The sequence below is a fragment of the Lolium perenne genome, chromosome 4, assembly GCF_019359855.2.
Source record: "Lolium perenne isolate Kyuss_39 chromosome 4, Kyuss_2.0, whole genome shotgun sequence".
NCBI lineage: Eukaryota > Viridiplantae > Streptophyta > Magnoliopsida > Poales > Poaceae > Lolium > Lolium perenne.
The window spans coordinates 388,855,198-388,916,388 of NC_067247.2; the positions used below are offsets into that span (position 1 = coordinate 388,855,198).

Here is a 61,191-nt window from a genome sequence, read left to right on the forward strand (position 1 = left end):
TAAAAATCAACTTCCCGATAAATAAACATACATCTGGAGTAACATAGAATTATATCAAAAAATGTGCTACTTCTAGCTCAAAATATAAAGTTATTTCGATACATGTAAACTACTTTTGTCTTAGTTATAGTTATTTTTGGCTCAAAATATAAAGTTACTTTTATGCAAATATAAGATACTGTATGTCTAAAAATGTAGAGTTACTTCTGGCTCAAATTTAAAGTTACTTTGGGAGAAGTATAAGCTACTATAGGTCTCAAAATAAAGAGTTACTTCTCGCTCAGATATAAAGATACTTCGGTACCAGTAAAAGTATATGACCAGAGTTACTTCGCTATAAACATAGTTATTTCGGTACAAGTAAAAGCTACTATATGACTCAAAATATAAAGTTACATCACTATAAAACATAGAGTTACTTCGGTACAAGTAAAAGCAACTATATAGCTCAAAATATAAAATTACTTCGCAATAAAATTAAAAGCTACAATATGACTGGAAATATAGTGTTACTATTTCGATATAAAACATAGAGTTACTTCGGTACAAGTAAAAGCTACTTAATTATGGTTGAGAGCACGTCTCAAGTCTAGGTGAAACACCAACTTGTAAGTGCACACACGGCTAGGAACAAGAACCAGCAGCGACACGGGCACTCAGGCAGCATCGACAGTCTTTGCTACCAGTTAGCAACGCGCTTGGTTAAACACGACGGGTTACTTAAGTACCGAGAGACCAAAAAAGATCTACGCTGTGGGTGGAGCAGCCTGGCAGGTAGCAGCTGGATGAAGGAAAGCTCGTACCCAGATGATTCATGGCTAAGTGATGCACGCCCTGCTGGCGAGGAGCCATGTTGGTTGTGCCTATACTACTCCACTACTGCTAATTCAGGAGAAACTCAGTTTACTCTTGCTTCAATCTAGAAAAGATCAACAATGAGTTTGACAGAGAACAATATGTAGACTATTCTTAAAAGATCAAATAGGGCTGGCCCGTATATACTTTTATATGGCATCATTATCAAACAAGATATACTAAAAAGGTTATGCAAATAATCAGCAATATCATATAGAACTTACAATAGGTAAATGATGTGAAGACACCAGAAGCAGAATAACTTGTTTTTTGACTGATGACAGGCTTAATCCAGTTGCAAACAAGGGTATTCGGTCCGATAGCAGACTCAAGTTCATCATATTTGTGTTTCTATTCATGAGGTAAAGAACAACTTTGCAGCAGTAAGTACAAATAAAGTTTATGGCAACGCCGTGTGTAGCAGCAGGTACTGTGGGCAATGCAGACTAACATCCAGACCAAACTACACTTACTCTTAATGAGTAGCCTAGTTCAGAGACAACAAAATCAAAAAAAGTTGCAGCAGGTTTGGGGCAAAAAGTTTGACAGTGCAAGAAGTAACATCCAACCAACATGTAATTACTTTTACTCTGACATATGGATGTTAAACCAAGAACACAAAAGAAAATACTTCTAACTTGACAAAGAGTAACATCCCAAGAACACATAATTACGTCTAGTCTAATATATGGATTTACATCAAACTACACAAAAAATTACTACTAGCTTAACAAGGAGTATCATCCCATCAAACATAATAGCTGCTAGCTTGGCAAAGAGTAACATCCCATGAACATACAATTATTTCTAGCTTGGCAAAGACTAACTTCCCATTTACAGACAGTTACTTCTAGCTCAGTACATACACAAATGAACCACAATCCAGATTGTTCACAATGTTGAAACTAAAAATACTATAGCACTAATCCTCCTTATACCAATCTCTGATACAGATACACAAAAGAAACTGAAGTGAACAAGAAATCATACACTGAAATTCAGAACGAAAAAGTGACCATGAACTCGTCAAGTAGAAGAAAAACAACCTCTCATATGCACTGGAAAACCTTAGATAATCCTGCCACACAAAAGAATTGTTGGTGGGTGAGATAAATTAGAACAACACGACGGGGAAAACTAACCTAAATCGCAATTTATAGATCTGCAGTTGATAAGTGCTACGAAACAAGCAACAATTTTTGTATGAATCAGGCAACAAATTCTCTACGGACGAACCATAATTGGTTGGAAAATAAACTTGACATGCAGAGTTGATAGTTATATAGCTACAACGTTTGTGAGTCCGCGAGGAAGGATCTATGGCGGGGCCAGAGCACCTCAGCCTCACCTATATATCTCCGGCGAGTCCACGAGCAAGAATCTATGACGGGTCGACGGCAAATCGAGGACAAGCGACCACCAGCGGAACCCCTTCCGCGCCCACCAGCAGCAAAGACCCTCCATTCGCCTCCCGCGCGCGCGGACAGCAGCAGCCATGCCCTCCCATGAACCACGCCAGGCTGGTGGAGCCATACCCTCTTCTTGCCCGCGCCCGGCCGCCTGGGCCCTCCACCGCGCGCGGCAACCAGGACCCTCCACCCGATCTTGGCCCATACACCATCGGCCGCCGCCTTGGACCAGGCACGCACCGAACCCAGTTGCTCGGACGCGACGGATTCCAGTTTTAGGAGGCGACCGGAGATTGGGTGCGGAAAAGGGCGCTGTCGGCCGGAGTGGAGGCTAGCAGAGCTCGCCGGAGGCCGGTGATGGATTCAGGGCGGGGCGCGTCGACGACGGTGTATGGGTGCGGGGCAGGGCTCGCCGGCGGCTAGAGAATGGAGATGGATGTTGGACGGGTGCGGCGCTGGCCGGAAATGGATGCGAGGTGCGCCGCGGGTTGGTACTGGCCACTGGGTGGAGATTTCGATCGTGGCCGGATAAGTACCGGGGGAGTGCAGTCCGCCCGATCACCATCGCGTGGACGCGGAGGGTGAGCACGCCGTAGGCCAGATAGTGGTCAGCCAGTTAATAGATATTGGGTTGAGGCAATCCCTTTGAGAGTATTATGCTATCATTAAATAGGAATTAAAAAAGAGTTGACTATATACAACTTTTGGGTGCATCAGAAAATCATTGAAAGAATAATACGTGGTCGATCTTATACTAAATTTACAATTATAGTAGTAAACTATAAGCATTCATGCAACTAAATAGGTGTTTGGCTGAGAAATAAGAATGTATGGTAAGTGGTAAGTAGCTATATTTCTTGATTATAGAAGTGCTCTGTTACCACTAACTTGAGGAACTGAATATAAGTTAAACTACCCAGTAGGATCATAGAGGTCATTTTTCTTCTTATAAACACATCATAAACTCAATGCTTCTTTTCCCTTAGCATTGAGGCTCGGAGCTTTAGTTGGGTCATTGTATTGTTAGTCCAAGGTTCCATCGTGTTCTTTCTAGCGCGATCATTATTCATACTACCATGTTCTTTGTGTGACCAACAATTTCATGTTATCTCTTTCACGTGCAAGGCACATGAATCTCTAAGTTGGTGCCAATATAATGCTAGGTTCCAGCAAACCGTCGGTCGCTCCCCTCATTTCTCTACTCATCTAACAGTATCAGAAAGAAGTAAGCGCCAAATAGTTAAAGTTTTTTTGCTGCTTTGTTTGACATTATTCACGGGTTTTGACAACTGTTACGTAAATTTATTTGCAAGGAGTTTTCTGTCAGCTAGGTTTCGTCAATCAGAATATTGTGCTTTTCTGCTTTGCTCCTTACCACAAGAAATTAAGATTTTTTTCATGCCATGTAAATCCCCTTTTAAGATTGTGCATTGGGTCAAAATTCATCAGCGTTTTTGGATTGCTCTCATGTTGAAGAGCCCACTGCAGGTAAATTAATCGCATGTACTTTGTAGTTAATTAGCTCACAATTAGCAGTTCCGTACGGCTTCTAATTCAAATTTTTTATTTATGTGTCACTGCAGCTTAGATCTGAAAAATTCATGTGTGGCTATGCTCTACATACCTCCTGCACATGACCATCTCCTGCGCCTTAGGAAGTTTCTTGAAAAATAACCATATGGCTCTAATTGGCGTGTAACTATGGCTCGAAATTTGGGATGCATTCCCATATTTTATTTACTCCTGGATTGCATCCACTAATGATGCGACCAGTCAGTTTGGGTGATCATCCATGTATCTTTCTATTACTATTTTTTCCGAAATTCTTGCCTTTGCTCTGCACAAAAATATGTTGCTTATGTATAAGGGTGACAAAACTTATACCGAAAGGTCTGATTGCAATACATAGGTGGCCATACTTTACTATGTATTACATTTGTATGGTTAATAAAAATATTGATTGTCTATCCATGGATACAAATCTGGCCCAGACTACAAGTTCTTACCATTCTTTGTTTCTTGTGATATCCCACAAATAGATAAACTCAATTGAGAGCACATTATTCTCATATTTTCATATCGATTTTTTGATCGAAATTACCATTGAAATTAGGATATGCACATGGTTATTTTATTGCCATGTTTCCTGATGGTCTGATCCCTGCAACACCAGTAAGTGTCGGTAAACTGCCATTACTTGGCTCTATTTGCTTCAAGTAGAGAAGGCCTCTTATTTTAGCTAATTCCAGGTATATCACAAAATTATGCTATGGATAATTAAATCGTCTTAAGCTGTTAGGTAGGCCTTGAGAAGTATATATGTGTGAGTTTGACCATGATAGATAGTTTTTTTATGTTTTCGATTGAAAATACCAGAAGCTGAAGTGCTTCCAAAGGAGTAGTTTGTGCCTTCGTGGTATAGGTGTCAGATCATTCATTTTTGTAGATGGTTGTCCTGCAAAGATGTTCGATTATCTAGCCATGGATACAAATATTGCCCAAACTACATGTTGTTACCATTCTTTGTTTATTGTGATATTCCACAATCGATTAGCTCCATTGGCAACACAATATTCTCATATTTTGTATATTAATATTTGGACCGAACTTACCCTTCAAGTTAGTCTATGCACATAATTATTTTATTTCCATGTTTCCTAATGGTCTGATCCCTGTACCACCGGTTAGTGTTGGTAAACTGCCATTACTTGGCTCTATTTTGGTTCAAGCATACAAGGTCTTAAAGCTTATTTCAGCTAATTTCAGGCATGCCACAGAATTATGCTACAGATAATTAAATCGTCCTATGTTGTTAGGTAGGCCTTGAGAGAGTATATCTGTGTGAGTTTGACCAAGTTAGATAGTTTTTTATGTTTTCGATTGACAATACCAGAAGCCAAAGTGCTTTCAGAGTAGTAGTTTGTGCTTTCGTGGTTTAGGTGTTAGATCATTTGTTTTTGTAGATGGTTGTCCTGCAAAGATGTTTAGATATTACATGGCCTACTTTACGGTTCGCGTTTAGATTTTATTTTTCTCATTGTCATTCATTTTTGGTACTTCATTCTTTGCGGTTGGTTCACTTTTTTATTGGCTTTGTTTTTTGGTGCAACTTATTTTTGTGGGAGAATGCATCTTGGTGGTTCGGAGTATACATGTTCTTATTGTAAAGCGGTTCTTTGCTATAGTGAGCAGGCTAGTAATTTGAGATGTTTATAATCATTGTTGCAAGGGTGAAAAAATACACGGGCTTAAGTATAATCAGTGGCTCACTCCTGTTGATCGGTTGATTAGGTTTGTTGGGGGAGTGAGTCAAGGGAGTTTATGTGGTTGATCAGGTCTTAAAACATGAGGTTTGCCTTTTCATGTCATGGGGTGAGGTTTTTTCTTGCTTCCTTAATAACATCACGACATAATCTCATAATAGCATGTCTGAGGCGACGCCAGAGGCGACGCCTGAGGCGCCTCGAGCGCTCGATCGATCCATGGCTGTTGCCGGGCCGTTCTTCCCGCCGGCGGTTCCGCCTGCCGCCAATCACCTCTCAGTCCGATTCATCCTCGTGCTCAGGGAGCCGTTTTGATGCCTTAGTGGATTCGGCGGCGGACGAGGAGATGACGGTGGCGGAGGAAGTGGCGTGGGAAGGGCTAGGCGACGAGTCGAGGGTTTTGCCGATCGCCATGGTTGGTTCGCAAGATCAGGCAGCGGTGTTGGAAGATTTTTGGGGGAAGATTGGATACCCAGGAGCAGAAGCCAGGACGTGGGAGCGGAGGGCGCCGGTGGCGTCGGTCGGGACGAGAGCTCGCTCGGCGTCTCCTTCGCGGCCTCGAGTGGAGGCGATTGCCAGAGCTAGCTCTAGCTCGCCGCCGGGGCTCAGGCTACCTCGCCAGCCCGTGAGGATCAAAGGGTGGAAGGGTCCTCTTCCTCCAAAGAGGTTCACGCCGCCGGCGGTGTTCGACGATTTCATCGGCATCGCGAAGATGGCGTCGGATCGGGCAGGCGGCAGATCCTCCTCGCCGGCGAAGGAGGCGCAGGAGGCGGATCCTCCCCGATTCGAACCTGCGGAGGCGGGATCGGCGGCGTCGGGCGTTGGTGGGCCGCGGAAGTGCTGGGCCGGCCTGTGTAGGGCTTTGGTGGGCTTGCAGATGGACGATCGGCGGAGGAGATATGCTGCCTCGTTTGATCGACATACGATCATACGATCGTTTCCACCGCAGAACCACGCCGTCGCCGCCTCGCACCCATCCGCGCCGCTGCGACCTCTCCGCCTTTTGATCTCGTCACCTTCCTCCAGCGCCTCTCTCAGTCGATCCTTCGTCGACGTGGTTGCTAGGGGAGCCGCGGCTGGAGGCATGGCCGGGCCGCCTCGTGCCGTGCCGCCAGGGGCGCAGCAGGCCCCGGCAGAACCGCCACGTTCCGCGCCGCCAGGGGCACCGCAAGGCCCGGCAGTGCCGCCTCCCGTGCAGCCAGTTGGTGTGGCGGGCAATGCCTCGTACCAAGGTCCGCCGGGATTCCAGGGGTGGCCGGCAGGGGCCCTCATGCCGCCCGCTCCTTCGGCTCCGCCTCGGCCTCTGGTGGGGTTCCGCCCGCCTCCACCGCGGATCCCGGCTGCGCAATTCATGCCGCAGCAGCAGCAGCCTTTTCCGCCGCCACAGCAGTACCAGCCTTACCCGGGGCAATATCTTCACTATCCTCCTATGCAGCAACCGATCGCACCTCAGCAGCCGGTTACTCAGCAGCAGCCGGCACAACCGGGCAGGCGAAGAAGAGAAGAAAGAAGAAGCCCGTGGGCATAGCTGCAGCGGCGGGAGTGGTAGCTGCCGTGCCGCCGCCCGCAGTTCAGAGTATGGTGCAGCAGCCACCACCTCCAGGGGGTATGCCGGCTGCTATACCATTGGTGGAGGCACCTCCTGTACCGCAGCAGATGCCTATGGCTGCTCCTGCGTCGCCGCAGCCCCGCCTGTGAAGCCGAAGAAAGTGGGTCGCTGCTGGAAATGCGCGGACAATTCTCATGCGCCTAAGAACTGCAAGGTGCTTCACTATTGTTTGGTCTGTGACTCCGGGGCACACCCGACCATTCGGTGCCCTGTTTTGAAGACTCCGAGGCCCATGAGTTCTTTTGTTGGATGTGGTAATGATGCTACGCTTGACCTTCAGATCCCTGATTCGCTGTATAAGCCGCAGTTGTCTTACTCTGGTGCACCTACAGCCTTGGTACAAGTGTCTGGGGAGGGGACTGTCGCTGCGGTAGATGTCCAGAACCTCATGGCTCGCATGTGTCCGGGTAATCCTACTTGGAAGTGGGAGGCGGTGCCTCATGATAACAACGCTTTCTTGATTGCGATCCCTACAGCTGAGGACTTGTTGAGGATAGACGGTATGCAGATGAGTGTACCTAAGATTAATGCACAGGTTGTTGTATCTTCTTGGGTTCATCAGGATGTTACTCCCGAGTTTGTCATGGAGCCTGTGTGGGTGCATGTCGAAGGTGTACCAGATTCGCTCCGTCATTTCCTGGGTCTATGGGCTATTGGGACTTTTATTGGTTCTACTCTTGATGTGGATTTGCATACACTTCGGAGTCAGGGGATAGTTCGGATTCAGGTGGCCATGAGGAATGTTTCTGTTTTGGAGAAGGTTAAGTCTCGCGACAGACCTCCATGCTTAGAGGTCTTGGCTCGGCTTCAGCTTAATGGTTATAAATTTCGTTTTCGTCGTGAGGCCACGGGGTATAAGCCAGATCCTCGGTTTAGACCTTTCTTCTGGAAGGGTGAAGATGATGATGATGCGTCTCATGGTTTTGAGGATGAGGGGCTTGATGATCCCGCGGATGATTTGGCACCAGGGTCATCACATATGGAGGTCGATGGTCACGCGCCTGGGCACTCATCTGGCACAGCTTCGGTACCGGTTACTCAGGTGGCTTTGACCCCGTTTAACCACTCGCCGAGGACGGACAGGGGCCGGGAGATTGTGGCCCGAGCTTTGACGGTGTCTCCACATTTGGTGGCCACTCCGCCACCTACGATCAGGGCGTCTTCTCCGTCTCGCATTCGGTCTTTTATGCAGGGGAGGACTCGTCCCGTTTCGTCGTCTTCACCGATGGTTGCTTCCTCGTTAGTGCCCGCTCCGTCTTCTACATCACCTCAGACGGAGAGGGTACAGACGAGGCCTCCTCTTGCGCCGGCGGAGCACACGGCGACCCCGGGGCAGCAGCCGACCGAGGCTGTGTCGGCAAGGTTGCAGTTGCGTGACGCCGCGGAGGAGCAGCGGCAGCCGGCCGGAGGCTCCGAGACATCGGAGGAGCTGGCCTCCAGGCCGGCGACACAGCTGCAGCCGGCGCCCATCGGCGGGGCGCAGCAGGGACCGGCACAGGGCCGGGTCTTGCAGTAGCCGCCCCCTGGTCGTATCGATGAGAGGAAGGGGGCAGAGCCGCCCCAAACTCTCTCTCCGGCGGCGGTGCAGGTCGGGTTGGGGAGGAGCCCCAGCCCATCTTTCGCGCCTCCTTCGCCTGGAGGGGCGGTGGCGTCGCGACTCTCTCCGACGGGAGTGCAGGTCGGGCTGGGGAGGAGCCCCAGCCCACCCTTCGCGCCTCCTTCGCCTGGAGGGGCAGCGGCGTCGCGTCCGGGCTCGGTGCAGGGGGCTTCCTCGCCATCCACCCCTGTACTGCCTGTTTCTCCTTCGACGTCGGCACCGGTACCTGCTTCACCTCGTTCGAGTCCGTCCCCCCCCACCAGCCACACCGCAGCCTCAGCCCACGGGTCCTCCACCGGCTATGCAGCCGACGGTGAGGAGGAGTGGGAGGTACGCGGTGGCGGAGGATGGAGCGGGTGTCACGGATGAAGATGTGATGCAGAGAGCTATGCGGCGCAAGGCGGAGCTGAACCTCGACACGGCAGGTACTAAACATACAGCCAAGTCATTTACTTCTTTTTCGGATACTCGGATTTCATCTAATTTATGTAGAGTAGGGGTCTCGGTGGGTAGTCGGTCTGATGAGATTGTAGCTTCGGCTAATGTGTTGAGACAAATGGAGCTTGACCGTTTAACGGTTGCTTCAAATGGATCCACTGAGCCTGCCACCTCAATCATAGACGATGATGAAGATGATGACATCCTAGATGGTCATCTTCTCTCGGCTATAGTTGGGAGTGTTACGGAGGTCGATTTAGAACACTCAGAGCTCAGTTCAGTTTATGATCTAGATGCTTCTGCTCGTGGTTCTCGATCGTCCGCTGGTAAGAAGTCTCGTAGATATGGCAAAAATACTAAATCTAAAATAGTCTCTCGATGAATGGCATGTTTCGGAATAGCAGAGGTCTTGGAGACTTGGCTAAACATTCTCACATTGCTGATGGTTGTAGAGATTATGATTTAGATTTTATTGCTATATCTGAGACGGGTAGGCGAAAATTCTCACAGAGTTTCCTCGACCGGTTATCAGGCGGGATTAACTTTCAGTGGTATTCTCGCCCGCCTCGTGGTAGATCTGGGGGTATTTTACTGGGCGTCCGTATAGACACCATGACAGTCTTAGCTAGTTCTGATGGCGAGTATCATATTAAACTCGATATTCAGAACAAAGCAGATGGTTTCATTTGGAGTCTGGTCGCTGTGTATGGTGCTGCCCAAGATGCCTTTAAGGCCGACTTTTTACGTGAGTTGGTAAATCTTGCAAAAGATAATCCGCACCCGATTTTAATCGGAGGGGATTTTAATTTGCTGAGATTCCCTCATGAGAAAAGCAAAGGCTTTTTTGATGGATATTGGCCTTTCTTGTTTAATGCTGTCATTGATAGCTTAGACTTAAGAGAGGTTTTCATGTCCGGTCGACAGTTTACTTGGGCCAACAGTTTACCTGAACCCACATACGAGAAACTAGATCGCGTGTTGATGGATACCGAATGGGAACACAAATATCCTATGGTGTCCGTCCGTGCACTAGAACGTATTGAAAAACTGTCCGACCATGCTCCTATCCTGTTAACCACTGGGAATCCTCGACCTGTTTGTAAGCGACCGTTCAAATTTGAACTTGGCTGGTTACATCGTGAGGGTTTTCATGAGATGGTTAAGACGGTTTGGGAAAGACCAGTTCGGGGTGGCTCGCCAATATTGAGATGGAATAATAAGATGCGCGCTATGCGCAAGCATCTCTCTGGTTGGGCTGCTCATATGGCTGGTATTTTGAAAAAAGAGAAGGCTCGCTTGTCTAAAGAGATTGATGATCTTGAGGCCATCGCGGAAGTGAGACCGTTGTCCACGCAAGAGATTGATCTTAAGAATCAATCCAATGCACAAATGGTGAGTCTTCTTCGTGAAGAGGAACTCAAATGGTATCAAAGATCCAAAGCCCAATTCATTTTGGAAGGTGATTCGAATACGCGATATTTTCATGGATTAGCCAATGGCAGACATCGGAAAAAGCGTATTCACTCTCTTATCCAAGATGAAGGGGTGATTGAAGGCCACGAGCAACTCAAATCTTACATTACTAATTATTATAAAGACCTGTTCGGTCCTCCGGAGGAAAGCTCTTTCTCTCTTAACGAGGACTTAACGGAAGACATACCCCAAGTTTCTATGGAAGAAAATGGCCTACTAACCGCACCTTATTCTGAGGATGAGGTTAAGAAGGCGATTTTCCAAATGGAATGTAACAAAGCACCGGGTCCAGATGGTTTTCCAGCGGAGTTTTATCAAACCTTTTGGGATACTATTAAATCGGACCTTCTAGATTTGTTCGGTGATCTCCACACAGGACAACTAGAATTATTTCGTCTAAATTTTGGTGAAGTAATTTTGTTACCGAAGGTTAATGAGGCAGAAAGGATTCAACAATATAGACCTATCTGCCTATTAAACGTAAGTTTCAAGATTTTCACGAAAGTGGCCACCATTAGACTTAATACGGTTGCGGATCATGTCGTTCAACCTTCACAGACCGCTTTTATGCAAGGAAGGAATATCCTTGATGGAGTGGCAGTGTTGCACGAGGCGGTACATGAGATGCATTCTAAGAAATTAAACGGGGTAATTTTAAAATTAGATTTCGAAAAGGCGTATGACAAGGTCAAGTGGTCTTTTCTGCAGCAGACACTTAGGATGAAAGGTTTTTCTCCTGAGTGGCGCACTCTAATTTACGATTTTGTGTATGGAGGTAGTGTGTCTATCCGGGTTAATGATGACACCGGCCACTATTTTCAAACACGAAAGGGGTTACGCCAAGGGGATCCGTTATCACCGATGTTGTTTAACATCGTAGCGGATATGTTGGCAATACTCATAGAGCGAGCTAAGTCTGATGGCCAGATTGAAGGTGTGATCCCACATTTGGTTGATGGGGGTTTATCTATCCTTCAATATGCCGACGATACAATTCTTTTTATGGATCATGATCTCGAAAAAGCTCGCAATCTCAAATTAATTTTGGCGGCGTTTGAGCAATTGTCGGGATTAAAAATCAATTTCCATAAAAGTGAATTGTTCTGTTTCGGTGATGCCCAAAACGATATGACTCTATATACAGAGTTGTTTGGTTGTGGGCAAGGCCAATTTCCTATTCACTATTTGGGTATTCTGATTCATTATCGGAGACTAACAATTGCTGAATGGAAAATTGTGGAAGAAAGATTACAAAAACGCCTTAGTAGTTGGAAGGGTAAATTGCTGTCCCTCGGAGGGAGATTGGTTCTCATTAATTCAGTACTGACAAATATGGTACTGTATATGTTATCATTCTTCCTGCTGCCAAAAGGAATTCTGCATAAACTCGATTATTATCCATCCAGATTCTTTTGGCAAGGGGACAGCGAGAAAAAGAAATATCGACTGGTTAAATGGAGTGTAGTCTGTAGTCCCAAAGATCAAGGTGGACTTGGAGTTCATGACCTAGAGGTCAAGAACTCAGCTCTGCTAGGTAAATGGCTTTTTAAGCTTCTTACTGAGGATGGGATTTGGCAAACTATTCTTCGTAGAAAGTATATTGGCTCGAAGGCGTTATCCCAAGTGGTTTGGAAACCCGGGGATTCCCACTTCTGGGCTGGTCTCATGGCGTCTAAGAATGTTTTCTTTCGTCATGGTACTTTCTCTATCAAGAATGGAGAACAGATACGCTTCTGGGAAGATGTTTGGTTAGACAATGCTTCCTTAAGTGAGCAGTATCCTGCCTTGTATAGTATTGTTCGTCGCAAAGGTGATACCATTGCCACAGTAATGGCTACCTCACCTCCAAATGTGACGTTTAGACGGGTTTTACTTGGACAAAGGCTTGTTGCATGGAATGATTTAATTCAACGGTTGGGAGATATTCAATTATCAACTGAACCGGATGAATTTAGATGGAATCTTCATGTAGATGGCAATTTCTCAGTCAAATCCTTATACAATGCGATTCTTCATTCTGATATACCGGTTGATAATAATAAGAAAATCTGGAAGATGAAAATACCGCTAAAAATAAAAAAATTCGGATGGTATCTTCGTCGCGGAGTTATTCTTACCAAAGATAATCTTGTCAAGCGGAATTGGCATGGAAGTACTAGGTGTGTTTTTTGTCAACAAGATGAAACTATTAAACACCTTTTTTTCCAATGCCATTTTGCGAGATCTATTTGGTCAGTCATCCAAGTTGCATCTACCCTGTATCCCCCGACTAGTGTAGCCAATGTCTTTGGCAATTGGCTCCACGGTATCGATTCAAGGTTTAAGTTGCTTCTTCGGGTGGGGGCGCTAGCAGTTATCTGGGCACTCTGGCTAAGTAGAAATGACAAGATTTTTAACGATAAAAATTGTTCTTTGTTGCAGGTCATCTACAGATGTACAGGTATTCTCCGTTTGTGGTTACCTCTTCAGCGGATGGAGAACCGATACCTATTTACGGAGGTCTGTACACGGTTGGAGGCTACGGCGAGGGATACTTTTTCCCTATATGGGTGGCAGCATAGTCTACGGATTGCAGCACCACCCACACCATAGGCGATTTATGATTCATCGTTCCGATATGTATTTCGCCTAGTTTCCTTTTTTTATATATTTTTGGTTACAGACTCTTCAAACAGCTGTGTGCATCCTGATTATGCAGAGGCTGGATGTAATTGCTTTCTCAAAAGTAATAAAACATCCTTTATCAAAAAAAAAAATGTCATGGGGTGAAAGTTGATGATGGTACAAACATGGGTGAAGATTCTTCCTTGCCATCGCATTGATTTGTTGGTTGCCTGCACGGGATAAGTCTCCAAAGTTTGATGAACTTTTACAATATGTTAATGGTGTTGATAATTGGATGGTTGTATTCGATGGTGTAGGTGTGGTGGTGTAGCTGTGCTGATCGGAAAATGTAGCTTATCTTAGGGCGATAGTGAACAAAAGGAGGCCAAGCTACATGTATCCTTTATGTTTAAAAATTCGGATATCATATTTTAAGTTTTCAAAAAAATTGGAAAAAAATTCTTGATGTACCCAATAATGAAATCTATAAACGTATAAATTCTCAATGTGAAATTCTTTGCATTATAGGCTACACAAATATGAAAAAACGTGTGAATCTGAACATAGTGAATAGTGCGCACTTCAAAACTCTAAAACTTGTCAGATTTTATGATTTTTGTGTAGCCTAGAATACAGAGAATTTCACATTAAAAATTTGCACGTTTGTTGATTTCATCATTGGCTACATCTAAGATTTTATTTCAGATTTTTTTGAAACTTCAAAATATGATTTGTAAATATAAAGAGCTACATGTAGCTCGGCCTCCATTTGCCGTTTCCCCTCTCACGGCCATGCTTAATAGTTGTACTGATTTGCTAAAATATTTATCACTACCAAATGCATCACACCAGACACCCTATGTGGCAACGCCATGCAGGCAGCAGAGCAAAGCTCACATGTCCGTCCTAGACGCGTTTGGTAGCCTAGGCCCGAATCGTGGCTCATTGGCGTAGTGGTGTGAGCGCACCTGTGCGTCTGGAACGAGCCAAGGGTCGGAATTGGCCTGTTATTTGGTATGTCGGGCTGCATCGTTTGGGCCAAAATGGGCTTTTTGTTTGTTTGCCTGCATTCAAACCCAAATCTCGATGGAGATGAGATTACGGCTGTTTGGTACCATCTAGGCATGCCTAAGGTCACCTCTTATCTACAACTGGTAGCCTTACCATGCTATCACCTCCCATCACACAGAAATCAGTTCACGACAGTTGCAGACTAACGAAACTAGCAGTTCACGAAATCAGCCCTAGCTAGTACGAATGGGAGTTCATAATGATGCTCCCTGGCTACTACGAATGACAGTTTATCATTATTGGGTAGTTTAACATACAGGGATCAAATTAGGGTTCGAGAAACAGGGGATCGTAGGGGGTTCTTCTTCTCAGATGGTGGTGTTGCCTCTGGCTTACCACATTGCGTCTGCCCACTCTTGCCTCTTCTCCTTCCAGGCATCATTGTCGCATGCGTCCATGCCATGGCCGGTCTCTACTTCATCAAAAGTGACAACCTCATCGAAGAACTCATCCTCGTCCCAACCTAGGATCCAGTTGTGAATAATGCAACAAGCAAGGACCAGCTTTATTTGAGTGTCAAAATGTGGAACGGTTTCTAGTCAAGGACCTTGAACCTGTTCTTCAATGCAGCAAAGGCCCTCTCAATGCTGACTCTAAGGCTTGAGTGTCTCAGATTGAACAACTCTTTCGCATTCTGAGGTCGGTGGTTGGGAGAGAACTAGTTGAGGTGGTACCTTGTTTTCCTGAAGTGAAGTAGAATACCAGGTCGGCATGCATATCCAGCATCTCCAAGGTAGAACTTACCCTCGGGGATTTGCAACCCATCAGGCCTTGACAAGCACGCTGTCGGCTAGGATGCTCGCATCATGAGCTGAACCCCTCTCACACAGCAAGCACGTAGGTGAACCTCATATCAATATCCACATCTTCTAGCATGTTCTGGCTGGTGTAGTGCTTCCTCCCGCGGAATAGTGCAGACATTGATCTCGGTACCTTTGCAGTCAGATGAGTACCATCAATAGCCCCAATGCAATCCTGCCAAAAAATTAGCACACAATCATGTTTGTAGCAGTAGCACACATCTGATAGGTAGAACGAACATGCTTTTATACTCATCCTGAAATACGGGAACCACCTGCAGCTGTTCTTGATCTTGGGTGGCATGTTCGTTGATGCTGGCATGATCATTTCACCTCTGAGCTCCCCAATTGCGTACAATACCTGTTGGAAATACCGAGAGATAGTCTCCGTGGATCGCCTGAATATGCTACGGATGACTCTGAACCTCTGGTTATGACCCACGACATGAAGAAACATTGCAACTTGTTCTTCGACAGATGTGTGGATGCTTTCAACCAGAAGTCCTCTCTCATTGAACGTTTTCACAAGTGCAAAGAAAGGGGCTCTTCTCATCCGAAGCATCTGGATAGCCTCTACATCGTTGGGTTGTAGATGTAGTTTAGGTTCGCAATCCTCTTCTGATCTCGTTGTAACATAGGATCGTAACTGACATGAGGAAAAAGAGCATGCCTAACTGCTCTCTTGTGCACCATCAGGATCCAGACTTGTATCCAAACGATGAGTGCTGCGGCGTGATGCACAAGCTAGAGCTGGTCGGTCTACTCAAACAAGATGTATGCATTACGAATGGTTTTATAGAACCCAACTAGTTCTACCAACATGAATCTGACACTACAGTAGAGCAGAGGAGTTTCCTCTTATCTTCGTCATGGCGGACGATGGACATGGCCGAAAGCCGCCGTAGATGTGCACATGAGGCGCGGCTGGAAACGATGGCCCTGGTTCGGTGTCGGAGACCGAAGGAAGATACGCGCTGCCAGATCTTGATCGCCGCAGCCGCCGTCGATGCGAAAATTGGGGCAAGGGAAAATTTGGGAGAGGACTAATGGAGAGGGTAACGAAGAGGGAGGTTACGCCTACCTTTGCCGCGCAATACCGCTGGGATTTCGGCTTCTCCCGCCATGCCGAGGCGGAGCGCCCGCGCGAACAGCGTTGTCGATTTTCGTCTCGCCGGGGCCGTTCCTGGAGAAACTGTCAAACTGAGCGTTCTTCCCGGGCCTGTTCCAGAGGTGCTTTAAGACCCGTGCGGTGCGACGACACGGAGAAACACAAGAAACCAAACGACCCAAAAACTACGGGGCACATGCGAGTCACAGGCACCCAAGCTACCAAACGAGTCCCTAGTATCAATGTGTCCGCCCGCTCAATTTGGCAGTTGCGCGTACCGACCATCTTAAGCATCACATAGAGTATTTGAATTGCACGTGAACCGAGGCATAGCCCGGATGGTTGCCGGGTGCTGATACCTGTGCTACCCGTGAGATCTTGAGTTCGAGTGATAGCGCCCGCTCTCTCATTGTACACACCAATATATCATCTATTGAATTGTTTGGAGGGCTTCTTACCCCCAAATCGCATTTTTTTTATTTGTGGTGATCGATGGGCCGCACAACACTCACGACGCCTCCGTCATGCATCGCGAGCATCACTTTTTTTTTTTGAAACTCAACTTTTCTTTTTATCTCATTTTGGCTTGCTAAAAATCACCATAATTCTCAATAGCAGTAAGTAATTTTAAAAATTACAAATATATCTTTTGACTACCTGTCGATGGCTACAAGCACTCAAGGGAGCTACTCCTCCGTCGCTCAAGCCGGACAACCTTTGTCATAGTAGAGCTTAACAGTTTTAACACGGCTGTTTCTATTCTCGTGTCAAAGTGTCAACCCAGCTACGCATGAATAAGCCAGCTGGCACATGGCGCTCCAAGTTTGGGACTAAAAATTTGAACACGCTCTCATATGTTCAAGTTTTGTTAGTTTGTAGTTTTGTAAACTACACTGATGATACTCAGTCGCTCACCAGCACCTACACATTTTACGAAAGAAGGACAATAATCCACATTTGAGAGCTCAGCAGTGTTCCCACAAGCTCATGCCGCGCTCGTCTTCCGCCTCCACCGGCGCCGCGCCCAGCCTCGGCGGGCTCATCATCAGCCCCTCCGCCATGCTCGCCAGCAGCCGCGGCATCTCGAGCACGTCGTCCACGTCCACCACTCGCCGCTGATCACCCGCCACAGGACAGCAGCTACCAGCCACCTGCAAATTCCCGGCACCGTTCACCATGGCCGCCGCAGCGGCCGTGGCGGCCGCTCTGATGTCGTCCGGCGCGCGCGAGACCGGCGCTGGGCGCGACAGTGCCTCGTAGGGGAAGTTGAGCGCGGGGCCGGCGGCCTCGGCGCCCCGCAGCGCCAATGCGGCAACGTCGTACGCGGCGGCGGCCATCTCCGGCGTCCGGTACGTTCCCAGCCAGATCCTGCTGGCCTTGCCCGGCTCTCTGATCTCCGACACTCACTTGCCGCCGGCGGAACCGGATGCCGCGGTACACCGGGTGTCGCGTGTCCGCGCGTGCGCGCCTCCCCGGCAGCAACGCCACGTTCGCGTCCTGGCCGTCTCGCTCCATCCGCACACAAACGAATACACCAAACCAATGCACAGCACAAGGGCGTTCAAAACAAGCTAAAACTTCCAGGGAAGTGCAGGAGAACGATGATGCCAGGAACGTGCTGTAATTCCGAGGATCACGCCGAGGGTTTAAAAACAGGGGGTTTGGGGCCATTGGCGGTGAAGAATCGGAAAGAATTCTCAAACGCGTCTAGGTTGCTTGCTTTCCGAGGGATTAGCTGGGGAGCACACAGGATGAGACAAAGCCTAAAGTTCTCATCATCTTTTCATGGGGTGGTCGAATGGCGAGCCGCCACGTCGGGCCGTCCTAGGTTGTTAAAAATGTCCTCAGTGCGCAGCCAAGGATGCTGCCTTTACAGGGCTGTTAAGAACGCCCAGGCAGCAGACATGTATCATATTAGTGTCAATCCAATTGACTAGGGATAGTTTAGTTGGTCAGAGGGTCACTATCAGGTTGACCCGTTCTCGCGGATCCCCGACGACAGTATCCTGATAACAGTCCACCATACTACAGATGACAGTGAAAGCATACACTTTCTTTTTTGGGTCATACGCAAAGTTATCAGGAAACAAGATCACATGGATTAACACCGTCACATTTACATATATATATGTGAAGATCTTTCAGTTGTACAGTGCTGTAAGAAAAGGGTAAAAGGAATGTACAGCGAAGTGTGAAGATGTTGCACTAAGTTCGCAACATCTACAGAATTATACATAAAACATGTCATCTATACCTGCATCGCTTACTTCTTTTTCTGTTGCACTAAGTGGGGCTATGCCTTCAGCATCCGCAAGTAGTCGTCGATGATAGACATAGCTGATGAGCGGTACCCAGAGCCGAAAAGGTTGTAGTGATTCAGGTAGTGGTAGAGGAGATACAGGTCCCTCCTCTTCTCAAAGCCTGGCTGTTTTGGCATCACCTGAATTGAAGTTCAGTATGTTACATTCAAACTTTCTATCATAACAGTAAATTCAGTAGCCACCCGGTACAAGAGGTGATAGTTATATAGGAAGAGAGAGAGAGACAAATTGAGTAGCCCACTTAGGGGAATGAACTCAATGAGTACAACTCAAGGTGAGGGACTTTATTTTATCGGAGTGATACAGAAATTGTATCCCAATTTATTGCAAAATATCAATCAGTTTTGAAGTAGCAACCAGTTAGTTGATCCTTTCAGCATTTCGGATAATGATAAGTGAATTCTTTATCTGCATATGCTAGTGGTGCCAGATACAGGTGTGGAGCAAAATGAAAAAGTGGATACCTCAAAATAAGAGTTATAGAATTCCCCTCCAAATCCAGCACACCACGACATCCCAAACTCTGCTTCATTGTGTCCATCTGCAGATAAATAAAAAATGATGAGGTACTGCCTGTGGGGTCTAATAAGTGTGTGCAAGAAATTCAGGAAAGCAATAGACTGCATAAAACAATTGTGATTCTGGAAATGGAGGAAATAAATAATGAATTTTGCATACAGTAGCATGCTGGATCCAATATCACAGGATCTCCATCAGTATCAGAGCTTATGTTTCCACTCCATAAATCTCCGTGAAGAAGGCATGGCTCAATAACAGCACCATCAAAAAGTGGATGCATATTCTTGATCAATCGCTGACCTGCTCAAGAGGAACATACATCATATGAATTGTTGCAAACTTGCCAAATGTTAGCTAAGATGAATGATCACAAATCGAAAGAGAAATGATGAGCACCCAGTTATTGATGGAGCATGACACGAAATAGGAACACATAAGTCAACTTCACATTTATTGCTCTTTTCTCCTATGTACCTTTTTCATATATGGCTGAATCTCCAAACCTCTGTGATATCAACTCTAATTGGTATCCCAGCCTATGCTTCGAGTAAAACTCAATCCAGTCAGCAGTCCAAGTGTTAATTTGGGGAGTGCTACATTGCGAAAATTGGTGGGTTAAAAAGACCAATGTAGTAGGATTTCAAGCAAACTTGAGTTTTGCATGTCACACAGCCAGAGACAGAACAAGAGGTAGAATGGAGCAGATGCATGTCACTGTGAAACTACCTCTTCTGGTTATAAAAGGGATAAATCGTCTAATTTTAGAATACCAAACACTTAACTGTACCTTCCAATTGTATTTTCAACATGGAAACCATAGCCCTTATCAGATTTTGCAGCTTTATGCATTTCAGCGAGCTTCCTTCCCAGAGCTGACTGGCAATAACCGATTTGTTCAAAATAAAGGATTCAAACGAAAGATTGGAATATAAGGTGCAAAGTTACCTTTTTCTTTGTATGAAAGGGGTTTCTGGACAAGGTTACCTGGTCTCCCCTAGAACGACCAAATTGAATAAACTCCATGATGATAAAAGATCCGCCAGTTGGTAACGACCCAACCTGTATTAGGGTACATAGAGTAAGTATGCTAAAGTTGCACAACAGTTGCATATTAGTTCTCGTCCAATCAGTAGGCACTAGGTTCCTTAGACAACGTGACAACCTTGATATGAGTAGAACTGAAGCAGTTTGAGTGCTATAATGTACACCATATTTCAAACTTGTAAAACAAAATTGCATGGTGCACACACATCAATGCAGTTTCAGTCGTGTACTGTGTGTTGCAACATATTTTACTGTTTTATGCATCAACAACTCGTACATGTTCTTGCATCCGAGTCTTCACTCACCTTGTATGGCAAAGGAACACGGATTGACTTGGTGTCATACATTGCCTTCAGGCCTAGAGCCTCCCCCTCAAACATAGCAGGACCGATGCGCCTGGCATACAACAAGATGATTCCAGTCCACCGTGTAGTATTGCGAATTGGACACGACGACATGATGAGTTGCCACTAGCATCGTGCACCACTACACAACATGACGAGTTTCAGACATAAGTTTGCTTTAGCACACCTGTTGGTCTTCACGAAAAAGGAGCCAGCATCGGTCTCGTAGCGTTGGGCAGCGTTAATGCAGCCACCCCCGATGGATCTTGTCCCTGTAATCTTCGTGGCCTTCCCCTCGGTGAGGATCCATTCCTTGATCGGGTCGTCGCCCATTGCGGCCACTGCATTATGAGTTGCAGAATCGCACAAAGCAGGTCAGACAGACCGTCAGAGTGACACATAAAAACACACAGCACAGTACATCACATAACCAGAGCCGCTGCTCACTGCAATGCTGCGAAACATTTTACAGCTACAGCAAGCCATGACTGCAACCGAACTCCAAATCCTATCCAAATTTCGGCGGCCCACATTTCATCTCAGGTTGGGTGGTTCTCGCAAAAGTCGGCAGAAACTGAGAAGCATGGACACAGCTCAGATTACAGTGAAGAGTTCATCGGGGCTACAGCGGCTAGGTAACCGCGGGGAGAGGCCTAAATTTTGGGGATGGAGAGCAGGCATCGAGTGTCGAGGCGGACTTACCGACGGACAGCTTGGAGGCTGCTCTTGGGAAGCAGGCGGAGCGGCGAGATGGATGGCGGCGAGGGAGGAGCGAGGCGGCGGATGAGGTGGAGGGCGAGGCGGCGGAGAGGAGCGCCACGTTTGCCATCTCCGGCGCGCTTCGATTGGCTGCCGGCTGCCGTGGCCGGGAGTGACAGCTGACAGGTTCCAGTCGAAACCTTGATGGGCCGGGTGTGGACATGAATGAACCTCGGAGGCCCAATCAGTGGGTGTAACCGGAAACGCCACATTCTGAAGCTGTTGTACTTTGTCTGAACTCGGCATGAATCGCTGAAGAAACAATGATGGCCTCATTCTACACCCACATCTAATCTTCACATCTAGCTGAATATTCATATTTTATCAGGGTATTTGTGTTTAACAGGGAATATTGCCATTTTCTGCATGTTTACAACTCGATGAGGAAAAAAGAACATATACTGATCTACATGACATGTGTCCAACAGACACCTTTCCGTAAATAATTTATTTTTCAATGATTCATGCACTGCAAACACACATGCCAATGATATTCTTATAGTACTTATGTTTTTTATTTTATTATTCAATTTGGAGTCACTTTATTCGTAGAAGCACCATTTAAAAAACAAAAATCCCTCTGCATCGAGCAGGGTCTCATCTAGTATAAATTTCTTGTGCTTCCATGAAAACATTCAGTTACACATGAGAGCTGCAGGTTACATAATACAGTACACCTACATTACTTGTTGCCATAAAGAAGAAATGGTTCAAATTTCATCAATTGTGGAAAGCAGCAGCCATACGTGACAAAGTAGCTAATTACTTGATCATGCCTTGGTGAGCGATACAGATAGCCATACTAGCCTATCAAGTTGATCTCTCAAGATTCCATCGAGGCTCCATCGCCTCTCTGCGGTCCTCATGAATTCTTCCATCACTTCTCCAAAATGTTTCACAATCACTGGCTCAAACACCGCTCGCATCTGGGACATGTACCTATATGGAGTGAAGAGCGCAAAATCCGCATCACTTGTTAAGTCGCGCACTACCATCTCCTTGATCGAAAAGGAGCCCTCTTCTTGGATGATCCCCCTAAGCTCTTCATTAGAAGGTCCATACATCGGAATGTAGAAGGAATCATACTTAGCTTTGTTGATCACACCCTGTTAATAAGACCCAAAAGATCAATTACTTGCGCGTTCATTAACAAATGATCAAATCATATGCATGATATCAAATAAATATACCTCTAGGGCCATAACACTTAGAATATGACCTATGGGTTCCCATATGTGAAATAGTTTGGAGTCAATTCCATCAGAATGCCTTCCAGTAATAGAAATAACCATCCGGCCTCCTGGGAGGAATTCTTTTGCTCTTAGCTTTAGGAAATGTGTGAAATCATTCTTAAATTGTTGTGCATAAGCCTCATGGATCATAGGAAGCATTTCACGCCTGGCATGCTCGTCAATGTTGTACGCTGGGATATGGTTCCTCGTTAGTACTTCTGGAGCCTGTAAAGATAAGGGTTTTGGTTATATGATCTAAATAGTGCTGTAACAGGTCGAATCATCTAGTTGTGAAAATGTCACACCTTTGAGAGCCAATGCAGGCTGCTGGACGAGCAAACAAGATGCAATGAGCCAGTAGAGAAGAGTCTCTCGTAAAATGACCCTGGCGTGACACTAGCCACCACAATAGGCTCATTACTTTTCCGGAGCATGGCCAAACTCTTTACCACCATGTTGAAGTCGTTGTTAGGAAGGTCATTGAGGAAAATACACACTTCAGGTTGTTGCCTTTGGAATTGAACGCAATAACTTTGGATGGCCTCGATGGCAGTCGATACCAACACTAGCGCGTTTGGGCCAGAGGAGCAACCCAAGTCTGCGATTACCATATTTCTGGGAAACGAGGTGCTGGTACTGCTGCATAAGTCAATAATGGCCGCTTCTATCATGGGTTTCATCCTGTTCTGCTCAGCATTCTGCATTGGAGTTTTAGCTTTTGAGAAAATATATTTAGTGCTTCCCGGTTAATGTTCTTCTTTATAAATGATGTAATTTACTAGGTGCAAATAGGATGGATAAGTTCTCGAGTGAAAAATGTTTAGCCAAGTATTGAAGAATATCCCGTTCAAACAACACTATAGTAAACTGTGAATCACTAGAAAAAATCATCCTTTTTTATAGGTAACCATTAACCAAAGGCTATGAGCTTAAGGTGCACCCTGTTTTTCCGTGAGTGACGTATTTTGAAATTGAAATCACCTCGCAACCGATCATCCAAATCCTGAATCCTTTCCACCAGTGCAGTTATGACGAGGGTAGATAACATTGTGGTATGATTCATGATATTTAGAAAATATTTTGGAAAACTGCTTGGGGATTAGATAAAACAGGAAAAAAAAAGGAAGCACGAAGTGCAACCTTTGTCCAGATGCTAGCCACGGTGGTGGTACACTAACGTAGAGAAGAAAGTACCTGAATACTAGAGTTGCGGGCATAGCTCGTGTCCCCTTCTCCTTGGTTCATGGGCTCCATCTGTCTTGGCTTACAGCAGGGCGAACCTCCACAAGACCTTCAACCAGTGAGAGACAGATCAGGAAGGCAAATGCTAATGGCGTAGTGGAAGATGGACGATTCTCCTCCTTCTTATGGTAACTGCAGATGGCTGCTTATTGGGCCCAACAATAGCTTGTCAAGAACATAACTATTGGTAGCACGGCCTTTAAATTGCATCAAAGCGAAAAGGAAATGTACTCGGAAATTATGCGGATGGGTACTTGTGGATGAACCAATCACCACATGGTTTAAGCAACATGGAGACGGTGTGGTTAATGACCAAAACGTCATGAATCAATCAGGACAAATTCGTGGAGGGGTGGCATAATAGCCCGACAGACCCAATGCAACAAACCAGGGACGTTTGGTGATGGTGATCCCCTTGTATGTATGCTAAATTTCTGGAGCTGTTCTTTCTCTGTCTGAACTCTCTGCGTGAAATGAATCGTTGTGTTCGTCTGTTGGTTGGTTGGTTCATCTGCGATCTTATGCGGAAATCATCTGCGTAAAAGGCAATCTTGCGGAGAAATGGTAGTAGTTCAGTGAAGCCAACGTATCCTAGTTTTTCATCTTTGGAGAAGCAGAACAAACCAGGGACGTTGGTGATGCTGATCCCCTTGTATGTTTGGTAAATTCTGAAGCTGTTTTTTTTTCTTTCTCTGAACTCTCTGCGTGAAATGAATCGCCGGTGTTCGTCTGCTGGAAGGTTGGATCATCCGCGATGTTTAGATTTTTTATTATATTTTCTAAATACCAGGAAAACTAGGAAGCTAGAAAAAAGGAAACACGAAACGCAGCCTTTGTCTAGTTGCTAGCCACAGTAGTAAACTAAGAGCAGGTCCCGTATTTTTTCTCCCCTTAAAACACGAGTAGAGGGCCCTGTATTCGTTTTTCACCGACCAAAAACGCGTCCAATCTAGCAGAACCTGTAAACTCACCCTGTAAAATGGAATATTCCCAAAATATGCCAAATCGAAAAAAAACTCCTTCCATCTTCTTCCTCTAGCCAACTATTGGCCTGGCCACCGTGCTCCCCCGTCCCGGCCATGGCCGCGCCGCCCCCGGCCGCCCTCGCCTCGCCCCGCTCCGGCCCCCGCCGCCTCGCCCCGCCCCGCTCCCGACCACGCCGCCCTCGCCCCGCCCCGGCCATGGCCGCGCCGCCTTCGGCCGCCCTCGCCTCGCCCGCCCGCTCTCGACCGCGCCGCCCTCGCCCGGCCCGGCCATGGCTGCGCCGCCCCGGCCGCCCTCGCCCCACCTCGCTCCGGCCAGCCCGCCCCGCTCCGGCCGTGCTCGCGCCGCCTCCGGCGGCGCTCGCCCAGCCCCGCCCCGGCTGTAGTTCGCCGGAATTTAGCCGGATTCCGGTGAGGCGAATCGCGAAAATAGTTAGATTTTCTGAAATTTCAGCCTGCCACAAGTGGGGGGTTGGCCCTGTATTTGGCCTCCCACCCCGCACAAGTAAGGGGCGAAGGCCCGCCCCGTAATCGAAACCAGCAAAAATCGAAGCGGAGGGCGATTTTACCTGGTAGAGCTCAAATCCGTATTCTGGCAGTTATTATACGAGTTTGGGTGTTTCAGAGTTGTGGGCATAGCTCGTGTCCCCTTCTCCCCGGTTCATGGGCTCCATCTGTCTTCGTTTACAGCAGGTCAAACCTCCACAAGATAGAGCAGGAAGGCAAATGCTAATGGTGTACTGGAAGCTGGACGATTTGTGCTCCTTTTTATGGTCACTGAGGATGGTTGCTTATTGGGCCCAACAGTACGGCATTTAAATTGCATTGCAGTTGGCCAAGCGAAAATGAAATCTGCTCGGAAATTGTGTGGATGGGTATTTGCAGATGAATCAAGCACCACATAGCTTAAAGAAACGTGAAAACTATGTGTGGTACGTCTTGAAGCTATCAATCAAGCAGCACCAAGCCTTGGAGGTGGCATAAAAGCCAGAAACGTGAAAACTATGTGTGGTACGTCTTGAAGCTATCAATCAAGCAGCACCAAGCTACCAATCTTTAGCTCTATCTTTCAAAGAAAAAGGAAACAATTTCAGTTTGGTTGCTATTTTTGCCTAGAAATAGTATTAATTCTTGGATTAAATGCAAATATGGTTTTATTGGAAAATATTATCATCCTGCTAAGATTATATCTTTGAGAAGCGACATAATGAAACTTAGATAATTTGATAATGAACATGTTGCTCAAGCTTGGGAAATATGAAATCTTTGATAAAGAATTGTCCCACAAGGTAAGAAGGTAAATTCTGTCAAAAAATCCTCCTCCTTGAATGATAAGATTGATACTATTATGTGCTTGTTAATGGTAAAGCACATGTTGATACAAATAATATCCCGTAGCTTCTTTGGTTGCTCAAGAAGAGCATGTTGATGTGAATTTCATTAAAAAAAATAATTTCAACAACAATGCTTATAGGAATAATTTTGGTAGCAACAATTATAGGTCATATCCTTCTAATAATGGTAATGCTTATGGAAATTCTTATGATAATTCCTACATCAATAATAAAAGTGCACCCTCTGATCTTGAAGTCATTCTTAAGTATTTTATTAGTAAACAAACTGTTTTTAATAAAACTGTTGAGGAAAAGCTTGGCAAAATTATTGTTCTTGCTTCTCAAGTTGATAGCCTTGCTCATGATGTTGAATTTCTTAAATTAAAGGCTATGCCTCATGATGTTAAAGAAAGAAAAACTTTGAATGTCATTCAAGTTAGAATTGATGAAAATGTTAGGATGTTGGCGGAATTGCATGTTAGATGGAAAAAAGAAGATGAAATTGCTAGAAATAATAATTTGACTAAAATTTGTACCATCACCACCGCCAGTAGTAATGAAGTCTCAAATGCTAGCCACTCTCCTACTATTAATGGTAAAATAATTGGTGTAGGAAAAGTCCCCGCTCCCTCTACAAAATTGCCTAGAACTACTGAAACTATTCGTGATAAGTGTGCTGAAATTTTTCGGAGTATGGGAGACAATAGGCCTCTTATCTTTGATAAAAATGACTTTGATTTTGATGATTACAATATCTATGAAGTAATTAAGTTTTTACAAAAGCTTGCTAGAAGTTATAATACTAGTGCTATAAATATGGCTTTTACAATGCACATTACAAATACTCTTATGCAAATTAGAGAAGAGAAATTAAAGCGTGAAGCTTCTATTGCTAAAAAGTTAGAAGATGGCTGGGAGCCCATCATTAAGATGAAAGTAGATGGCTTTGATTGCAATTCTTTATGTGATCTTGGTGCAAGTATTTCTGTTATGTCTAGAAAAATCTATGATATGCTTGATTTGACACCGTTGGAACAATGTTATTTGGATGTTCATCTTGTTGATATTGCTGCAAAGAAATCTTTGGCCCGTTGATTTTGTTGTTTTGGATATTGAATGCAATGCTTCCTGTCCAATTATATTGGGAAGACCGTTTCTTAGTACTGTTGGTGCTGCTATTGATACGAGAGATGGGATTATTAAATATTGATTCCCACTCAAGAAAGGTATGAAACACTTCTCTCGGTAAATAAAGAAGTCACCTTATGACTATTATTAGAACAAATTATGATGTTGATGCTTCTTCACTTGATAATACTTGATGCTAGCTCTTTTTCTGCGCCTAGCTGAAAGGCGTTAAAGAAAAGCACTCTTGAAAGATAACCCATGTTTTATTACTGTAATTTTTCTTTTGTTAAGTCTTGGAAGTTATTACCTCTATAATAACCTCTCCTTATCATTTTTTCCCATATGTTTTTTCGATAAAGGGAATATATTAATATCAAGAGATACAAATTACACCCAGCCTCTGCAACAACGCACCACCCTAATGGCACTACGGATGCACACAACCAAAAAAAGGAAAAGAAAACTAAGAAACAAAAGTCCCGCTACAGTATCTCGCGCCTAACAACAACAATACATCCACCGCCATGACAACACCTGAATTACAGACTCTCCAAAAAACGACGCCTCCAAGAAGAGAACAGTGCTCAAACACCATCGTCGCCCGATCAAAGATCTTAGGTTTTCACCCTGAAGATAGTCCCCACTCTCAAAACAATGCCTCCACAAAGGTCACTGCCAGGCACAACCAGTTGAGGCCAGACCTTGGGTTTTCACCCTGAAAGGTAGGACTATGCGCTTCACATGTGTTGTCGCACCCACTTTCATACCGCTGCTGTGAACCCCAGACACCAAGCAAGCCCCTCAACAACGCGGAGACTTGAACCTCCCTTAGCTAGTCCTCCCCTCCGGCCTTCATGAAATTCTCTTCTTCCGACTTTCATCATGGATCCATAGTCACTTGATGTCAACACAGAAAAAGAGCTTCGCGCCGCTCCCTCCAGAACCAAACGGTCGAAATAAAACGCATGGGTGCGCACGACCGAATACCTCCGATCCAGCAAACTCCAGGCAAAGCACTATTACATTCGCCGGCGGAGCCTTCCGGAACTCAACCCTCCGGCTAGATCACGAGTCCAGGCCTCCGGTAGGTCTTCCTCTTCATGCAAGAGAGGCCCTAGGACCGCCGCCTTTATTCAGGTCGGACCCCCACGTCGGCGACCATCCCGGGCTGGCCAACCCAACCCTCCACCGGCGACACAATCGCCGGCTTCCATGCACCTCCATCTCACCGCCGGATGGCGGTGATAGATCAAAAATCACCACCACCAACCGCAGGCCGACCCTCTCCAGCGAAGAAGAGGCCACCTCCTCCGTCGAACCCAAGGCTACTGCCCCGGGCGCCCTCGTGTCGCGGAAGATGCCCGAGATCGCCTCCACGCACCGACGAGAGGCGGGGGTGGATGCCATGGCGCAGACCGAGGGCCTGGCCGCCGCCCACCACCAGCCCCTGCCGGAGTGCTGCGGGAAGCCGACGAGAGGAGGGAGACCCCGCCCATCCCAACCGCACCGGCCAGTCCGCCAGGGGATAGCCGACGGGAGGAGGGCCGCCACCGTCGTCGCCCATCCCACGCGCGTCTGCTCCGCCATGCATCGAGGAGGTGGGATCCGGCCTCCGTTCTCCACGCTGCGACGAGGAAGGGCCCCCGCCGCCGCCATGCCCCTAGGGACTTTGCCCCGGCGGCGCTACCGGCGGCGGCGGCGGCGGAGGGTGGGGTGTGGGAGAGGTTGGGGTTAGGGGTGCGGGAGAGGTTAGGGCAATTCGAAGATTGTTTCCCACATGTGAAATATAGGTTAGAGTCAATTCCATTACAATGCCTTCCTGTAATAGAAATAACCATCCGGCCTCCTGAGAGGAATTCTTTGGCTCTTAGCTTTAGGAAATGTGTGAAATCATTCTTAAGCTGTTGTGCATAAGCCTCATGGATCATAGGAAGCATTTCACGCCTACCATGCTCGTCAATGTTGTATGTCCTTGTTAGTACTTCTGGAGCCCGTAAAGATAAGGGTTTTGGTTATATGATTTAAAAAGTGATGTAACCGGTCGATGCATCGAGTTGTGAAACCGTCACGCCTTTGAGAGCCAATGCAGGCTGCTGGACGAGCAAACAAGATGTAATGAGCCACTAGTGAAGAGCCTCTCGTAAAATGATCCTGGCGTGACACTGGCCACCACAATAGGCTCATTAATTTTCCTGAGTGTGGCCAAGCTCTTTATCACCATGTTGAAGTCGTTGTTAGGAAGGTCATTGAGGAATATACACAGTTCAGGTGGTTACCTTTGTAACTGAATGTGTAAGTTTGTATTATGTCTCACAAATTGATACAAAACTGTTTGGGGTACAAGGGATATAAATAGTAGAGCCAACCGACTAAGCCTAAAACCCTAGCTTGCGTTACAAGTCTAGCTTAACTGAAACATATAATCTAACATCCCCCCGCAGTGTCAACGTGGGGTTCAATCACGTTGAGACTGAAACGAATGTCATGAAACGGCTGTGTCGGCAGTCCCTTGGTAAAGATGTCGGCGAACTGCGCTGTAGTGGGAACATGAAGAACTCGAACTTGGCCCAAAGCAACTTTCTCCCTGACGAAGTGAATATCTATCTCAATATGCTTTGTCCTCCGATGCTGAACTGGATTGCTGGACATGTAAACCGCTGAAATATTATCACAATAAACAATAGTGGCCTGCTGGATGGGACGATGAAGTTCAGCCAACAACTGCCGTAGCCAAACTGTCTCAGCAACTGCATGTGCAACAACTCGATACTCAGCTTCTGCAGACGAGCGTGAAACCGTAACCTGTCGCTTAGAAGACCATGAAAGCAAATTGTTACCCATAAAAACACAGTATCCGGACGTGGACCGACGAGTGTCGGGGCATCCAGCCCAGTCCGCATCAGAGTATGCTGTCAAACTGGTAGGTGAAGTGGTGTTTATGTGAAGGCCATAATCTAATGTTCCTTTTAGATATCTAAGAGTGTGTTTCATGTGATTGTAGTGAGGAACTCGTGGATCATGCATATATAGGCAGGCTTGTTGGACAGAATAAGATATTTCTGGGCGTGTTAGAGTAAGGTATTGTAGTGCACCCGCAATGCTACGGTAGAGAGTTGGGTCTGAGAATGGTTCGCCATCAGCAGAGAGTTTGGCGCTAGTGTCAACAGGTGTACGAGCAGGCTGACAGTCAATCATGCCTGCGCGGTTGAGAAGATCTAGAATGTACTGACGTTGGGAAAGAAAAAGACCATTAGAGTCACGTGTAACAGTGATGCCAAGAAAATGATGAAGCACACCAAGATCAGTCATAGAGAATTCAGAGTTAAGCAGTGTAATAATATGATCAAGAAAAGTCTTAGTGGAAGCAGTGAGAATGATATCATCAACATAAAGAAGAAGATAAGCTGTGTGTGTGGAAGTGTGATAGACAAAAAGAGAGGTGTCGGTGAGAGAGGGAGTGAAACCGATTGTTTGAATGTAAGTTGAAAAACGTTGGAACCAAGCCCTAGGGGCTTGTTTGAGACCATAAAGAGATTTTTGAAGGAGACAAACATGATCGGGAGCAGAGGAGTCTTCGAAGCCTAAAGGTTGTTGACAATAAACAGTTTCTTGGAGAGCACCATGAAGAAAGGCATTTTTGACATCGAGTTGGTGAATGGGCCAAGAAGAGGAAGTGGCGATGCTAAGAACAGTGCGAATAGTGCTAGGCTTGACAACAGGAGAGAAGGTCTCGTCGTAGTCGATGCCGTGCTGCTGAGAGAAACCACGACAAACCCAGCGAGCCTTGTAGCGAGAGAGAGTTCCGTCGGAGAGAAATTTTTGGCGGAAAACCCATTTGCCGGAAACAATATTTGCACCGACAGGGCGAGGAACAAGGCGCCATGTATCATTGTGAATGAGAGCAGAAAACTCATCACGCATAGCGGCAGCCCAGTTAGGATCGAGAAGAGCACTTTTGTAGGTTTTAGGGATGGGGGAGAACGGAGAAGTGGTGGCATGAAGATTGAGACGCGGCCCTTTTGGAACGTGAAATCCCGTTTTGGCCCGAGTGCGCATTGTGTGATCATTTGTGGGAGCTTGGGTAGGAACAGCATGGGGTGGTAGAGGTGGAGTGGGATGAACAACGACGTCAGGCGCAGCGGATGAGTCAGATGTCGAAGATGGTGGAATAAGTGGAGAAGGAGCGGCGGGGGAGATGGGTGTATCGGGTGGAGCTGCGGACGCGGCAGAGGAAGCAGCCGACCCCGCTGTCACGGCAGTGGAGTCGGCTGAAGGGTCTGCCGCGGCAGGCGAGGAGGGCACTGGGGTGGCGGTAGGAGCGGTGTAGTGGTGAGGAAACCTAGCGGGGTGAGCTATGGGATGATGTAGGGTAGGCGATGGGTCAATGGGAGTTTGGGAGGGTGTCCGTGTGGAGAAAGGGAAGATATGCTCGGAAAAAGTAACGTGCCGAGAGATGTGGACGCGGCCGGAGACGAGATCCAGGCAGCGATAACCCTTGTGTTCATCAGAGTATCCTAGAAAGACACAGGGAATGGAGCGAGGTGATAGTTTGTTGGTGGAGATGGCGGCAGTGTTTGGAAAACAAAGAAAGCCAAAGACGCGAAGTTCAGAGTAGTTGGGATGACTAAGGTAAAGAGAGTAGAATGGTGTAGAGTTTGGGTTGGACTTGTGAGGCCGGATGTTAAGTAAGTAGGTGGCTGTGCGTAAGGCTTCGGCCCAGAATTTTGGTGGCATTGAGGAGTGGATTAAAAGGGTGCGAATGATGTCGTTTATTGTGCGAAGCGAGCGTTCTGCCTTGCCGTTTTGAGGGGAAGTGTATGGGCATGAAAATCGGAGAAGAATGCCATGTTGAAGAAAGAAGTTTCGGTTTTGAAAGTTATCAAATTCTTTGCCGTTGTCACATTGGATAAATTTAATGGGAAGAAAGAAGTGTGTGGCGACATATTTGTGAAAGTTTAGGAAAATGGTGTGTACGTCTGATTTGTTGCGTAAAGGAAAAGTCCAGACAAAGTGTGTGAAATCGTCTAGAACGACTAGATAATATTTAAAGCCAGAGACACTAGTATGGGGAGATGTCCATAAATCGCAGTGCAAAAGTTCAAAAGGAAAGGTACTAACAGTAGTAGAGGAACTAAAGGGCAAGCGAACATATTTTCCTTGCTGACAAGAGGGACACATGGAGGTATTATGACTATCCTTATTACAATTTATTGAAAATTCGCTAAGTATAGAAGACAAGGTAGCGTTGTGGGGGTGGCCGAGACGGTGATGCCAGAGGTCGACGGACGCCGCCATGGAGGTGGGTGGGTGGTGGGTGGCGGCGCCATGGAGAGTGTAGAGGTCGCCGGAGCTATTGAACCGAGCGATCTCCGCTTTGGTCTGGTAGTCCTTCACAGATAAACCAAACGGATCAAATTCCATAGAAACAAGATTGTCACGGGTGAACTGACGAACAGAAATTAAGTTTTTGATTAGCGCGGGTGCAATAAGGACATCACGTAGGAGGAGTTGTTTGGTGGGTGTAGGTATGGTGGTTTGGCCGGTGCAATATATAGGTATAGTAGTGCCGTTTCCTAGGACTATGGATGAAAGTGGTGTGGTGGAAAAATTTGACAGCATATTACTAGAAGCAGACATGTGACTAGAAGCACCGGAATCAAAAATCCAGTCCATACCTGAGTTTCCCTGGGCAGCGAAGTTGTTCATGGCCTGCAAGAACGCAGATTGGTCCCAGCTCGGTGAAGGAGCGGAGGTCGGTTGATGCAGCAGTGCAGTTGGAGCAGGCGGCATGAGGACAGGCGAAGGCTGAAACAACTGGGGGTGCTGATATGGCATGTATGGCATCCCCCCGTCGTAGTAGGCCGGGGCGGCGTGGTAGGCGTTCGGCGGGGCGCGCTGGCCGAGGAGTCCAGGGGAACCAGTGTGGGGGCGAAGACCCGGCGCCCAGGCACCCGTGTAAGCTGGAGGAGCGCCGATCGGAGAGGGGGCCGCCCAGGGCATGAACCAAGCCTGAACCATGCCGGTCCAGGGATCATGAGGAGGGCGCCAGGTAGGCGGTGCGGGAGGTGCTGGCGCAGGCGTCGGTACCGCCGGTGGCGGGCGCCAAGCGGGAGGAGCGGCAGGCGCTGGCGCGGGCGTCAAGGCGGCTGGTGGAGTGGCAGATCGCGGCGGCCAGTACATCGGATTCTTGCCCTTGTAGTTGGGGCTGGGACGCCAGCCAGGAGGAGGCTGCCCGGCCGAGGCTGGAAACGGTACCGGGGGTCCTGCCGCGGCAGTGGGCTGGCTCGTCGGGCCTGCCGGTGCAGGAGTAGGCAGCAGGGGCGGCCGGGTGGAGGCGGCGAAGACGTGAGGCCGCGCCTCCCGCCGTGTGAGGCCATCATCGGCGTTCTGCAGCAGGGACCGGATCTCCGCGAAGGAAGGGCGAGGCCGCATGAAGGGAATCATGGCCGCTTGAGTCTTGAACCGGTCGCTGAGCCCTTGGAGAAGGATGTTGATAAGCTGGCGATCAGGCATAGGATCGCCTAGTTCGCGGAGCTCATCCGCCATCGTCTGGATGCGCTGACAGTAGACGCTGAGCGAGGAGTCTGAAAGGATCGTATGCCGCACCTAGAGGGGGGGTGAATAGGTGCTAACCAATTTAAAGTTCTTTTTCAATTTAGGCTTGACACAAAAGGTAAATTCTCTAGATATGCAACTAAGTGAATTTACCTATATGACAAGGTTATCAACTAGGCAAGATATAGCTACGCAATATATAAGAGATAGAGTGGGATAGAGGTAACCGAGAGTGGAGCACGCGATGACACGGAGATGATTCCCGTAGTTCCCTTCCTTTGCAAGAAGGTACATCTACGTTTGGAGGAGTGTGGTTGCTACGCAAGCCAAACCAACAGCCACGAAGGCTTCACTCAGATCTCCTGTGAGCAACGCCACGAAGGCCTAGCCCACTTCCACTAAGGGATTTCCTCGAGGCGGAAACCGGGCCTTTACAAGGTTCTTGTGGCACACATCCACAACCGAATTGGAAGCTCCCAAATCTGTAACAATACAACAATGAACAACAACACATCAACACAAATCAACTAGGGAACCAAATAGGAACACTAGCATGAGATCCCTCAAACAAGAGAGGGGGAATGAAGACGCTTCGGTGAGGATGTAGATCGGTGTCTTCTCCTTCGAATCCCCAAAGATCAAGAGCTTTGGTTGGGAGAGGAAGGAGATCTTGCAAATCTTGAGTTTCTTGAGGTGGCTCTAATGGTGGTGAAGCTTGGCAGTTTTTTCTTGCAATGATTGAGCAACTTGTCCCTTTGGAGAAGAAAGCTATTTATATGGGTGGAGCTTTCAGATCTGACCGTTGGGGACGAATTCCACTTACACCGGAAGTTCCGGCCAGGATGGCCGGAAGTTCCGGCTTCCACCGGAAGTACCGGCCATTCGGGCCGGAACTTCCGCCCTTGATAAAATACCTGCAAAGCAAAAGAAGGGGCGGAACTTGGGCGGAACTTCCGGTGGCCGGAACTTCCGGCCAAGTTCCGGCCAAGTTCCGGAAACTTGCGAAAACCTTACAGGACTATACTGAGCCACAAACTCGGAATTCCGGAACTTGCCCGGAAGTTGGGCGGAAGTTCCGCTGACCGGAACTTCCGGCCAGCTCCGCCGGAACTTCCGGTCCTGAAGAGAAAACCTGAGCACAGACGGCGCTGAGAAGCTTCTGCTGAAAAAGTCAGGCCGGAACTTCCGCCAGATTAGGCCGGAACTTCCGCCAGATACAGAAAACCTGCAGAACTTCAGAACAGCTAAACCAATACACCGATCCAACATAATTTTTGATGGCTTGTACCTGTCTACATCAACACACATAAAAATATATATAGTGTTGACGTCAAACACACAAAACCCAAAAGGGCGGGAAATGTTCTTTCAATCTCCCCCTTTTTGGTGTTTGATGACAACACAAGTATTTGCAAGGAATAGATAATGTAAACAACAATGTGAGAGATATAGAGGAGCTCCCCCTAGATATGAGCAATGGTACATAAGAAGCTCCCCCTATATCTTGCATCCGTCTTCCAAGGGTTAGCAATACAACATAGTGATAAGCATATGGATAATAAGATCATGCACACATAGATAACCAAGGAAGACTCACATACGGAGTTTACCATACACAAATAAGGTTCCAAGCACATAGATAGAGTTTACAAACCAAATAGCTAAGACATAGTTCGACACCATAAAGATAACTAGAATCACAAGCAATAAAAACCAAAGCCAACACGAGCTTGTGACTCCCCCATGCAAATACCCACCGAAGAGCAACCTAATAAGGTCTCACTCTCCCCCTTTGGCACCAAAGCACCAAAAAGGAAAAAAGGAGAATCTACGCGCCCCAAGGGTCGGTGTTAGCCCAGCCGGGAGGGAGGTTCGATGAAGCGCCGGGGTAGGGAGGAGTGTGAGGAGGAGACTCGATCTCAAGGCCATCCGGAGGAAGAGGGACACCATAACGAGAGACCCACTCAGCTTCCGGAGTAACATTCTCCTCGGATCCGGGGGGAGACACTTCCACCGCAAGTGCCCGCATGATGCTCTTCTGACGAACCCTTGACTTCTTGGCTTCAACATGCTGCTGATACTGACGTTGGTTGACTGCAGAGGTGAGGCAAAAGATCTGTCTCATGCGGCGTGCTAGCTTGGAAGCCCAACTAGGTGGCTTCTCATCCATGGGGTTAACATCTTCAAGAGGAGGGTTGTGGCGCTTGGCCCTCAATGACTTCACTTCATGGGATGTGAGAGTGAGTGGAATGGATTGAACGAGTCTAGCATTGCAAGTATCCATCCAAGTGTCCTCAATGAGCTTCATAATGTACGGAGCAAAGGCGGGAAGCTTCTTCTCCATCACACATGACCACATCTCATGATAGATGTAGTCCATCACATCAAGCTTCTCACCGGTGCCCTTCTTAGCAAAAGAGTTCGCCATAAGATCCACTTCATAAAGATGTATCTCATCAAGGTTGCCACCCTTTGGTCCAATGGTTTCCCGGTAGACTCTAAGCATAATATCCCAAGTGGGGAGAAGTTCCGCACTCTTGCCCGGAACACCCCAACCGGGGATGTAGAGGTGCTCCAAGACTTCCCTTGTTTGAGCCCATGAGCTATCATGGCACCTCCAACCATTTGCATTAACACCCGGGTAGCGAGGGTATCCAAGGGCGGCTCCAAACTTTGCCAAGTTAGACTCAAGGAGCCTCTCATGAGTCATCCACCGAAATGTTCTTGCTTCATCTTGCTCAAAGTGGACGGTGGCATAGAATTGTTGAATCAACCCAACATCATAGTCCTTGTTGAGCTCCATAATGGGATAAAGCCCAAACTCTCCACACATAGTATAAGCTTCTTCAAAGTACTTGTTAGCGGCCATCTTCCCGGTGTCAATAGCATGTTGAGGGGCTACCCCCTTCTTGAATGGAATGTAGATCTCATAGAATATCTCCTCTTGGGACTTGTTGTGGAACCGCTTATCCCCAACCCTATTGTTCCGAGGGGTGAGGTAAGGGTTCATGTCACGGAGCTCCTTGTACTCATTATATTGCATGCCCTTCACGGATATATGTATGTTCTTCCCACGAACAGCCGGTGACTTGAGCCTCTCGAGCTTGCAGCTTTGTCGGCGCAGCGGTGAGCTTGGATGGTCGGGTTTGCTCAAGCTCTTCCTCAACCTCATCCACATGATCCTTGCCTCTCTTCTTGGAACCACCTGATAACGGAATCAAAAAGATAGGAATGATGAATGAAAGCACATAAGCAAGGAGGCCAAACACCAGAGCATGCACAGGATATCGGGTAACAGCAGAAAAAATCGCCAGGCCGGAAGTTCCGGTGAGAACCGGCGGAAGTTCCGCCCCGGGCGGAAGTTCCGGCGTGAAGGGCCGGAACTTCCGGCTGTTCGAAAACAGCAGTTTCTCACCAGATCTGAGGCAATGGCTAAGAGAACCGCATTACCACGACATCCTAAGCACGATCTAGTAGAGGAAAGGCATCTAGAGGATTTCTACCATAGCTTTGCCTAGAGTATGCCCTATATTTCATCTAGTGAGGTCTACCCACACATAGAGAGGGAGAGGGCACAAACCGGGGGGAGCCATGGAGGAGAAGAGGGAGAGGATGCCGATCCATGGAGACGATCCGGCGGGGAGCGCCGGAGGAGGGAGATCCGGCCGGAGGAGCAGCAGCCGTCACAGGGGAGGAGCACCACCAAATAGATCTTGGAAAGGGGAAAAGTGAGGAAGATGGAACTGCTCACCCGTTCGGCCCAGTTATATAGTGGCCACTTAAGGCCGGAAGTTCCGCTCGTTGGAGCCGGAACTTCCGGTCTCTCAGGAACCACCCAGGCTGGACACGAACAGGGCTGAACAGGCGAAAAGGATACCGGCCGGAAGTACCGGTCGAAACGACCGGAACTTCCGGTGGAACAGGAAACTGTGCCCAAAAACAGGATTTTGACACGAACAAGGTGCACTTGGAGAAGGTGAAGGATATGTCTTAGATGAGATAGGCTTAGGACAGATACGCCAAACTGTGAGATGGTACATGATCACTCATTTTTGCAAATAATGCAAATGAAGGCCAAAAATGAGTGATTTCCCATAAACAAGGAGATGTCAATAAAATCCAATGAAGATCTAAACAACTCCAACTCTTCACGAAGAAGAGTGCGGTGGCCTAGACCACCATATATGAGTGTTATGATATGGCACCGCGAAGATATATCTTGGGTCCAAACCAATACTCATCATTTAAGCTCACATATCAACATATGATATAACGAGAATGAAATCTTTAATGTTGGCATTATGGGGGGAGGGATAGCTCAATAATTTAAACCGCACTCCCCCTATCTCCATGCCCACATCTAAACCAAATAACGTTTTGAGACAAAGGTGTGTTTGCAAGATGGTCAAGCTATACTCCTTGAATCAATGATATTTAGCTCATTCCTCAAATAAGAGAACCTTGCTTCATCAAGAGGCTTCGTGAATATATCGGCAAGTTGATCTTTGGTAGGAACATAGATAAGCTCAATATCACCACGGGCAACATGATCCCTAATGAAATGATTCCGGATCTCAATATGCTTCGTTCTTGAATGTTGCACCAGATTATAGGCAATCTTGATGGCACTTTCATTGTCACATAATAGAGGCACTTTGTCACAAATGACACCGTATTCCTTTAAAGTTTGCCTCATCCATAACAATTGAGTGCATCCACTTGCGGCGGCAACATATTCGGCTTCGGCGGTGGAGAGAGATATGCAATTTTGCTTCTTAGAAGACCAACACACCAAGGACCTACCAAGGAATTGGCAAGCCCCGGAAGTTGATTTCCTATCATCCTTGTCACCCGCCCAATCCACATCGGTATATCCATTGAGAATAAAACTTGAGCCTTTGGGGTACCAAATACCATATCTCGGGGTATCAACCAAATATCGAAAGATTCTTTTGAGAGCCATCATGTGGCTCTCCTTAGGAGAAGCTTGATACCTTGCACACACACCAACACTCAACACTATGTCCGGTCTAGATGCACAAAGGTAAAGCAAGGATCCAATCATGGAGTGATATACCTTTTGATCCACCTCTTTACCATTGGGATCTAGTGCAAGATGACATTTGGTAACCATAGGAGTGGCCACACCCTTCAACTCGGTCATCTTGAACCTCTTGAGCATGTCTTGGAGATATTTTGCTTGATTGATGAAGGTTCCTTCTCTCAATTGCTTGATCTCAAAACCAAGGAAAAACTTCATCTCTCCCATCATAGACATCTCAAACCTATCGGTCATAAGCTTTGAAAATTCATCATTGAAAGCTTTGTTAGTAGAGCCAAATATAATATCATCAACATATAATTGGCAAACGAAAAGCTCCCCATTGACCCTCTTAGTAAAAAGAGTGGGGTCGATTAGCCCAACATCAAACCCACGGTCTACCAACAATTCCTTAAGGTGCTCGTACCAAGCTCTAGGAGCTTGTTTGAGACCATAAAGTGCTTTATCAAGCTTGTAGACATGGTTAGGAAAGTTGAGATCCTCGAACCCCGGGGGTTGCTTAACATAAACCTCTTCATGCAACGGACCATTAAGAAATGCACTCTTCACATCCATTTGTTGTAACTTAAAGTTATGATGCGATGCATAAGCAAGAAGGATACGGATGGACTCAAGACGAGCCACGGGAGCATAGGTCTCTCCAAAGTCAATTCCTTCAACTTGAGAGAAACCTTGATCCACCAATCTTGCCTTGTTCCTCACAATGTTTCCAAACTCATCTTGCTTGTTCTTGAATATCCATTTAGTGCCTATAACATTGCGGCACTCCTTTGGCTTCTTTACTAAGGTCCACACTTTGTTGCGCTTGAAGTTGTTGAGTTCCTCATGCATAGCTTCCACCCAATCCGAATCTTCAAGGGCTTCAAACACTTTCTTGGGTTCCACTACGGAGATATAAGCATGATGATTGCTAAAGTTAGCCAATTGTCTTCTTGTGGAGACTTTTGCTCGAACATCACCAAGGACCTTGTCATGAGTGTGTCCACGAATTTCAAGGGTCCTATCTCTTCTTGCTAAACGACGGGCCTCGATCTCCTCCTTGGTTCTTCTTGGCCTTGGAGGTGTCACTTGATCAACTTGATCATTTGGGTCCCCGTCTTGACCTTCAACTTGAGCTTCCTCAATTACTTGAGGTTGCTCATCCTCATGTGCTTGATCTTGGACATTATCCGGTGAGAGTAGAATGTTGAGACACTAGTAGGAAAAGCCTCATCAGTGGCGCACCAAAAATGGATTCTGTGGCGCATGGGAGCTGCGCCACAGAAACGTCGCCACAAAAATAAGGTTTCTGTGGCGCACCTGCCCATGCGCCACAGAATTAAGGTTTCTGTGGCGCACTTGTTCTTAGGTGCGCCACAGAAAAGAGTGCGCCACAGAATTGGTTTTTAGTGCGCCACAGAATTGGTTTTTAGTGCGCCACAGAATTTGCTTGTATTATACACGATTTTGTGCTGCCTGCTATACACATGCAGTTTATAGACAGCAATACAGATACACAGGTTATATACAGCAACATTCAGATATAATATAAATATCATGTACATTGCACAGATATAACATAGACATCATCATCACATTACTTAGAGCCCGATCGAGATACATATATAGTGGCAAGTGTCAAATGTTTTGCATACAACTCTTAATTCATACAAAATTCACAATTTCGAGATACAAAGTAGTCTTCATCCGGTTCCTCCTTTGCTCCGTCATCTCTACCCACCAGGCTCGCTTGCATCGGGGTCCTTCATCCAGTTCCTACTATGATGAAAATGGAAGAAAGTGAGACCAACAAGTCCGATGCACAAGAGAAATGGAATAAATGCCTCATACATTGTTGGTCAACACAAATATTAACATTCAGGGACGGTGTAAGTGAGACCAAGTCCGATGCACAAGAGATTGATATTTGTGTTATCTTACCAGGCTCACTTACGCCGCCCCCGAGTGTACGGTGATCAAACATTTTAATCATCGGCATTTTGAAAATCTCAAAGCAAATGGAATGACAAAATGGAATAAGTGCCTCATACATTGTTGGTCAACACAAATACTATGGTCAGAAACCATAGTTGCAGTATACACCGCCGTATACTTTGCAGAAGGGCCCCCTTTCCCCGGTCGGCGTTCCGTCAACGGGTGCTTGACGACACAACAACGCCGATCTGCATCTCCGGCGCAGAACCACGCCAGTCCTCGCTGTCCAGCTGAACGAGTCCTTGATGCAAAGACCGTGCCGGCCTGCCCAGCATTATGCCGGGGCGTGTTGCCGCGCTTCAAGCCGTGTGTCCCGCGCCACCTGTTCGCCTTCTTGCCCGGTGAACCAATAGGCTGATCGTTGGAATAAGGAAACCGATGACAGCCGGTCGCAAGATTAAATTGCGATCGGCCGTCATCGGCTTCCTTATTCCATCGATTAGTCTATTCGTTCACCGGGCAAAAAGGCGAAGAGTGCAGGGCGCGTGATCGACACGCCGAGCGCGACAACAGGGTCGGCATGATGCTAGGGAGGCTGGCACCGTCTTGGCATTAAGGACTCGTTCACGCATCGGACGGCGAGAGAAGAAAAGTGGTGCTGCGCCGGAGAGGCATGTCGGCGTTGTTGTCTCGTCAAGGACTCGTTCACGGAACGGCGGCCAGGGAAAGGGGGCTCGTCTACAAAGTATATTGCGGCGTATAGGTGACCAAACATTCTAATCATCGGCACTAAAATGGAAGAAAGAGCCAAGTGGTATCTCAACTAGATATCATATGCCTCATACTTTGTTGGTCGAAAGAAATATTAACATTCAGGGATGGGGTCAGCGAGGCCAGGTAGGATGCACAAGAGATTGATATTTGTGCCATCGCACCAGGCACAGAGGCCACCACCCCGAGTGTACAAGTGACCAAACAATTTAATCATCGGCACTAGAATGGAAGAAAGGCCAATGCAATTAAGAAGTAGCTAGTATGAACTAAATGGAATGCCTCATACTTTGTTGGTCGAAACAAATATGAACATCCCGGGATGGCGTTAGTGAGGCCAGGTAGGATGCACAAGAGATTGATATTTGTGCCATCACACCAGGCTCACTAGAGACACCCCAGAGTGTACAGTTGACCGAACATTCTAATCATCGGCACTAAAATGGAAGAAAGAGCCAAGTGGTATCAACTAAATGGAATGCCTCATACTTTGTTGGTCGAAACAAATATTAACATCCAGGGATGGAGTAAGTGAGGCCAGGTAGGATGCACAAGATATTGATATTTGTGCCATCACACCAAGCCTCACTTGCTCCACCCCCGAGTGTACGAGTGATCGACCAACCATCTAATCATCGATAAGTAAATCACTTGGGGTAATGTTAAAATGTTTGTCTCCATATTTGGGAGACATTTTTAATATTGGAGTCTAGCTAATGGAAATCAAGAACTAGTCTTGATCTCCAAATGGTGATTAGAGGGAATTTATTCATCTTAAGCAACATTAGGGACAAATGGGATCATGCAAGGGACTTGGGTCATTTGGATCATAAGGCATCAATTAAGGAGGCAACCAGGGACAAAGGGAAACATTTGATGATCCATTATCATAGGCAACAAAGCAGCAACTTTTTCCCCTCTAATCTAGCTAGAGTCCTTAAAAGAAATCCATCATAAGCATGGTCAAATACACATATATAGCATGGGGCAGATGCTCCAAATGGATTATATATTCATCACTTGGTAATTTGGAGAGCAAACAAGCAGTAGCCATATCACTCAATCCAATAATATAGTAATTTGGATCATAAGGCATCAATTAAGGAGGCAACCAGGGACAAAGGGAAACATTTGATGATCCATTATCATAGGCAACAAAGCAGCAACTTTTTCCCCTCTAATCTAGCTAGAGTCCTTAAAAGAAATCCATCATAAGCATGGTCAAATACACATATATAGCATGGGGCAGATGCTCCAAAGGGATTATATATTCATCACTTGGTAATTTGGAGAGCAAACAAGCAGAGCCATATCACTCAATCCAATAATATAGTAATTTGGATCATAAGGCATCAATTAAGGAGGCAATTAACCAGGGACAAAGGGAAACATTTGATGATCCAAAGAAGTGCATGACACTTTGAGCTACCAAGAATAAAGGCCAACAGTGGATAAACATCTGCAAGCAGCTCACACACACATGCAAACACATGTGTTGACAGTAACTAAACAGCAGAAGAACACCACAAGATATTCATGGGTACTTAGGATCAGTAGGGAATTGATAAAGTACAGTGAGGAGCAAGCATACCATCAGAAACTGTCCATTTGAGAGAAATAACATTGGGGTAATGTTAAAATGTTTGTCTCCATATTTGGGAGACATTTTTAATATTGGAGTCTAGCTAATGGAAATCAAGAACTAGTCTTGATCTCCAAATGGTGATTAGAGGGAATTTATTCATCTTAAGCAACATTAGGGACAAATAGGATCATGCAAGGGACTTGGGTCATTTGGATCATAAGGCATCAATTAAGGAGGCAACCAGGGGACAAAGGGAAACATTTTATGATCCATTATCATAGGCAACAAAGCAGCAACTTTTTCCCCTCTAATCTAGCTAGAGTCCTTAAAAGAAATCCATCATAAGCATGGTCAAATACACATATATAGCATGGGGAAGATGCTCCAAAGGGATTATATATTCATCACTTGGTAATTTGGAGAGCAAACAAGCAGTAGCCATATCACTCAATCCGACAAAGTAATTTCCTCGAGCACTTTGTGCCCGCACGGGAGAGGAAGAGGGAGGGGAGGGGAGAGGTGGAGCTCACCGACGATGCTGTTGGAGGAGCGGCCGGGTAGAGGAAGAGGGAGGGGCCGGGTAGGGGTGGAGGAGGAGGTCGACGATGATGGCAGGGGCGGCGGCTCCTCCTCCTTGACGCGGAGCCGGCCCCTCCTCCTCCATGCGGCGGCCGCCCCTCCTCCTCCACGCCGCAGCGGCTTGTGCTGCTGGTGGCGGGGATGGGTGGAGCGTGGTGGCATGCGGCCCTCGCGGAGGAAGGAGGCGGCGACGGCGACGGCGACGCTCACCATGGAAGGCGGCGGCGCGCGGCGGTAGGGAGAGGAAGAGGGGTGAGGAGGAAGTACGGGCGGGGGGGAGGGGGTACGGGTGGTTATAGAAGGCGCTATTTCTGTGGCGCACCAGCACAAGTGCGCCACAGAATCAACTACTTCTGTGGCGCACCAGAGCCAGTGCGCCACAGAAACACTTATTTCTGTGGCGCAGCAAGCCATGTGCGCCACAGAAATACCTACACTAATAATTGGTGGTGGCAGGATGTGGGCCCCACATAATTTCTGTGGCGCACGGCGCAGTAGTGCGCCACAAAAATAGCTTATTTTTGTGGCGCATTCTTGCTCGTGCGCCACAAAAAATCTTTCTGTGGCGCATTTATTCTGGTGCGCCACAGAACTAAGCTCCGCCTATAAGCATTTCCCTACTAGTGAGAGGATATTCATCGGATCCATCATGAATCCGTGTTTGATCTTGTCCTTGATCTTGTCCTTGATCTTGCACACAAGAGGGAGGGTTTTGTTCTTGTTCTTGGGTTGGTGCATTATTTGCTTCAAGAGATGGGGTTTGTTGATGTTGAGAGGATGAGGGCTCCACCGTGGTAGAGCATAGTTCTTCCCGAGACGCCACACCGTGTCCCTCAATGGGGCGGAAAAATCCCACACCCATTCTTAATATGGCATCTTGAGGTATTTCATCACCTGCACATACATCAACTTGCCCCACTTGGGAGCCATCATTTTCTTCGAACTTCACACTACAAGATTCAATGATAATCCCGGAGGATACATCAAAGACTCTATAAGTGTGAGATTCGGCACCGTAACCAACAAATATACCCTCCAAAGCTTTAGGAGCAAATTTAGACAAACAAACTCCTTTGATTTTATAGAAACACTTACAACTGAACACCTTGAAGTATGAGATATTGGGCTTGTTGCCGGTGAGTATTTCATATGGAGTCTTGTTCAATCCCTTGCGGAGATAGAGCCGGTTAGAAGAGTGGCAAGCGGTGGAGATGGCTTCGGCCCAAAAGTTATAGCGGGATTTATACTCCGCCATCATAGATCTTGCCATATCCATAAGAGTCCGGTTCTTCCTCTCCGCAACACCATTTTGTTGAGGGGTGTAAGCAGCGGAATATTGATGGCGTATCCCCTCATCACTAAGAAAATCATTGAGTGTATAGTTCTTGAACTCGGAGCCGTTGTCACTTCTTATTGCCATAATGAGGAGGTTGTGTTGGCGTTGCACCTCGGTAGCAAAGTCAATGAATATTTGTTGAGTCTCATCTTTCGTCTTGAGAAAGTAGACCCAAGTGTATCTTGAGTAATCATCAACAATCACCAAGCAATGTTTCTTCGCACCAAGACTTGCATGAGTGACGGGACCAAAGAGATCCACATGAAGGAGCTCCAAGATCCTCTTGGAAGAGATGATAGTCTTGCTTGGATGCGGAGAGTCATGCATTTTGCCTTCAACACAAGCCCTACAAACACGATCTTTGGCAAAAGAAACATTTTCCATTAGTCCCACAATATGGTTCCCCATGTGAAGACTTTGCAAAGTTCTCATGTTGACATGGGCTAGGAGGCGATGCCACAACCAACCCACATCCGCCTTTCCGAATAGGCACATCGCACTTGAAGTGGTGGTCCCCGAAAAGTCCACCACATACAAGTTATGTTCGCGATACCCAACGAAAGCGACTTTTAGAGTCTTGCTCCACAAGAGGACCACAATATCATTATCAATAAAGACGGCGAAACCCATCTTGCCAAGGGCGGAAACGGAGAGCAAATTGTAACCAAGGGTTTTGACAAGCATGACATCCACAAGAGTAATGTTGTGTGCAACCACAACCTTGCCAAAACCGATTACCTCGGATGTAGAATTATCGCCAAAGGAGACGGTGATATTATTTGTATTGGGCCTCAACTCCTTGACGAGGTTCTTGCCGCCGGTCATATGACTTGTACATCCACTATCAAGTACCCATTTTGACCCTCCGGCGGCATAGTCCTACATGAGATCAATTCTTGGATTTAGGTACCCATTTCTCAATGGGTCCTCTTTTGTTAGCAACAAGGGTCTTTGGGACCCAAATAGACCAAGCAACATAACCATCATATGGGCCAACATATTTAGCATAAACATCACCATAATAATCTTTAAATAAAACATAGTGAGGGTTATCATTTCCCGCATCATCATCATTCATGGTTTTGCCCTTAGGGGCTTCACCATTAGTGATATCTTTCTTCTTCTCTTGTGCGGGCTTGACCTTTTGCTTGTTTGCCTTCTTTGCCTTGGCCCCATAACCAAGGCCCTCCTTCACATTGTTTGATCTTTGCTTACTCAAGAGATCATCCAACGAAAGTTTACTTTGGGGAGAGGAGGCCTTAGCAAGTTCATCCTTCAACCTAGCATTTTCCTCAATAACATTTGCATGATGACATGAAGGAGTAGAGGAACTAGGCACATCATATGAGGCAAGCCTAATTTGAAGTTGCTCATAAGACTTGGATAAGAGAGTGTATTCACTCTTCAAAGCTTTGTGAGCTTTGTCTAGTTCATCTAGATCTTTCACAAGTTTCTCATGATCAACCTCAAATTGGGCCTTTTCCTTTTTAAGCACTTTAGACTTAGCCCTAGCAAGATCTCTAGCTTTTGTGAGCTTGTTAATTTTATCTTGAGGCTCTTCAAGAGTTTCTAGCCTCTCCTCAAGAGAAGCTATAGTTTCTTGACTTTCCTCAAGAGCATTTTTAAGAGCATGGATTTCAAGAGAATCTTCTCTCTCTATTTGACCCTTTTTCTCAAGAATATCACTTTGTTGAGCTATACGAACCATGAGATTTGAAACATGCTTTTTAGTGTTACCTTGTAGGTTGAGAATGAAATCATCAAACTCTAGCATTTCTTGTTTCACTTTTAGACTAGCATCATCAACCCCTAGATCACTAGATAAGTTAGGCATAGAGGGGTTAGGGGATGATACCTCGGAGGATTTAGCCATGAGGCAACTTTCTTCCTCCACATGAATGACCTCATTGGGGGATTCACTTGGTGATGAAGAGTTAGTGGAGAGAGAGGCAAGAGCGACCAATCCATTAGAGGTTGCATCTTCTTCATCATCAACATCATCATCTCCGGAGGTATACTCTTCTTGAGTTGATAGCACAATAGATGTGTCCAAGGAGGACCTTGCCATGAAGCAATGTGCATTCTTGATATGAAGATTCTCATTGGGAGAGTCAAAGAGAGATGAAGAGGGAATGTTGGTGGTGACGATGGCGGCCAACTCCTTTGAGCTTTCTTCATCTTCCTCACTACTAGAGCTTCCCACTTCATCAGAAGAATATTCTTCCTTTGTTACTAGCACAACTCTTGAGGGCCTCTTGCCCTTCTTGGTCTTGTTGTTGTAGAATTTCTTGTTGGGGGCTTTTGAATATTTGCCCTTTGTGTCTTTGCTCTTGTCCTTGGGAATGAGCCTCCCATTATGAAGCTCTCTATTCTCATAGGGGCATTCGGCAATGAAGTGGCGCTTGTCATCACAATTGTAGCATGATCTTGTCTTTGGACCAAAGCTAGTGAACCCACTTTTGTTGTTTCTCTTGATGTTGTCTTCCTTGGCCTTGGACGGATCAATCCAAAACGACTTTGCATGGAAGGCCATGTGGTCATGGTAGTGGCATTGCAAATCTTCCGGATAGGACATGCTCCAAGATGCCCTATAAGATTCTTGAGGAATCACTTCATCAACGGAGTTGACCGTCAAGGCAAGATTGTTCCCTTTTGACATCCCAATGGCACGATTGAGAGAATCATGAGAGTTTTGCTCGAGCACCTTGAGGGCTTGCATCTCGTGCACGGCATCTTGAGATGAGAGAGAGGAATAGCATTCTCTCCCAACAAGGGTCTTGACATCAATGGGTACATACGGCATCATGCATTCAATGTACTTCTCCTTGATCCAAGAGTCATTGATGTGGGTTGCACCAATAAGCCGGAAGGAGTCGGCAACGATGAGAAGTCTTGAATACATGACTTGATGATCTTCATCCGGTAGCCTCATGAATCCTCCGGCTTGATTCCGAAGAGCATTATACTTGTTCCTTCTCGAGCTCTCACTTCCAATGCAACTAGTGGCCAAGCCTTCCCAAGCTTCCTTGGAGGTGGTGTAGTTCCGAACATGAGGCAAATCCTTTGTCCCCACACTAGTTTGAATCATGTGCAAGGCGGTGTTGTTGAGTTGACTATCAACCGCTTCTCTTCTAGTCAACTTGTCGGGGTTGTAAGGGTTGAAGCCTTCCAAGATGATTCTCCAAAGTTCATTGGAGGCACTGGAAACATGAGAGCGAAACTCAAATCGCCAAGTATCGAAATTCTCAACGGAAAACTTAGGTGGGTCTCCTCGAATGTTCAAATGGGGATGAGGAACCGGTATATCGGGAGATAGAAACGGTGGAGCTACTCGATTGTAGCTCTCACCTCCACTAGTATCCCTAGGAGATGCAATGGGAGATTTGTTAGTGTTTAAGTTATCACCTTCCACGGGTTTAGTAGAGGAGGGTAATGCCGAAGCACCTCCCTCTTCTAACACACCCGTGTCCTTTACCTCTACGGTGGGAGCCTTAGGAAGGACCGGAGTCAAAAGCTCGGAAATCATTTTTCTCATGCTTTCCATTTGAGCGTCCATGGAGGATCTCAACGAATTGATGTCCTCCATGGTGACCATCTTACCGGCCTCTTCCGAAGCCCCATCTTCCGGCATACTCTTAGGCGGTTAAGCCTGAAATAAGAGCCGAGGCTCTGATACCAATTGAAAGGATCGTATGCCGCACCTAGAGGGGGGGGGGGGGGTGAATAGGTGCTAACCAATTTAAAGTTCTTTTTCAATTTAGGCTTGACACAAAAGGTAAATTCTCTAGATATGCAACTAACTGAATTTACCTATATGACAAGGTTATCAACTAGGCAAGATATAGCTACGCAATATATAAGAGATAGAGTGGGATAGAGATAACCGAGAGTGGAGCACGCGATGACACGGAGATGATTCCCGTAGTTCCCTTCCTTTGCAAGAAGGTACGTCTACGTTTGGAGGAGTGTGGTTGCTACGCAAGCCAAACCAACAGCCACGAAGGCTTCACTCAGATCTCCTGTGAGCAACGCCACGAAGGCCTAGCCCACTTCCACTAAGGGATTTCCTCGAGGCGGAAACCGGGCCTTTACAAGGTTCTTGGGGCACACATCCACAACCGAATTGGAGGCTCCCAAATCTGTAACAATACAACAATCAACAACAACACATCAACACAAATCAACTAGGGAACCAAATAGGAACACTAGCATGAGATCCCTCAAACAAGAGAGGGAGAAATGAAGAACGCTTCGGTGAGGATGTAGATCGGTGTCTTCTCCTTCGAATCCCCAAAGATCAAGAGCTTTGGTTGGGAGAGGAAGGAGATCTTGCAAATCTTGAGTTTCTTGAGGTGGCTCTAATGGTGGTGAAGCTTGGCAGTTTTTTCTTGCAATGATTGAGCAACTTGTCCCTTTGGAGAAGAAAGTTATTTATATGGGTGGAGCTTTCAGATCTGACCGTTGGGGACGAATTCCACTTACACCGGAAGTTCCGGCCAGGATGGCCGGAAGTTCCGGCTTCCACCGGAAGTACCGGCCATTCGGGCCGGAACTTCCGCCCTTGATAAAATACCTGCAAAGCAAAAGAAGGGGCGAACTTGGGCGGAACTTCCGGTGGCCGGAAGTTCCGGCCAAGTTCCGGCCAAGTTCCGGAAACTTGCGAAAACCTTACAGGACTATACTGAGCCACAAACTCGGAATTCCGGAACTTGCCCGGAAGTTGGGCGGAAGTTCCGCTGACCGGAACTTCCGGCCAGCTCCACCGGAACTTCCGGTCCTGAAGAGAAAACCTGAGCACAGACGGCGCTGAGAAGCTTCTGCTGAAAAAGTCAGGCCGGAACTTCCGCCAGATTAGGCCGGAACTTCCACCAGATACAGAAAACCTGCAGAACTTCAGAACAGCTAAACCAATACACCGATCCAACATAATTTTTGATGGCTTGTACCTGTCTACATCAACACACATAAAAATATACATAGTGTTGACGTCAAACACACAAAACCCAAAAGGGCGGGAAATGTTCTTTCAGAGTCCCCCTGAGGGGTGCTGCGGATCGCGGAGTGGAGGTTGTTGATCCGGGCGTCAGCGTTGTCCTGGAAGAGCTGGCGCAGGGACGCCCAGAGGGCGGCGGCAGTGGCGGCTTCACGGAAAACGAGATTGAAAATCTCCGTGGACACGCGTGTGTAGATCCATTGGATGATGGCGAGATCATCTGTGATCCAGCGAGCGTCGTCAGGACGAGGGGCGGCGTCGGCGGCGACGTGGTGACGGAGGTTGCAGCGCCCGAGGTTAACCTCAAAGAGGTGGCGCCAATGGTAGTAGTTGTGTTGGGCAAGATCTAAAGTAATAGGTATGAAGGGGGTGACATCGGCTATGGTGTCTGTGTAGGAGAGAGGAGTAGCCGTGGGAGGGGTAGAAGAGGCCGAGGCCTCGGCGGCGGCGGCCTTGGCGTGCTGGTCGAAGTAACCAGGCGGCGGCGGCGGTTTAGGCGGGGGCGCCATAGGTCGGGATCGATTAGTCTGATACCATGTAAGTTTGTATTATGTCTCACAAATTGATACAAAACTGTTTGGGGTACAAGGGATATAAATAGTAGAGCCAACCGACTAAACCTAAAACCCTAGCTTGCGTTACAAGTCTAGCTTAACCGAAACATATAATCTAACAGAATGAATGCAGCAACTGTGGATGGCCTCGATGGCAGTCGATACCAGCACTAGCGCGCTTGTGCCAGAGGAGCAACCCAAATCGGCGATCACCATATTTCCGGAAAACAAGGTGCTGGTACTGGTGCATAAGTCAATTATGGCGGCTTCTATCATGGGCTTCATCCTGTTCTGCTCAGCATTCTGCATTCGAGTTGTAGTTCTTAAGAAAATCTATATAGTGGTTGTCGGTTCATGTTCTTCTTATTGGACCCAACAGCACGGCCTTTAAATTGCATAGCACATGGGCAAGCGAAAATGAAATCTGGTCGGAAATTATGTGGATGGGTAATTGCGGATGAATCAAGCACCACATAACTTAAAGAAACGTGAAAACTATGTGTGGTATGTCTTGAAGCTATCAAATCAAGCAGCACCAAGCCTTGGAGGTGGCATAAAGGCCTGACAAGACGCATACAACAAAACAGGGACGTTTGGTGATGGTGATCCCCTATATGCCAAATTCTGAAGCTTTTTCTTTCTTTCTCTGGACTCTCTGCCAAATTCTGTTGGTTTGTTGGTTCATCTGATGCAGAAATCTTGTAAAAGAACAATCTTGTGGAGAAATGCTGCTAGTTCAGTTTGAGTGAAGCCAACGTGTACTTGTAATTTCATCTTTGGAATTGGAGAAGCAGAACAGTGACAGAGGAGTCTGCAGGAGAATGATGTGCAATGATTCTGAAACGAACTCTAGTAAGGGCAGCAAATTATTCCTGATTTTCACCGACAAACCATGATCAAGATCTAATCTTCATCAGCTCCGGCATGCACCTTCCTCCGGAGCATCATCTTGGCATTCTTCTTCTTCTTCTGCTGTGACTGAAAGCGCGACGGGCACCCTGACATCTCTGTAGCTGCAGACGTATGGCGCGTCGCGGCCGTGGTAGGTGCCAGTCCACCTCCCCTCGTCGATCCCACTGGCGTCCCACAGGGAGGCGTACAGGAACATGGGCTTCTCCGGCCATGGCTGCCCCTCACCTTGCCGCTCCTCCCGCTGGACCACCTCCCCGTCGACGCGCCACTCGATGGCCTCGGCGCCCCAGGCGACGGCATAGTGGTGGAACCCGTCGGAGGAGTCGAAGGGGAGCGCGTGGACCATCTCCCTGCCGCCGCAACCACTGACGTAGAAGTTGGTCTGCACGGCACGCTTGTCGCCGCCGAGGAACTCGAAGTCGATCTCGTCCATGTCCGGGGACCCCTCCAGGGAGGAGAGGTAGAGGTTGTAGTTGAGCCCGGCCGTGTCCCCCGCGGGCGCGCGGACGGCGGCCGCCACGGCGCCGCCAGGGAGGAAGCGGCCGGGGGAGCGCCAGCGCGCGCCGCCGCGGTGGTCGTAGGTGACGTGGATCTCGCCCGTGGCCCGCGCGTGGTGGCAGGCGTCGGGCGTGTAGTCCACGGCGATGCGGGACAGCGGCTCGGTGCCGTCGGGGCGTAGGTGCTCGTGCTGCGACGACGCGATGGCGTCCATGGGCTCGCACTCCGGCGCCATGCTGGACAGAAGGCTGCAGAGGAGTGGGATGGAGGTGGTGTGGTTTTGTTGTGCCGGACAGGCGACAGCCGCCGCTCCGGCCGCGCTGGGCATGTGCGCCTCCGTCCACATGGGCTCTGCTGCTGCTGGAGTAACCATTTCAGGTAAGCCAACTTGCTATTAGAAATTCAAGAAATGTGAGTATTGTATTTGGATTACATGAGAACCACAAAAAACTCCGATGGCTCTGCCTGGCTTCAGGTTCAGGCTCAAGTTCGCATGATCTGTGTTTTGTAAATACAGATTGTCCATGAAAACAAATGCATTCATACTGAAGCAGCACCAGCAGAGCGGGCTCGCTGGCCCAACCCAAAGTACGACGCAGCTCAATGGACCATGCGAGGTGATGGGAGAAGTCATGGAGACGCCACGGACACCCTCACAATTATTATTTACACAAGGTAAAATAAAGTCCTCCTCAACCATTTTAATTGTTGTTTACACATGGTCCACATGAGGCACAAACTGAAGACTGCAAATGAGGTGCAACTAGCAACATGATAAGCAGTGACTTTTATTCTGTCTGCATTCATTCTACAGTTGCAACTTAGTCCACTGGCACTGGCTGCATGGCCCCGGCTTCTTTCCTCAGACCCTCGAACAACGCTGACGACAAGTACCGCTCCCCTGCACTCGGATGAACGGTCTGAAACAACGGTTACACCGGTTAGTTAGCCTTCTGGATAAAACTTCTCCATGTAACATTTTTTTGATACATTTTTACAGATATAGGCATGCATATATGGATATGGCATACCACAATGAGCTTCCCTTTGTTTTCTGGCCTTTTGGCGAGTTCAATGGCCGCAACCGTGTTGGCTCCTGATGAGATCCCTACCTGCCAAATTTGTTAACAGTTCATCAGTATGATGTAAATCATATTCATTTTCACATTAGCCAACAATTGCACGAGGAGTCTGTTCTTTATCTTGATTCTTTCTGAAGATAGCGGAGGAAAATATGCTTTGTGTGACTCACCAGAAGACCTTCTTTCAATGCCAACTGTTGAGCCATCTTAACGGCATCCTCACCTTTCACCTGTTACATGCAGAGATTGAGTAAAGCTTACATATTTTCTTCAACCAAATAGCATGATCAATTTGATTTTTTACCTCAAGAACCTTATCCATTATATCCATGTCCAAAATATCTGGCTTAAATCCAACTCCATTTCCAGTGATGAGGTGAGGCCCTGCAATTAGTTCCAGTTAGAAGTTTAGCACTATGAAAAATAGAACAGTGCATCGTCTACCTAAATTCTTAGCCTACCTGGCTTGCCACCATTCAGAACATTTGCTTCCGCTGGTTCAACTCCGTATATCTGGATACAAACATACATGCCGTGAATTTCACAACAGTAGCAAATAAAACTTAGAGCAACAATTAAGGAGTACCTTTGCGTTGGGGTTTTTCTCTTTGAGGTACTTGCCGACACCAGTGACAGTACCACCGCTCCCGATCCCCATGACAAAGATGTCGACCTTCCCGAGTGTGTCCTCCCATATCTCTGGACCCGTTGTCTCATAGTGTACCTGCCAATTTCAATCAGCATCATGTACAAGAAACAACACCCAAGATGAATTCTTGAAGATGTACTTTCAATTCGTCGATAGTGGTTTTGAGGAGATCGAGAGAGATGGATTTGGTTGTTTCATTGAGGAGTAGTTTTTGGAGCCCCGTGGTGGTTTTCTCCAAATAGACTTTGACAAATATACACTTTGAAATTTACAGCAACTACTAGTCCAATATTGTACATTCATATAGTCATATGTCAAGATTAATGAAAGGCACGCTACTAACCTTGACATTGGCAGGATTCTCAAACTGCTGGAGCATGAAGGCGCTGGGATGGTCCTCATAGAGTTGGGTCGCCTTCCTCACTGTCCCTCCCATCCCTTTGGCCGGGTCGGTGAGCACGAGCTGTGCACCGAAGGCCTTCATGACCACCCTCCTCTCAAGGCTGGTGTAGGATGGCATTGTCAGTACCAACTCGTACCCTTTGAGTGCAGCCATGAAGGCCAGGCCGATGCCCATGTTCCCAGATGTCGGCTCGATCAGCGTTGTCTGTGTTGACAAGTGACTCATTTTTAGTTATAGATCATAAGCAGGTGTGACTGATTTTTTCGCAGACAAGTTATCTGAATCTCCGTCAAAATAGACACATTGCATTTTTACTATTTAATTATTGCCATTTCCATGTGAAGTTCAATGACTGACCTTGCCTGGAGTTATCAACCCCTTCTTTTCCGCATCTTCAATCATTGAAATTGCAGGCCTGGGTGGATCATACCGCAGACATATTAATCGCACTGGAAACAGATGTGGAATATATTCTTCTTTTTTTTGAAGTACCGAAGGATAATAAAGAAATTGGTGATTTTCTTGTATCATTTTACATGCAAGTTTAGTAGTTTTGGGTGTATATGTGAAACTAGCATAAGCTTCCACCTTAGAGAATTAGGAATATGGATTAGAATTCCAGACAAAACAATTTGTTCAATTGTTCCAACGGGATCAAGCCTGCAGGTTGTCGGATTCAATAGAATAAGGTCAAGTGTTTCATAACTTGTACTAGATTACAAGTAACACTTCCATTAGCGACCAAATCAGGGTGCATCCCTATCTAATTCCTTAGATCCCTATCACTTTCTATCACATTCAGGCAGCCAAGAATATCCAAAACCAATCCCCACTCGTCCCTTTTATATATGTTTTCTTTGCATGAAAGCCGACAGGGGATTTTTTTTTTTTTTTTGGTTGCTATCTAAAGAGCAGAGCAAAACAACAACCATTCGATAGATGTTATCCAACCAGGGTCCTTCGTCAGAGGTAAGATAAGAACAAATTATTGGTTTGATACTTGGTGGCCTTTCATACTTTAATTGGCGAACAGATTAAGCTGGACTGTTAACCATGATCTCTATATATCTATTTTGATATTTCCACCAATGAAACTAGTGCATCTCTATGTAATCCTTGGATCTCGGTGCATATATACTTCCAAATCACGTTTCAGTCAAGAGCATATGGATCCGGAGCCAATTTGCCCCTCCTGAATATTTCTTCCTGAAAGTGACCTGTGACCGTTAGTTTTGGAATGATAGAACAGAAAATGAAGCCGGTCCCCCGTCAGATGAGGCACGTGCATGATATATGTCGTCCACGCACGACATTAGATTAGGACGGAATGATGTAGTACGTGTAAAGGAGATTATCTGTAATCGTAATGCAGGATTACGTGTAGACAACAAGCTAGCTAGCTAGCATGCCGAACAAGAATGGATGAGATTGAGTGCTAGTGGTACTGGCCTGACCTGTCCTTGACGCTGAAGGAGGGCTGGAGGAACTCGAGCTTGGCGGCGATCCGGGCGCCGCAGCCCTCCGTCACCTTGTTCAGGTACACCAGCGGCGTCCGGCCAATCAGCTGCAACAGACGAAACCAGATCAAGAACGAGCTACTAGCTAGGTGTAAGTGTAACACTCTTGATTAAGGAAAGAAGCAAGAAGGTGTTCGACGTACATGGGCGGCAGTGTCCCTGATGTTGAGCGGCGCCGGCGGGTCGTCCACCAGCTGCTGCTGGGTGGAGAAGGCGCCGGAGATGACCCTAATGCCTCCTCCTCCTCCTCCTGCTTGGAAGAGAGACCTGTTCCTCCTGGCCAGCCTCATCACCATTCTCTCCATCTCCCTCCCTTTCTATCCTCACTCTGTTTCTGTGTCTGTGAGGGACAGTAGCTAGTAGGCAGTGAGTTGGTGTGGTTCGAAGTGAGTGTTCGATCTACATATATATATATGGATAGGTAGATAGTGGATGCAGGCAGCTTGCAGTGCTACGGCTAGTATTTATTTATGTGTTATGTCATGATTTGGAACCAATGGCAGCGGCAAGGATGGAGAGAAGAGATCAAAGAGATTGGGTGAGTCTTTGCGTCTGGCCGGCCGTTTGGACATATGCTGCTTGGTTGTCTCGACAATGCATGCATCATCCATGACAATTCAAACCAGGAGATCCACCGTCCAGGACCGCATCCACATGCATGGTGCAGGTTCAGGTTCAGGTTTGCATGAAACAAGGAGAACAAGGAAATCAGTTTTGAATGATTGCAGGTTCTAATACGTGTTCGGAGTTTTACAAAAGAAAAGAATCACAAATCCTCAAACAGAAAAAGAGGATGCTACAAATAACCCTCAAGTAGCAATGTCCCATTCACCTCCTTGCGCTCCACATTCTTCAGCCGAAACGAGTGGCTGCCACCGAACGCTAGGTCGCTTGGCCCCGGGCTCACCATCCACACAGGAGAGTGCTCCACAACGACCTTCTGCACAAGCTTGTCCGCATGAAACTTGTTCAGCAGCGACGCCAGGCTTCCTCCGATGTCTCGGAAATCCACCAGCACACTGCACAGCCCTCGATCCGCAAGAAGTTGAAGGATGGACTCTAGGTTCATCTGATCAAGGACTGAAACACTGACTCCTGCTGGCTCCACTGTGACAGGACTGTCGGCCAGAACTATGGCGTTAGATGCCGACTCATCATCGAGAAATGGGATCTGTAAAGTGGAACTTTCGCCCTGTGCTATGATGATATAAAGAGGTTGCTTTGCACCGGCTTCTCGCGATACAGGTAAGCTGGTCGTCTTGGCCATGTCGCTTGAAACTATAACTCCGTCGTATTCTTTCACTAACTGCGAGTAGTATCCTCCTGGTTGATCAGCGCCATTCCCAATTTGATTTATGACGATTCCATTCATCGACAGCGTAGTTCTGATGTAAATGTAACATACAGAAATTACCAACGACATCAAAATTTGTACTAAAATGAAAAATGACAACATTACAAATTTACAGCACTATAATAGCTAAACCAACGGAAATTCTACCTTATGCTAAACCACGGTTGTGAAACCAAAATTCTGAACATGCCTCTAGCTTGGATTTTCATAATATAGCTACACCATGATACAGTTGGTACCAAAACCTAAAATTCTAGCAAGAAACTTGGAAGTTGGATATATACCTCAGTGTTGCAAAGGCCTTCCCAGTAAGCATACGATGGATGTAAGCCTCATTTAATCTGAGGCATAATGCTTCCTCCACGCCAACCCTCACATTTATCCCAGCGTTCCGGAGTTTTTCGATCCCTTTGGACGCTACAATAGGATTAGGGTCAGTCATCCCCACCACAACCTCCTTAACTCTGGCTTTAATGAGAGCTTCAGTGCAGGGAGGGGTCCTGCCATAGTGGTTGCACGGTTCCAAACTCACATAAGCCGTTGCATTCTCTGCTAAATCCCCTGCATCTCTCAGCGCAAATACCTGAACATAGTCACACAGTAACAACATCATACTTGGCTAAGAGCCTATGATACTATCAACCCCATTATACTCTAATGCCCCAAGTTCTTAAGCAAGTAAAGAACCTATATTCTCTTACCTAAAGCTAACAGCCTAATAATTGTACTAATCCTTATTTTCTCATAATAGTGCAAGCTGAGATCATGTCGTGTGACTGAAAAACACTACATACTTTTGATATATGGATATATGATGTTCCAAAATATTTGTTATATTTGTTTGGTGTGGGATGTATCCTCTACAAGAACTAAACAGTTATGGCATTAATGCATTATCGAAAAGTAGTGAATAATGCAGCCTTGGATTTTACTACTAGCGTACCAGCTGACAGATAAGTGAAAAATAGTGATTATATGAACCTGCTATCATGGCTAGTTACTAGTACCATCATCCAGAAAATGTTTCATAGTCTTTCAGAGTGAACACACACACACACAAAGAAAAAACATAGAAGTGAGAAATGTGAGACCTCGGCGTGGGGCTGTCCAGCTTTGGGGTGAAATCCCTCGCCGACGACTTGGCCGTCGCGGACGAGGACGCAGCCCACCATGGGGTTGGGGCTGGTGTGCCCGGCCGCCTTCCGCGCCAGCTCGACGCACCGGCGTATGTAGAGCGCATCCATGTCGGACGCCTGCGCCTGGCACCGCACGCCGGCCGAGATGCCGCGCGCGCCACCGCCTGCCGCGAGGCGGGCGCGGCAAGGGGAGGCCGCGGCGGATGCGGGGCAAGGAGCGAGGCGGGGGCACGGGGCGAGGGAGGAGGCCATGTCAGTGAGGCCCAACCCAACGAGATGTGTGCGGAGCAGGGTACCGCCTCGGCCCCTCGCCCTACCTTGTCTTCAGCGGCCAGAGGAGCAACGCCATGGATAGATTGATGGAAGTTTCTGTCCAGAGATGGAGTACGGGGGAAGAAGAAAGACTAAATGGGCCTGGGCTAGTTCTCTGGTGGGCTTAATTGAAAAAGGCTAGCAATCGGTGTCCCACGCTAAGAGCATGATGCTAGGGTTTAAGGAAATTTGCCGGGCGGTAAGCGCGGCGTGCCAGCGACCAGTACTGCAGACTCTGTGGGGAAGGCGAGGAGAGGGAGGCCGCCGGCTAGTGCGGTGGCGAGCGAAGTGGAGAGCGCAGAGCCGGCCAGCACCACGGGCTGCATAGAAAAGCCGGGGAGGAGGTTGTCGCACCTCGACGGCAAAGACGGGCGGACTACCAAATTGGTGGCTTAGAAAAACCTCACGTCTGGTGGCTTTGAGTTCCTAAATAGGCATTTGGAATTGAGGGTGAAGTGGACACGAGCCTATGACGAAGGTGATAGGATGTATGACAAGCAACATGGCAGAATGCTTCAACAGTGTGCTTAAAGGTGTCTGTGCGTTGCATGTGATGGCAATTATTCAGTATACATTCCACAAGTTAAATGTGTATTTTCTTGAGTACTCAATGGAAACAGATAAGAAGATTGATGGAATGAAACAAGAGAAAGAAGACAAGTATCCACCAAGGGTTGACAAATGGTTGTGATTCGAGTCAAGGAAGACGGACTACCAAACAACTCTTTGTTTTAAAAACAAGGAGTGGATTTACCAACTAAATGAGCCCGGAGGCACTACAAGTGACGATGTGCAGCATGGAGGTCGGGTGTTCATTGTCCCCTTTGAGGACATGTGAGTGCTCGTGTCATCGTTGCTTCATCTCCCTTGCTCGCACTTGAAAGTGGCGGCACGCGCTACACATGTGGATGTTAATAATCCACTCACTAGCAGGTTGGCACAGTTCTCGACCGAGACGATCAAAGAAACATTGGTAGCTAGATTTAACCCATACAAGGACCAAATCATAGTGGTCAGAGTACCATGGTCTGCAACTATGACCCGACCCAGAATATAGAGTCAAGAAACGGGGAAGACGACAAACAAAATGTCTTAGAGGAGACAGGAATGGATGGGGTGCTGGAGGCACGCGAGGAGGATGGGGAAAGAATTTACTCGAGGAGGCTCGTGTGAGCAAATAGGGTCACCGAGATCACATACCAAACGTATGCGTGTGCATGATGCTTAACCTCATCAATGCTATCCAAAAGAGGGCGCACACTGAACCGCTCACTAATCCAAGTATACGTGGCACCAGGAGGGACTCTTTATTTTGTAGGATCACATACCAATAAGGTCTTGCATCTTCCCGCGCCATCCTTTAGAATCTGTGCTCATACACACTGGAGGTCCATCGATGGGAAGTGCCAGGATCATCGAGACATCCTAAAGAGTCACGTCAATCTCCCCCGTCCGAAGATGAAACATGTATGTCTCTGGCCTCCATCGGTCAATGAGCTCATTGATGGCAGCAGGTTTCACGTTCGGCGTCAACCGGCTCAGAAGCTACATGAATGGGAGGAGTACTTGCGCCTGGATGAACGGGGTATATCGTCGCCGTATGGAAACTATGTGCTAGACACCCTGTGGTACCTCAGGCGGCTTTGTAACCTAACCTTAACCTCCCTCCCGTGGCGCTCCCCAGGGCGCCGCCGGGGGGCCAAACCCAACCACCGCACCCTCCCTCCCTCGAGAAGGATCCCTCTGCTGTTGTCACCGGCATCTACCGCGGTGGCAGCGGCCCCTGGCGCCGAAGGTGCTGGGGTGGAGGAGCGGCGGCGTTTCTTGCATGGAGGTCGGGTGACAAGGTATTAACTTGCCAATGCCTACGGATTGTAGACTAGGGTTTAGTTGGATGTAGAGGGCAAGTAGATCTCGAAGGTTTTAGCCGAAAAGTACTCGACGAATATGAAAACTAGGGTTTGAGAAACAACGATTCGATCCTTTCTGCGTCCCTCGACTCCCCCTTATATAGGAGGCGGAGTCGAGGGTTTCGTATTGTACAAGTTACAGAGTCCGGGTAAGTTTCTAACTCCTCCCGCAAGACTACAAATAATGCTTCCTATTACAACTCTAACTTTCCTTAACAATATCTTGGGCTTCCGAACCTTCTTATTCTTCGGATAGTGGGCCTTCAGTAAACCCCGGGTACCATCATCGACAGGCCTATTGGGGATGCCTATGTCAGTAGCCCCCGAGATTTTGCTTGAATCGTAGAGTCAGGGAAAATCTCCACTGTTTATTTTTACTCGATAATTCAAAAACCTTTCTATATTTCTTCACATAAGTTTCTATATTGTGCAGGGATAATGGTAGTTGGGGCTAGTTCATCTGACGGATCAGGTACTAGTTAACTGCTCTAGTGGCAATCCGCAAAAACCTACTTCAAAATCACGTCCCTGGACATGATCTCGGGATACTGGTGTAAACTTCGACAGGTGCCGCTTAAGGTCTTACCATTCTGTCGAGTCCCAGTTATATTTATCGGGTACCTAACGCGTCCGTTAGGATTTTTCTTCATATCTGTTGATACGGATAAAAGTAGCAAACCGACGTCAGAGACGGTGCCACGCCTCACAGAACGGATCTGGGGTCTTACCTTCGCAAAGTTCTGCGGCATTCAGAAATTGATCGCAACTTTGGCGTTCTGAGAATATATTGTCGAGTGCTTATTCGGCTGTTGGAATGGCACATTTTATTGAGTCAAAGATGACTTATATTGCTCTCCCGATGGGAGTATATGCAGAGTTATTTATAACTCGAAATATACTCTTTTGCTCTTCTATCTTTCTTCTTTTCATTCTTTC

General features: G+C 47.0%; 4 protein-coding genes, 1 long non-coding RNA gene and 1 pseudogene across 6 annotated transcripts; all 6 read right to left on the minus strand.

Annotated features, from left to right (window-relative positions):
• Positions 1-1,603: 1,603 nt before the first annotated feature.
• Positions 1,604-2,766, minus strand: LOC127297360 (uncharacterized). The gene is made up of 2 exons (XR_007849096.2): positions 2,204-2,766; positions 1,604-1,933 (listed from the first exon to the last, which is right to left on the minus strand). It is a non-coding gene; the product is annotated as an uncharacterized lncRNA (long non-coding RNA).
• A 14,411-nt stretch (positions 2,767-17,177) lies between these two features.
• LOC127297365 (ethylene-responsive transcription factor ERF026-like) lies at positions 17,178-17,815 on the minus strand (annotated as a pseudogene).
• Positions 17,816-18,324: 509 nt separating this feature from the next.
• Positions 18,325-21,374, minus strand: LOC127297362 (protein-ribulosamine 3-kinase, chloroplastic). Of its 2 annotated transcripts, none has more exons than XM_051327671.2 (9): positions 21,158-21,374; positions 20,643-20,796; positions 20,417-20,507; positions 20,013-20,126; positions 19,855-19,943; positions 19,542-19,660; positions 19,227-19,367; positions 19,013-19,089; positions 18,325-18,667 (listed from the first exon to the last, which is right to left on the minus strand). In XM_051327671.2, the coding sequence occupies exons 1-9, from the start codon at positions 21,282-21,284 to the stop codon at positions 18,521-18,523; spliced, it is 1,059 nt and encodes a 352-aa protein (XP_051183631.1). In that variant the 5' UTR covers positions 21,285-21,374; the 3' UTR covers positions 18,325-18,520. The 2 variants fall into 2 exon arrangements, with proteins under 2 accessions (XP_051183631.1, XP_051183632.1); XM_051327672.2 differs by having other exon boundaries at positions 20,052-20,126; positions 21,158-21,372.
• Positions 21,375-21,774: 400 nt separating this feature from the next.
• Positions 21,775-24,577, minus strand: LOC127297361 (probable methyltransferase TCM_000168). The gene is made up of 4 exons (XM_051327669.2): positions 23,641-24,577; positions 22,752-23,144; positions 22,405-22,671; positions 21,775-22,320 (listed from the first exon to the last, which is right to left on the minus strand). Exons 1-4 carry the CDS (start codon positions 23,698-23,700, stop codon positions 21,985-21,987), a joined length of 1,056 nt encoding a protein of 351 aa, XP_051183629.2. The 5' UTR covers positions 23,701-24,577; the 3' UTR covers positions 21,775-21,984.
• A 26,645-nt stretch (positions 24,578-51,222) lies between these two features.
• On the minus strand, positions 51,223-58,420 carry LOC127297366 (riboflavin biosynthesis protein PYRD, chloroplastic). Its single transcript, XM_051327674.2, has 4 exons — positions 57,989-58,420; positions 57,182-57,480; positions 56,376-56,928; positions 51,223-52,115 (listed from the first exon to the last, which is right to left on the minus strand). Exons 1-4 carry the CDS (start codon positions 58,283-58,285, stop codon positions 51,396-51,398), a joined length of 1,869 nt encoding a protein of 622 aa, XP_051183634.1. The 5' UTR covers positions 58,286-58,420; the 3' UTR covers positions 51,223-51,395.
• LOC127297363 (bifunctional L-3-cyanoalanine synthase/cysteine synthase, mitochondrial) lies at positions 52,511-56,038 on the minus strand. Its single transcript, XM_051327673.2, has 10 exons — positions 55,687-56,038; positions 55,481-55,590; positions 54,384-54,441; positions 53,967-54,230; positions 53,561-53,698; positions 53,436-53,487; positions 53,279-53,358; positions 53,145-53,204; positions 52,924-53,004; positions 52,511-52,812 (listed from the first exon to the last, which is right to left on the minus strand). Exons 1-10 carry the CDS (start codon positions 55,846-55,848, stop codon positions 52,714-52,716), a joined length of 1,104 nt encoding a protein of 367 aa, XP_051183633.1. The 5' UTR covers positions 55,849-56,038; the 3' UTR covers positions 52,511-52,713.
• Positions 58,421-61,191: the final 2,771 nt, after the last annotated feature.

Bases quoted from the DNA above. Each gene is read 5' to 3' on its own strand.
- LOC127297362 (XM_051327671.2), bottom strand. From the start codon at position 21,284: ATGGCAAACGTGGCGCTCCTCTCCGCCGCCTCGCCCTCCACCTCATCC. The intron at 20,127-20,416 runs GTGAGTGAAGAC...ACCCTAATACAG, and splicing joins GTGTTCCTTTGCCATACAAG to GTTGGGTCGTTACCAACTGG. The intron at 18,668-19,012 runs GTATCCACTTTT...ACTTCAATTCAG, and splicing joins TCTATAACTCTTATTTTGAG to GTGATGCCAAAACAGCCAGG.
- LOC127297363 (XM_051327673.2), bottom strand. From the start codon at position 55,848: ATGGAGAGAATGGTGATGAGGCTGGCCAGGAGGAACAGGTCTCTCTTC. The intron at 53,699-53,966 runs GTTAGTAGCGTG...TGAAATTGGCAG, and splicing joins AGAATCCTGCCAATGTCAAG to GTACACTATGAGACAACGGG. The intron at 53,205-53,278 runs GTAAAAAATCAA...TGCATGTAACAG, and splicing joins TAATGGATAAGGTTCTTGAG to GTGAAAGGTGAGGATGCCGT.
- LOC127297361 (XM_051327669.2), bottom strand. From the start codon at position 23,700: ATGGAGCCCATGAACCAAGGAGAAGGGGACACGAGCTATGCCCGCAAC. The intron at 22,672-22,751 runs GTGTGACATTTT...TTATCTTTACAG, and splicing joins GCCTGCATTGGCTCTCAAAG to GCTCCAGAAGTACTAACGAG. The intron at 22,321-22,404 runs GTATATTTATTT...TCTTATTAACAG, and splicing joins TAAGTGTTATGGCCCTAGAG to GGTGTGATCAACAAAGCTAA.
- LOC127297366 (XM_051327674.2), bottom strand. From the start codon at position 58,285: ATGGCCTCCTCCCTCGCCCCGTGCCCCCGCCTCGCTCCTTGCCCCGCA. The intron at 57,481-57,988 runs GTCTCACATTTC...GACTATGTTCAG, and splicing joins CTGGACAGCCCCACGCCGAG to GTATTTGCGCTGAGAGATGC. The intron at 56,929-57,181 runs GTATATATCCAA...CATTTACATCAG, and splicing joins AAGGCCTTTGCAACACTGAG to AACTACGCTGTCGATGAATG.